The following is a 72,089-nucleotide window of genomic DNA, read 5'->3' on the forward strand; positions in this document are numbered from 1 at the left end:
TAAGAGACTCTCTATCATGAAGATCATGGTGCTACTTTGAAGCACAAGTGAGGAAAAAGGATAGTAACATTGTCCCTTCCCTCTTTTTCTCTCATTTTTTTTATTTGGGCCTTCTCCTTTTTTTATTTTAGCCTCTTTCTTTCGTACGGAGTCTCATCCCGACTTATGGGGGAATCATAGTCTCCATCATCCTTTCCTCACATGGGACAATGCTCTAATAATGTTGATCATCAAACTTTTATTTACTTACAACTCAAGAATTACAACTCGATACTTAGAACAAAATATGACTCTATGTGAATGCCTCCGGCGGTGTACCGGGATATGCAATGAATCAAGAGTGACATGTATGCAAAATTAGCATGGTGGCTTTTCCACAAATACGATGTCAACTACATGATCATGCAAGGCAATATGACAGTGATGATGCGTGTCATAATAAACGGAACGGTGGAAAGTTGCATGGCAATATATCTCGGAATGGCTATGGAAATGCCATAATAGGTAGGTATGGTGGCTGTTTTGAGGAATATGTAAGGAGGTTTATGTGTGATAGAGCGTATCATATCACGGGGTTTGGATGCACCGGCGAAGTTTGCACCAACTCTCAAGGCGAGAGAGGGCAATGCACAGTACCGAAGAGGCTAGCAATGATGGAAGGGTGAGAGTGCGTAATATCCATGGACTCACATTAGTCATAATGAACTCATATACTTATTGCAAAAGTTTATTAGCCCTCGAAGCAAAGTACTACTACGCATGCCCCTAGGGGGATAGATTGGTAGGAAAAGACCATCGCTTGTCCCCGACCGCCACTCATAAGGAAAGCAATCAAAGAATACCCCATGCTTCAAATTTGTCACACAACATTTACCATACGTGCATGCTACGGGACTTGCCAACCTCAACACAAGTATTTCTCAATTTCACAATTACTCAACTAGCACAACTCTAATATTACCACCTTTATATCTCAAAACAATTATCAAGTATCAACCTTCTCATAGTATTCAATTCACTTTATACGAAAGTTTTTATTATACCCATCTTGAATGCCTATCATATTAGGACTAATTTCATAACCAAAGCAGATTACCATGTTGTTTAGGACTCTCAAAATAATATAAGTAAAGCATGGGAGTTCATCTGTTTCTTCAAAATAAAACTACCATCATGCTCTAAAAAGATATAAGTGAAGCACTAGAGCAAATGACAAACTACTCCAAAAGATATAAGTGAAGATCAATGAGTAGTCGAATAATTATGCAACTATGTGAAGACTCTATAACATTTAAGAATTTAAGATCCTGGTATTTTATTCAAGCAGCAAGCAAAACAAAAGAAAATAAAATGACGCTCCACGCAAAACACATATCATGTGGTGAATAAAAAATATAGCTCCAAGTAAAGTTACCGATGAACGAAGACGAAAGAGGGGATGCCTTCCCGGGCATCCCCAAGCTTAGGATTTTGGTTGTCCTTGAATATTACCTTGGGGTGCCTTGGGCATCCCCAATCTTAGGCTCTTGCCACTCCTTATTCCATAGTCCATCGAATCTTCACCCAAAACTTGAAAACTTCACAACACAAAACTTAACAGAAAACTCGTAAGCTCCATTAGTATAAGAAAATAAATCACCACTTAGGTACTGTTGTGAACACATTCTAAATTTATATTCGTGTAATATCTACTGTATTCCAACTTATCTATGGTTCATACCCTCTGATACTACTCATAGATTCATCAAAATAAGCAAACAACACATAGAAAACAGAATCTGTCAAAAACAGAACAGTCTATAGTAATCTGGATCAAACGTATACTTCTGGAACCCCAATAATTCTAAAATAAATTTCTGGACGTGAGGAATTTATCTACTAATCATCTTCAAAAAAATCAACTAAATAGCACTCTCCAGTAAAACATAGCAGCAAATCTCGTGAGCGCTAAAGTTTCTGTTTTTTATAGCAAGATCGCAAAGACTTTCCCCAAGTCTTCCCAAAGGTTCTACTTGGCACAACACTAATTAAGACATAAAAAAAATCAATCATAACAGAGGCTAGATAAATTATTTATTACTAAACAGGAGCAAAAGGCAAAGAACAAAAATAAAATTGGGTTGCCTCCCAACATGCGCTATCGTTTAACGCCCCTAGCTAGGCATGATGATTTCAATGATGCTCACATAAAAGATAAGAATTTAAACATAAAGAGAGCATCATGAAGAATATGACTAGAACATTTAAGTCTAACCCACTTCCTATGCATAGGGATTTTTTGAGCAAACAACTTGTGGGAACAAGAATCAACTTGCATAGGAGGGTAAAACAAGCATAACTTTGAAACTTTAAGCACATAGAGAGGAAACTTGATATTATTGCAATTCCTACAAGCATATGTTCCTCCCTCACAATAATTTTCAGTAGAATCATGAATGAATTAAACAATATAACTATCACATAAAGCATTCTTTTCATGATCCACAAGCATAAAAATTTTATTACTCTCCGCATAAGCAAGATTCTTCTCAATCGGAATAGTGGGAGTATCATAAGAAACTCGAATACTATAAATTGTTTCCACATTAAAATAGTAATGTTCAGGAAAAGGGTAATCATAATCATGACAAGTTTTGATATAAACATCAGTACTTTCTATAGCATAAGTGTCACCATAATAATCATCATAAGTAGCAACTTTGTTCTCATCATAATGAATTGAAACCTCTTCCAAGATAGTGGAATCATTACTAAATAAAGTCATGACCTATTCAAATCCACTTTCATCATTGTCACAATAAGATTCAACACCCTCCAAAATAGTGGGATCATTACTTCCTAAATTTGACACTCTTCCAAACCCACTTTTATCAATATAATCATCATAAGTAGGAGGCATGCTATCATCATAATAAATTTGCATATCAAAACTTGGGGGACTAAAAATATCATCTTCATCAAACGTAGCATCCCCAAGCTTGGGACAAACATTAATTGCAGCAAATATATTCTCAAACATGTCATTCTCATCAAACATAGCATCCCCAAGCTTGGGCATTTTCATATCATAAGCATAATCACTCTCATCATTAATAGTATGGATAGCACCAATAGTATAGCAATTATCATCATCACAATGAGTAATAGGAGCAACATCATTTGGGAGGAATACCTCTTTACCTTTACTTCTCCGTCTTTTATTTTTCTTCTTCAGATTAAGTATGGGTTTAACCCTATTTTTGGAGTTCCTTATTAATGAGATTGGTTGAATAGAAGGCTCCTCCTTGTTACCTGATTCATCATAAGAAATAATAGGAGGGTTTTGGGAAGTCTCTTCCCTTTCATTAGTATTCTCTTCATCTTCTATTTGTTTTCTAGACTTTATGTAATTGACAATATAAGGATTCTCAATGCAATTCACCGCACAATACATATGAATTTCTTCTAGATCAAAATCAAGAAATCTATCAAGATTAAATTTTGGAATACCCTCAGTTATACATTTCATTTCTTCATACCCGAAAAGAAGACTAAACTCTTTATGATGCTCAAGGGTAATCAAGTTATCACAATTTTTGGACACGATTTGATCATGAAACAAATAGCATTGGAGCTTTAAATGACCATGTCCATTGCAAAGTTCACAAGGATGGCGTTAAATATTGAATCTTTCAGCACAATCATATAGCCTTTCTTGCAACCATTTAGTTTCCAAATACTTATGCCTCTTGCAAAATCTATCTTCCCTATTTTGTGTGTGCTTGCAAGCTCTATGTATTCCACAAAAGTTGACATGCTTATAAGAGACAATTTCATCATGACAAGTGCAATCATCATTAGTGCTATGGATATTCAAAGAGTTCATACTAATAACATTGCAATCATGCTCATCATTCAAAGATTTAGTGTCAAACATTCTAATGCATTCTTCTTCTAACACTTTGGCACAATTATCGGAATCCTTATTTTCATGAAAGATATTAAAAAGATGAAGCATATGAGGTACCCTCAATTCCATTTTTTTAGTTTTCTTTTATAAACTAAACTAGTGATAAAACAAGAAACAAAAAGATTCGATTGCAAGATCTAAAGATATACCTTCCAGCGCTAACCTCCCTGGCAACGGCGCCAGAAAAGAGCTTGATGTCTACTACACAACCTTCTTCTTGTAGACGTTGTTGGGCCTCCAAGTGCAGAGGTTTGAAGGACAGTAGAAAATTTCCCTTAAGAGGATGACCTAAGGTTTATCAATCCGTAGGAGGCATAGGATGAAGATGGTCTCTCTCAAGCAACACTGCAACCAAATAACAAAGAGTCTCTTGTGTCCCCAACACACCCAATACAATGGTAAATTGTATAGGTGCACTAGTTCGGCGAAGAGATGGTGATACATGTGCAATAATGATGGTAGATATAGGTATTTGTAATCTGAAATTATAAAAACATCAAGGTAACTAATGGTAAAAGTGGGCGTAAACGGTATTGCAATGCTAGGAAATAAGGCCTAGGGTTCATACTTTCACTAGTGCAAGTTCTCTCAACAATAATAACATAATTGGATCATATAAATATCCTTCAACATGCAACAAAGAGTCACTCCAAAGTCACTAATAGCGGAGAACAAACGAAGAGATTATGGTAGGGTATGAAATCACCTCAAAGTTATTCTTTCTGATCGATCTATTCAAGAGCTCGTATTAGAATGACACCATAAGACACAAATCAACCAAAACCCTAATGTCACCTAGATACTCCAATGTCACCTCAAGTATCTGTGGGTATGATTATATGATATGCATCACACAATCTCAGATTCATCTATTCAACCAACACAAAGAACTTCAAAGAGTGTCCCAAAGTTTCTACCGGAGAGTCAAGACGAAAGCGTGTGCCAACCCCTATGCATAAGTTCACGAGGTCACGGAACTCGCAAGTTGATCACGTGATATCCCATTGTCACCACAGATAAGCACATGCAAGACATACATCAAGTGTTCTCAAATCCTTAAAGACTCAATCCGATAAGATAACTTCAAAGGGAAAAATCAATCCAGGCAAACTTCAATTTCGTCGTGGAGTAGTGTGCCATCCACTCTCAAACTGCTGGTCGCCGGACGCCACCGTGGCGCAGCTTCGCCTCCTACGTGCCACGGACAGGACGACATAGCGGCACATGCACAGTGAACGAATGCTGAATCGCGAGGGAGAGTGCACGTACGTGCATGCCGAGGAGGCGAGGCGAGGCGAGTGGCGACAACGCGAGGAGACACGCGAGATAGTTACATGATACACATGCTAAGTTTCTTTGTTTTTGTGTTTGGCCAGCCGTTGTTCTGCAGGCCAGCCGCTGTTCTGCAGCCTTTCTTTTATTCTCGTTGGCTATCCGCATGGTTACATGATACACACGCAAGCCATCACATTGTTGTACGTTCGGCTGTCGACACTGTCCGAGACCAGTTCTTCCTCGGCATGGCGAGCAACTAGAGGTCAGTGCGCCTCGCCGCGACCTAGCATGGGGATCCCTGCGCCGGTACCATGCATGCGGTCGACGCGTCTTTGTTGAAGTATTAATTACATGGCTCATTTTCCCCCATCAGTTTGAACTTTCAGGTGAAGTGATTTGTGCGTGTAGTTTTACACGGAGTCGGAGGAAGGAACGATAATCGAAACGGAAGAAGGAATCGAACGAAGGAATCAACATAGCCCCATTGGCAGCCAACTGCCATCACCGGCACCGAAACACGACAAGACGCAAGACATCAATGTCGAGCAAGAATGGAACGACACAAGTTGTGCTGGGGCTTCTGCCGAGGGAGTAGGTGTGTATTTATATATGCGTACAACGGCTTGTGGAATGGCCAAAGAAGTCCCTGCCGAACAACCCATGGGCGCAGGAAGTAGATGTGTAGTTTGAGTGGGAGACAATTACGAGCACAGGACGCATTGGATCAATAGCAAAAGGATTAGATCAAAGAAGAAGGAGATCGGGTTGGATCGAAGAATAGGAAGGAGATCGGGTCTGCTGCGGTAGCGCACCATGCTCCTGGTAGAGAGGAAGAAGGAGATCGTGCGATGGAGAAGATCGGGTCGACCCCAGCATCGTACCGATACATAAGAACGCTTCCTCCTGAACGGGAAAATGGAACAAAGTAGACGGCCCAATTATGTAAGAACTCATGGAAAAAGATTAATAAACGTGGCTAGGAGGGTGAAGAGATTGGATGCTGCTGACTGTCTTGCCCGACCCTCGCGTCGCCCACGCCGGGCGACTCGAGGGGAACCCCAGCCGCCACCGACCGCCGCCCCTCCTCCCGGCCACCCCCGCGCCGCTGCCGCCGAAGGGCCGGCCGGCGAAGCTGCGCCGGACCCAGGGATGGCGGCGGCGAGGCCGTTCTCCCCCCATCCCGCTTCACCCCACGCCATTTCCCTCCACAGCTCCTCCAGATCCGTCCCCTGGCGGTTGCAGCGGCTTCCACCGGCACCGGGAGCGGCCTCCCCCGGCGGTGTCTTCCCCGCCCGCTGCTGGTGTGGTGGGTCTCCCTCCGGATGCGGCTCCTCCTGCTGCACCGGTCCCGTCTGCCCCATTTGGATCTGGGCCCAGCCGGCTATGGTGCTCCCCGACCCGCTTGTTGTGGCGGCCGGGCACGCCCTCCTTGCTGCGTCCACCCCCTCCCCTGACCCCCACCATTCGTCCCTCTGTCGTCGCGGGTTTCCTGGTGGTCACACTTCAGCACCAGATCTGCGGGTTCAGGTGGCCTTGTCGGCTGGCTCCCCATGCTCTCTCGTTGCGGCCTCGCGCTGGCCGCGGTGCACCTCAGCCTCTCCTTGTTGGGTGCGGCGCCCCGGCGTGTTGCTGCTTCTTTAGCCCTCCGTAGCTCGCTTCGTAGCTCATGGCTGCCTAGACTGTTGGGCTACGGCGGTGGTTGGCCGACTTGCTCCGGTTGCGAGGTGGAGGAGGCAGTGCCGGGTGAAAACTTCATCGACGATGACGGCTGCAGCCGCCATTTTTCCTTCTTGAAGGCGTCGAGTTTGGCATTGTTTCCCTCCCCCTCCCCAAGCTCTCAGATCCCGAGAGAAATCTCAGACCCGAGGTTCCCCGTGTCGGATGGTGTCGACGTCTCTACGCCGTTTCCTCCTTGGGGGCATCTTCTTGGATTTCTTCTGCTTCGGGTGGACTCGCCTCTTGCTGCTTCCTCTCCACCTCGGCTTCGATCATGGCTGGCCATTGTCCTTGGCGACTCGAGTGGAGCTCGCTTGGACATCCTAGGGTGGCCTCGATGACGCGCTGCCCTTCGACCTCGGCGGCAGTACACCGGTACTGCACCCTTCGGTCTCGGTGGCGTGTTGCCTTCTCGGCTTCGCTGGTGGCACACTGGTGCCGCCACTCGAACTCGGCTATTCGAAGCTCTTCATTCGCGCCAGTGATGCTTCTCGATATGCTTCTACTTCGGTGTCTCCTTTCTATCAGGGTTGTGTTTCATGGTGGCCCGGACGACGTTTGCGTGGACATCCTGGGGTGGCCTCGGCAGCACGCTGTCCTTCGACCTCGGCGGCGGTACACCGGTGATGTGCCCTTCGGTCTCGGTGGTTTGTTGTCTCTTGGCTTCGCCGGCGCACACCGGTGTCGCCGCACGAACTCGGCTATCCGACGCCCTTCGTTCGTGCCAGTGATGTTCCATTGCGAGCTGCTGTTATGGTGCCTATCTTTTTCTCCCTAGGCCTTGTTGTGGTTCATTGTCAATGGTGGAACAAGCTGCTCAGCGGAGCTTGCTACCTGAGATGTCGGCCTCCAGGGGTTTCGGTTTGGTTCTGTTGCCAGCCTTCCCCTCCATTTTGTTTTCTTTCTTCTAGTTTTGGGCTTCCTCTTGAAGCCCTCCCCTGTTATTTTCTTTTGTGCCTTTGTGCACTTACTTGTATCTGTACTGACTGCTGTGGGGTTTTTGCCCCCCCCCCCCGTCAATCTCGAAAAAAAAGATTAATAAACGTATGAAGAACTAAGAAAGTTTTTTTATTGTTATTATCAGATATAAAAGAAGTAAATCATGGATTGATGCGGCTAGTGAGCCTCCCTGGCATATCACCTTTGTTTATGGTGAACCACGCGCGGAAAATACACCAAGTGTGGGATGCAATGCGGCGCATGCACATCCAGAGTAACCTTGCCATGGATGCTTGTTGGAGATTTTAATGAAGCCATGTGAGACTATGAGCATATGCCAAAAACTCACTGAGATTTTAATGAAGCCATGTGGGACTGGTCGCACGGAATTGCGAAAAGAGATGGACGCCATGAATGAACTGCTCTACAAGGAGGAAATGATGTGGCTTCAACCGTCTCGCATTGATTGGTTAAAGGAGGGGGACAAAAATGCAAAAAAAAAATCCATCGCAAGGTTGTTTGGCATGCTAGGAAAAATAGGATCAAAGGCCTAATAGATATCAATGGGGCATGGCAGCAGGATCAGAGTGTTATGATGAACATGGCAAAAGAGTACTTTGAGAATATGTTCACGCCCGATCCAAATATCTATCCAGAGGAGATCATGCACCTATTCCAAGCAAAAAAATAAGTCCGGATATCAGCGGCGGAGCTATGTTGGGGCTAGGGGGGCGCTGCCCCCCCCCAAGCCTTAGATCAATTTCTGAAGAAATTTTTTTGGGGGAGACTTAGATTAGAATTTTTAAAATATTTGGCACCCCCAAATACTGATGATTTACGTTTCACCCTCAAGTGGCTTTCGGCTAGCTCCGCCACTGCCAGATATGAATGATAACTCATCTGCTCTTTTCACCCGTAAGGAGATTAGCAATGCACTCTTTTAGATCAGGTCCTTAAAGGCGCTAGGACCGGAAGGCTTCCCTGCGAGGTTTTTTTCAGCAGCACTTGGGCATAATTGAAGTAGGAGGTTATTGGGGCTGTCATGCTTTTTTTTGAGTCAGGTATTATGCCAAAGTGAATTAATCCACACCCATGGTGCTTATTCCGAAGGTGCCTAACCCTACTAGACTCACTAAGTTTCGTCATATCAGCTTATGTAATGTGGTCTACAAGATAATCTCAAAACGCCTAGTAAACTGTCTAAGACCCTTACTGGATGATACTGTGGCACCAGAGCAAAGTGCCTTTGTACCTGGAAGGTTAATTACTAATAATGCTTACGTTCCTTTTGAATGTATCCACGGCATTAAGCCGGAGAAGGACCCTGTAAGTAGTTTTTGCGCATACAAGTTGGACCTGTCAAAAGCATATGATAGGGTGAACTGGGAATTCGTGAAGTTGTTCAGTTAAAAGCAAAGACACCAATTGATGTAGATGGACGCCCACTAGAGATATTGCATGAGAAGTCTGATGCTACCCTGGCTGCTAGATGGACTGGTTGTACATGGCCAGATCAAGCTCAATGTAGATGGCGCCTACATCAAGGAGGCAGGCGAGGCCAGTGTGGGGATGATCTTCCGTGATAGTACCGGTGAGATAGTCTTCTCACCGTGCAGAAATCTCTTGCACTGTGCGAGTCCATTGCAAGCTGAGCTAGTGGCATGCCTGGAGGGGCTCAATTTTGCACTGCAATGGTCTACTCTTCCAATCGATGTTGAGATGGATTGCAAAGTCGCCGTGGATTTCATTTAGTCATAGTCCACGGACAGATCAATGAATGCAATGCTAGTGAATGAAGTGAGGAAGCTTCTTGGTGAGAGGGATAGCTCAATTGCTCATATTCTTAGGAACCAAAATGCTATAAGTCATAGATTAGCTATTTTTGGTCGTGCTGAAGCCCCTACGGCTCTCTGGATCAGCTTGGGGCCTACTAAATGTACCACAACTCTGTATGGAGCATCTCCCTCCAAGTTGAGCAAGTTGAGCAATGAAATCCCTTTAGCCTTGCAAAAATAAGTAAATTATTCACTTAATTGTGACAAACCGGACGAAAACGGCAGCAACACGTTCATATAGGGCACCTTTGGCCGATGAGGCTGCCCATGTTGATCCACACGACGGGTTTGTCTGTAAAATGTCTTTGTCGTCACTTTTCTCCAGGCAAGCAACTCCGACTTCCGCATGAATGATCAATAATGAAGCACTCACCACGATAAGCACACGAGTTTTGACCGCATGTGTCGCAACTCCGAGTCCAAAGGCGAGCCACAAAGGATAAATAGGCTAGCCATGTGTTGTGAGCGATTGCCAAGCCAGACCATCCGTCCCACATCAACAAAGAGATCACGACAAACCATGGACATATTGATTATTGAAGAGCTGACTACTAGTACAATCTTGTGACCCCGACCCAGGGCCGGGCCGACAAAATCCGAGACCCTGTGCGAAACTAAAAAATGGGGCCTTATTTTAAAAACTAAAAAGCAATTATAATGTATATATATATCATGGAAAAATTATAATGTATATAATGTAATGTCTTACATAACAGTTGGACATATAAAAAAAGTCATACCTATCCAACTCCCGTTTGCTAATTATTTGAACATCCTCATTCTTGTAGTATTCTTTGAAATGAAATCTTCAATGATACCCTCGTGATTAATCTTCTCCAACAATTCACTCTCAAATGCTATTGAGGCCAAATAAAGTTGAATTTATACATAGCATATATCAATTGAAAATCATGTGTCAATGTTTGGCAATTAGACGATCCATCTAACTCACCTATTATTCGGTCATGTGTTCTTTAAAAACCAATCTCTAATGAAGTAACGATCACTGTCAATAATTAATTAGAAAATTAGAAATTAGGAGTAGGAACCAAAGTTAATCGAAAAGAAGAACTCGCTAAGTACCTGAAGGCTAGAGTCGGTCACCGATCAATCCGACGAGATGACGTCGACGAGTCTAAAATTTAAGAAAGAAGACAAGGAAGGCAACGGCGGCAGCGGCCTGTCGCTTAGTCGGCCTGAATCTGAATTCCGATCGATCAAAGGACCAGGGACCGAGCCAGAGCCACCGAGGGACGAGGCGGCGACGTCAAGGGCTCCATGCGTCGAGGGCTCCAGACGACAAGAGGACGAGACGTTCTTTTCCTAGCGTAGCCACGATCCCGATCCCTCTGTAGCGATCTAATTTTTTTTAGATAACATAGCGATGGCCTCGTCGCCTGGAACCCTAGCGACCGAGTAGGAGTCCACTAGCGATCGAGGAGGAGTCCAGTAGGAGTCATAGCGACCGAGTAGGAGTCCACTAGCGATCGAGGAGGAGTCCAGTAGCGCTCGATGCCCTGGTCGCTCTCCCTGGATGGGCCTTGTCACTCGGCCCAGTAGCGCTAACTATTATACTATACCTATATAAAAAATATGGGGCCGCCCAGAATTTTGGGCCCTGTGCGGACCGCACCTTTTGCACCACTGTGGGCCCGGCCCTGGCCCGACCTCACCGCTCTTCATAGTTGTTGGCTTGTTGCCACATGGGCTGTCGACGAGAGCCGCCTCACACTGCAAATTCCATAAGCCGAATCCATCTCCGATGCGATCGCCCTAAAGAGGCCAAGCAGTAGCGCCATAATCGTCCGATCGACCAAGCTGCCAAGAAGTCACCAGGCAGCAGGCCTGGTCAGCAATCTCTTACCGTGACCAAGCCGCCAAGATTCTCCCTCTCAAGATTATGCTTTTATCCTTTCTTTCTATCTTTGCAAAAGATTAGTCAGGGTATCTCCAATGCGGACCTCAAAACGCCTTCATACGTTTGAATGTAGTTTTGGCCATATTTTGCGTTCAAACGGGGTACCCATTGGTCTAAGAACCAATCTGGATGACCGAAATCACATAAACCAGACGCAACTCGGGGGACTTTGTGGGAGTCTGGACCGCTGTCACGCACGCGTTTGCCATCCTGGACCTACCCAAAAATCTTTACCGCCACTAGTGCAGAACCGGGCAATAGCACCGGCTCGTAAGGCCCTTTAGTGCCGGTTCCATAACCGGCACTAAAGTGTGGGCGCTAAAGGCCCCCCCCCTTTAGTACCGGTTCAGCACGAACCGGTGCTAAAGGGAAACCACGTGGCACGAGCCAGCTCCAGGGGCCGGGAGCCCTTTAGTACCGGTTGGTAACACCAACCGGTACTAAAATGTTTGGGGGGGTTTTGGTTTTATGATTTCTTTTTCATTTAATTTTGTGTTTTCCATTTTAATTCTTTTTCGTTTGCTGGTATTTTACGATACTACACATTGTACACGTTATGCATATATATATATATAAATAGAATTTCTAGTAGAACCAATCATATATATGTCATCAATGTCTCACAAACTACCATATTAATTCACACATACACACATGTATAGCTATATACAATTTCTCCTACATATGCATGTTGCCTTCGGAGCCAGTGGCATTAGCCTAATTGGTGCCTTCGGAGCACGATGACAATTGGAAGTGGTTCTTGACCTGGTCGATGGTGGCGGTAGCGGGTAATAGTATTCTCCCTTCGGATTTATGACCTGGTCGAGCAAAAATCCCGTTATTTCCTCTTGAAGTGCTTCTACGCGCTCCGTTTCTAGGAGCTTGTTCCGCACCTCTGTGAACTGCTAAGAAGGAGATCAATATGCATGTGTATTAGTTGTGTGACTAGATATCGATAATGGTGTGAAAATTGTGAATAGTGTTCTGACAAGCGTATCCATTCCTGTCTTTGAGATCTGCTCCTTTCGGACGCCATCATGCGAATGTTCTCGCAAACACAGAATGCACACAGGTCAGTCCCCTGCGCCTGCTTCAGGGCCTTTATTACGAGAATGGAATTTAATTTGATCAGATAATAATTAATCAAGCATGATAATTAAAGAGATGGCAGCTAGCTAGCTAGTACTACTTACTTACTTACCTTGGGTCGAAACCATTTCAGCCGTCGTTTCCATTCGCCTTCCGTGACGCTGATGAACCTTGCCCAAGCCCTGCCCGCCGACAAAGAAAATGAATAAAGGGGTTATTAAATAGTTCATATCATGAAATGACGAACTAAATAGGCCGAGATATATAGTTAATAATAATTGAAATTACCTGTTGACTATCCCAAACAAGATGTTATAGTCACTATTTGCTTTGAGTAGCGAGTCCAGTATTTCAACTGTTCCGGCGTCAACTTTAATGATACACAAGATCCAGTTAAATCTGCATGCACACACGTTTGCATGTCTTAATTAAGCGGTCATATGTAAGCAAAAACATGTAGCTAGCTAGTAGGCAAAAACAGAGAATTTGTAGTACAAGAAAGTGTGACTCACTGGAAGTTGTAAGTAAGTAGTATATCTTCATTGTATTTGAGGCGCTTCAAGAACTCTAGCATGCTGTCCTCTACCTGCTTTTCATGATGCTTGTTTATTTTCCATGTGTATTGATTAACGGTGTTTGGGTCAATGAACCCAATGCCATAGCGTCCACCTTTTCTCATTTCATACATCTTCATCCTGCATAATACCACAGAAAAGAATATAGTGAGGATAATTATAGGTAATGATTGATCAAAAGGATCACTACAGCTAGCTTGAGACTTAAATTACAGAAAGAAATCACTTACAGACAATAGCAACTAATGATAGATTTGTCGAGTGCGTCTTGATTGTATAACTGAAACAGTTCAGAATACTCAACGGTCATAGGTTTCTGATGGTAGTAATGATCCTTCTTGACTTGCACCATGAGGGACTCTCGATTGGATCTCTTGGTAATGTCCATGTACCATTGATGCAATTCATACATTCTCGTTGGGAGCTTCTTGACCTCTTCTGGCTTGACCAAAGGTTGGCCCCGGGCATATTTCCGTTTTATTTCCTCCTCTGTAAGCACAGGCATGTCCTCGATCTCGAGGAGTTGTCCAACAGTGATGTTGAGAGTTACAGCCTGCATTATATGCTCCTGGGTTATTACCACATCGCCCACCTCGGGAACGTAAACTGTTTGCCCACAATAATATTGGGTGCGCGTACTGTCATGTGTTGTTGGCGGCACAACAAGCGGGGGGATCGATTGCGCCGCCTGTTCTCCCAGCTGGGCAACAGTTTTCCCGCATTTTTTGACAGCTGCTTGTTGTTTGCTCGAGATCGAGCTCGCCTCCTTCTGTAGACGTTGTCGATGTAACTTCCTGATGTGGCGCTCATAGTCTATGTCAACAGGCTTAGGAGCTGGTGGTTGAGCCATACGAATGAAGTGGTCAACTACTTCCACAGGCACTTTCTCCCTTGGCGGCGGGGGCGGTTTCGGTCCAAAATGGGCGTCGACTTCTGCCCGCACTATGGCATTGGTTTGCTCCTCGGCCCTGTCGTAAGCCCTCTCAAGAAGAGGAGTAGTGAGGTTTGGACCATATTTATATCGCTTGCCTCCGCCTGTACTTCCTGTACTATGACCTCGACTTGTACCGCTACGCACCATAGCTGCGGGGTGTCTCTTCTGCGATTGCTGAGGCGGCGGAGACGGCTGACGGGGCTGAGTTGGACGAGGAGGAGTGGCCGGAAGCTGTGCCGGACTTGGAGGAGGAGTGGCCTGAGGTTGTGCCGGACTTGGAGGAGGAGTGGACGTCTGACGCTGTGTCGGACTTGGAGGAGGAGTGGCCTGACACTTTGCCAGACTTGGAGGAGGAGGAGTGGCCTCACGCGTTGGTGGACTTGGAGGAGCGGGAGTCTGCTGAATCGGTGGCGAACTTTGACGAGGAGTCGGGTGACGCAGTGTCGGTGGCCTTCGAAAGATGATGCAATCCTTTCTCCATAGGATGATACGATGTTTGGCATCTCCGAGTGTGTGCTCCTCGTCACCTTCAGGAAAGTCAAGCTCTAGCCCCGAATATTGGTCCACCACCTCATCAACCACGACACGAGCATAGCCTGCTGGAATCAGGTTGCAATGGAAGGTTGCATCGGGGGAATTTGTATAAGCAACGCCGTCCGCCACCTTCAAGGATATGTTCTTAATTTTTAAGTGTAGCTCGCAGTTAGTGTTCTCCGCGATGTCATCCACGGGGTATCTATCCAGCATTGCGTCAAACGGGGCGGAACCCACGCTGCTTCTCGGCATGGATGGGGCGGTGGTATCCAATGCTGGATCATCCGCTAGCTGCTGCAGCTGCTGAGACCCCCTTTGCTGGCTAAGTGAGTCGATCTGCTCCTACTGCCGCTGGAATTTGACTACCAAGTCCGCGTGCGCTGATTCTAGGCCTTGAAGGCATTCATAGTCCAGCTTCCTCTTCTCCTCCTCCATCTTCCTCTGCTTCTCCTCCGCAATCTTCCTTCTCGCACGGGTTCTGTAGTCGGCGTTCCAGTCCGAAAACCCCTCATACCACGAAATAGCGCCCTTGCCTCGTGTTCTTCCCGGGTGTTCAGGATTTCCCAGGGCACGCGTAAGCTCGTCGTTCTCTCTGTTGGGCTGGAACACCCCCGTTCGAGCCTCTTCTATTGCAACAAGTATATTATCATCGGCTCCGTTCAGACATGCCTTCGTCGAAACTTTGCCTGTCTTCGGGTCCAACTCCCCCCATGCGCATAGAACCAAGTCCTGCAACTGGGGGGCCAGCTCTTAGTAACCGGAATGACACCTGCATCCTCCATCTCTTTCTCAGACTTATCCCACTTAGGCATTGCCACCGCGTAGCCACCTGGCCCCAGCTTATGGAACTTATCCTTTTTTTCGGCATTCTTCTTGTTTATTCTCGACCGTTCCTTAGCTAATTCTGAATCCTTGAATTTCACGAAATCGTCCCAATGAGCACTTTGATTCTCTAGTGTTCCCTCGAATACTGGAGTCTTCCTTCCTCCCTTGACATACTTGTCCCATTCACGATTCTTGTGGTTCTTGAATGCAACCGCCATCTTCCTAAGAGCAGTGTCCTTGACTTTCTGCACATCTGCTTCTGTGAAATGATCTGGTAGGGTGAAATGTTCTATGAGAGTATCCCAAAGCAGACTTTTTTGTCTGTCGTCGATAAAAGTAAGATCTGGACGTGGCTTTGCTGGCTCTCTCCATTCTTGAAGGGAGATCGGGAGTTGGTCCTTCACAAGAACTCCGCACTGACGAACGAACTTGTCCGCAATCTTCTTAGGCGCTAATGGTTCGCCATTAGGTCTGATTGCCTCGATATTATACTTTACGCCCTCCTTCAACTTTTTGTTCGGGCCTCATTTCGTCCTGTTGCCTGAAGATTTGCTCGATCCGGATGGCTGAAAGAAGAAAGATCGATTCGTTAATATATCTTCAACTCATTTAAAACATGTGATGATCATCAGATGCCTGCTTATATAAATATACATACCTCGCCGGTCTTTGTTGTTTCAGGATCAACATGTTCTTCGTCATCGTCATAATCGTAGTTCATGACTTCATCAATTCGGTCGTCGCGATCGAATATCATATCACCCTCTCCGGTGTTGTTTAGAAATTCGGAGCCGTCATAATCTTCTTCATTCTGATCATCATCTGGCCCGCGTATCATATCGAACATGGTCTGTTCTCCCTCTCTGTCGGTATTGTCCGCCATAGCTTTTATTTAACTATGCCAAAGAAATATAAAACAATTTAGTATTCAAATTACATCGTCTCGAATAATAGATATAATCTCAAATACATCGTCTTGAATAATAGATATAATCTCGAATACATCGTCTCAAATAATAGATATAATCTCGAATACATCGTCTCGAATAATATATAATATTGAATAGTACAGCACTGGCTAGGTAGCTAATTAAAGATCGAATACTACAGAAGAATCTAGGACACTCGCGGTTCCTGCGGCGCGGGCGGTGGACACCCAAAGAGAAGGAACCCTCACAGGATCATAGCTGAAGTGAGATCCCTGAAGAAACTGTCAGGTATTGGAGAACCTGCCGCCCTCTAACGCAACCATGTAGCGATGGACGTGCTCATCCTCCTCCCTGACACGGCGACGTACCACCTCCGGCGGGGCCGGCTCCCTCCGCACCGAAACTGGACCACGCGAACGCCACCAAACGAGATCAGGGTCGACGACGGGACCCGGGGCCGGGTTCCTCATCAAGCGGCGCGCCCCTCCAGGCAGCACCTCCCAGTGCCAGCCCGGCGGAGCCCAGTCCCGGACATGGGTCAGTCGGACATCGTCGCGGACGGGTCGACGGCGAGGATGCGGGCCGGGCATCATCGAGAACAAATACTAGCTATATGCCCGCAAAAAGTAACATTTTTTTAATGATTGGATTTTGATAACTAAAATTTCTAACATTTCTATATAACACTAATTATGCTATCATTGCATATGTCAAAATTCTATATGCTATTTCATACTAATTAAGCATCTAACACTAAAAACAGAAAACACAACTTTTATACATCCATTAAAAAACTGAAAACAACATTATATAAAAAATTTCCATACTAATTAAACACTAATTATATCCATCTAACATGCATTCATACATATATACTAGTGAAAAAATAATAATCTAAAAAATCTAAACTAATTAAACATACAAAATACGTATATACTAATATATATATATACATGCATTAATTCATACATATGTACGTGTGTGTGTGTTCATCATGCTTGTGTGTGTATGGGCTTGGGGAGGGGCGGCGCCCATGGTGGCCGCCGGGGGCGAGGGAGAGGGGTTAGAGGGGGAGAGCTCATAGCGGGGCGACGGCGACGGCGAGGCGACGGCCGGGGGCGGCGACGGGCCGGGGCATGACACGGGGGCGGCGACGCGGGGACGGCGCGACGGGGACGGGCCCGGGGTGGCGACGGAGACGAGGGCGGTGGCGGGGACAGGGGCGGCGACGGGGACGGGGGCGGCGACGGCGACGGCGTCGATCGATCGGGGCGCGCGGGCGGTGCTTCAATGGGGAAACAGAGGAAGAAACATAGGGAGAATGAAATTTTCGTAAGTGTTGTATATATAGAAGGCACCTTTAGTACCGGTTGGAGCCACCAACCGGTACTAAAGGCCTATTTTGGCCAGGCCAAGCGGCGGGAACCGCACCCCCTTTAGTACCGGTTGGTGGCTCCAACCGGTACTAAAGGCCCCCCTTTAGTACCGGTTGGTGCCACGAACCGGTACTAAAGGGGGTGCGCTGGCGCAGGTGCGGTGCGCAAGTTTAGTCCCACCTCGCTAGCCGAGGGGCGACCGCACTGGTTTATAAACCCCCGTGCGGCAGCTCTCTCGAGCTCCTCTCAAAAGTAGGACTACTGGGCCTACATGTTCTGTGCTGCCCTGTTGGCCTACTAGGCCTTTGCGGGCCTGCATCCTGGCCCAACAACAGGTTGGGTTTCTAGTCGTATGTAGGCCGCTCTGGCCTAGTAGGCGGGCTTTTTATTTTTTTGCTTTATTTATTTTTGAGTTGTTTTTTTGTGTATTTAGAGTTTCTTTGTGAATATTTTTGCTTTAGATACAAAAAATTACAAACTTTCTGTTAGTGCCCGTAGTTTTTAAATTTGAATAGTTTAAATTTTGAATTATTTGAAATTAGTGTGAATCACTAGTTTGTGAATAACTTAACTTTAAAAATCAGTAAAGGCATGAAAGAATTTGTTTGCACATAAAATTTCTTCGCGTTTCAAATGCCAAAACACATAATTAACTACCCTAACTATTACAGAGATTCCCTTCTGGGTGTGAAACACAGAAGAAAGTGATGATAGTGAAGCCGATCACATCCCAGATCTTTGGGTGTGAAACTTTTTCTTCGTGTGTGTCCCTTTGCGCCGTAACCATGGAAATTCTTCATCATTTAACGGGATGCTCGGGTCAATATTCACTGTGAATGGAGCAATTTCATCAAACTTTTCATAATCTTCTAACTTGTCTGTCTTGTCATCCACTCCCACGATGTTTCTCTTCCCAGAAAGAACTATGTGCCGCTTTGGCTCATCGTACGATGCATTCGCTTCCTTATCTTTTCTTTTTCTTGGCTTGGTAGACATGTCCTTCACATATAAAACCTGTGCCACATCATTGGCTAGGACGAATGGTTCGTCTGCATACGCAAGATTGTTGAGATCCACTGTTGTCATTCCGTACTGCGGGTCTTTCGTTACCCCGCCTCGTGTCATATTGACCCATTTGCACCGAAACAAAGGGACCTTCAAACCACGTCGATAGTCAAGTTCCCATATGTCCTGTATATAACCATAATATGTTTCCTTTCTCGTCTTGGTTTTTGCATCAAAGCGGACACCACTGTTTTGGTTGGTGCTCTTCTTATCTTGGGCGATCGTGTAAAATGTATTACCATTTATCTCGTACCCTTTGAAAGTCATTATATTCGAAGATGGTAACTGGGACAGCAAGTACAGGTCATCTTCAATAGAGGTGTCATGCATGGTATGAGTCTGCAACCAGCTGGCGAAACTCCTGGTTTGTTCACGTGTAATCTAGTCATCAGACCGCTCCGGGTGTTTGGAGCGTAGCAAATTCTTGTGTTCATCCATATATGGAGCCACCAAGGCGGAATTATGTAGAACTGTGTAGTGTGCTTCAGTGAGAGAATGTCCGTCCATACATATTATTTGTTCCCCTCCTAGCGTGCCTTTTCCATCTAGTCTGCCCTTATGCCGCGATTCAGGAACACCAATCGGCTTAAGGTCAGGAATAAAGTCAATACAAAACTCAATGACCTCCTCATTTTGACGGCCCTTGGAGATGCTTCCTTCTGGCCTAGCACGGTTATGAACATATTTCTTTAAGACTCCCATGAACCTCTCAAAGGGGAACATATTGTGTAGAAATACAGGACCCAAAACGTTAATCTCTTCGCATAGGTGAACTAGGACGTGCGTCATGATGTTGAAGAAGGATGGTGGGAACACCAACTCGAAACTGACAAGACATTGCACCAAATCATTCTCTAACCTTGGTATGATTTCTGGATCGATTACCTTCTGAGAGATTGCATTCAGAAATGCACATAGCTTCACAATGGCTAATCGAACGTTTTCCGGTAGAAGCCCCCTCAATGCAACCGGAAGCAGTTGCGTCATAATCACGTGGCAGTCATGAGACTTTAGGTTCTAGAACTTTTTCTCTGCCATGTTTATTATTCCCTTTATATTCGACAAGAAGCCAGACGGTACCTTAATACTGAGCAGGCATTCAAAGAAGATTTCCTTCTCTTCTTTGGTAAGAGCGTAGCTTGCATGACCCTGATGTATGCCATCTTTTCTGTGCATACGTTGCTGGTCCTCCCGTGCCTCAGGTGTATCTTTTGTCTTCCCATACATGCCCAAGAAGCCAAGCTGGGTCACACAAAGATTCTTCGTCACGTGCATCACGTCGATTGCGGAGCAGACCTCTAGGTCTTTCCAATAGGGCAGGTCCCAAAATATATATTTCTTCTTCCACATGGGTGCGCATCCGTCAGCGTCATTCGGAACAGGTTGTCCACCAGGACCCTTTCCAAAGACCACCTTCAAATCCTTGACCATATCATGTACATCAGCACCAGTACGGTGGCGAGGCTTCGTCCAGTGATCCGCCTCACCTTTGAAATGATTGCCTTTCTTTCTTACGGGATGCCTGCTCGGAAGAAATCAACGATGTCCCAGGTACACATTCTTCTTACAATTAGCCAAATATATACTGTCGGTATCGTCCAAACAGTGCGTGCATGCGCGGTATCCCTTGTTTGTCTGTCCTGAAAGGTTACTGAGAGCAGGCCAATCATTGATGGTCACGAACAGCAACGCCTTTAGGTCAAATTCTTCCCCCATGTGCTCATCCCACGCACATACACCTGTTCCATTCCACAGTTGTAAGAGTTCTTCAACTAATGGCCTTAGGTACACATCAATGTCGTTGCCGGGTTGCTTAGGGCCTTGGATGAGCACTGGCATCATAATGAACTTCCGCTTCATGCACAACCAAGGAGGAAGGTTATACAAACATAGAGTCACAGGCCAGGTGCTATGGTTGCTGCTCTGCTCCCCAAAAGGATTAATGTCATCTGCGCTTAGACCAAACCATACGCTCCTTGCATCATCTGCAAACTCCTTCCCGTACTTTCTTTCGATTTTTCTCCAGTGCGACCCGTCAGCGGGTACTCTCAACTTTCCGTCTTTCTTACGGTCTTCTCTGTGCCATCGCATCGCCTTGGCATGCTCTTTGTTTTGGAACAAACGTTTCAACCGTGGTATTATAGGAGCATACCACATCACCTTGGAAGGAATCTTCTTCCTAGGGCGCTCGCCCTCGGCATCACCAGGGTCATCGCGGTTGATCTTATAGCGCAATGCACCACATACCGGGCAAGCGTTCAAATCCTCGTACTCACCGCGGTAGAGTATGCAATCATTAGGGCATGCATGTATCTTCTGCACCTCTAACCCTAGAGGGCAGACAGCCTTCTTTGCTTCGTACGTACTCTCGGGCAATTCATTGTCCTTTGGAAGCATATCCTTTATCATTACCAGCAACTTTCCAAATCCCTTGTCAGATACACCATTCTCTGCCTTCCATTGCAGCAATTCCAGTGTGGTGCCCAGCTTTTTCTTGTCACCTACGCAATTCGGGTACAACAATTTTTTGTGATCCTCTAACATGCACTGCAACTTCTTCTTCTCCAAATCACTTGCGCAGTTTCTCTTTGCATCGGCAATGGCCCGACCTAGATCATCAACGGGCTCATCTGATGCCTCTTCTTCAGCTTCTTCCCGCATTGCCGGCTCAACTTCTTCCCCCATTGTTGTATCATCGTATTCAGGAAACCCATGGCCAGGATAGCTGTCGTCGTCCTCTTCTTCTTCATTGTCTTCCATCATAACCCCTCTTTCTCCGTGCTTGGTCCAAACATTATAGTGGGGCATGAAACCGGACTTAAACAGGTGGACGTGAATGGTTCTTGACGTAGAGTAATTGTGACCATTCTTACAGCCAGCACATGGACAAGGCATAAAACCATCCGCCCGCTTGTTTGCCTCAGCCGCAAGCAGAAAAGTATGCACGCCCTCAACGAACTAGGGAGAGCATCGGTCATCGTACATCCATTGCCGGCTCATCTTCATTACACAACACCGAATAGACCAAATTAATACAAGTTCATACATAAAGTTCATACAACACTTAAATGCAACAAACAAATAACTCTCTAGCTAAAGCATTCAAATGCAACAACAAATGCGATCAAGATCGCAACTAAGGTAACAATGGATCCAACAGCATAATGATACCAAGCCTCACTATCGATGGCATATTTTCTAATCTTTCTAATCTTCAAGCGCATTTTCTCCATCTTGATCTTGTGATCATCGACGACATCGGCAACATGCAACTCCAATTCCATCTTCTCCCCCTCAATTCTTTTCAATTTTTCTTTCAAGTACTCGTTTTCTCTTTCAACTAAATTTAACCTCTCGACAATAGGGTCGGTTGGAATTTCCGGTTCACATACCTCCTAGAAAAAATTTCTATGTCAACTTGATGGGCATAATTTTTCATAAACACGAAATGCAACTAGTTTTAAAAGAGAATATATATACCACATCCGAATCATAACAAGGACGAGGGCCGACGGGGACGGATATCAAAACCATGGCACTATATGTATAACAAACAACGTATGGGTAAGATAATTATATGAGTAACTATATATCCAAATCACACAAACATCAATTTTTATATAAAATTTCATGAACAAGAGGCTCGCCACAAGGTGGTGCCGGCGACGGGACGGTGCGGGCGATCGACGGTGGTTACGACGGAGATTTAGAAGGCACTAAGTAAACCACACCTACATATGCAAACTAAGTGTTATTTTTGACCTCAAATTGCATATAAATCAAATACTAGCACATATATATATATCCTCCCAAATTACTAAACTCACAAATTAATCACTATATAAAGCATTGCAAGAGCTAATCTAGCAATGAGAGATGAAAGGACAAAGTTGCTAACCTTTGTGATCATTTGAATGGATGGGGGCCTTCAAATCTTGACAAATTTTGGGCAAAATGTGTGATGAGCTCGAGAGGAAGAGGGGAAGAACAGAGAGGAGAGGGGAAAGGGGAAGAACAGAGCGAGCTCGGGTGGACGAAGGGTTTATGTAGGACGACCTTTAGTACCGGTCCGTGCCAAGAACCGGTACTAAAGGGGCTGGAGGGGCCCCAGTCTGACAACATCCTGCCACCACTCTCATTAGTACCGGTTCGTGGCACGAACCGGTGCTAAAGGTTCACCACGAACCGGTACTAATGAAAGCGGCCCGGCTAGTGCCGGCTCAAATACAAACCGGCACTAATGTGCTTCACGTTTGACCCTTTTTCTACTAGTGCGCATCCGTGCCCACCCCTGCGCGAAGCGGCCGCGGCACATTCAGGTCGGTCCAGAACACCGACACTGCATTCATACCGGCCCAGAGCGGGCGCAACCTTTCACTGAAGCTGGCATTGAAGTAGTGCGCCGGTCGAGAGCGCCACCTGCGCCTCGTCCTGATTTCTGCAATGTTCAGTGCCGAAGCGACGTGACTGGAAGGGACGGAACAACTATCTATTGTCGGTTGCCCGTCCGCTCGCTTACTGACATTAAACAGGTGCGTCAGCCAAGAAACCTACTTTAGCATCCGTACCAACACAGTCCGCCGCTTCACCTGAGTGACACTCGCTATTTAAATGTGGTCTCGCTCGTCATCATCTGCAGTCCGCTTCCAATCCTCCTCCGTGCACCACCTCTCCGTCGTGCACCACATTCTCCATTACTGCGAACTCTAGAGCAATGTGGAACAACCTCTCGACGGAGAAGTAGTACAAGGTGGCCAGCATTGCGGGCGGATGATAGAGTCGTCGTGCGCGGAGGATATAGGCAGACTTGCCAGCGAGCTCGCCGAGGTGAGCGACAATGACCCAACGATGGAGGAATACTCTGACGAAGAGGTGATGCCCCTGCACGCGCAACACTTTAACGCTGTCATGGCAACTCCGAGTCCAAAAGGCGAGCCACAAAGGAGAAATATGCTAGCCAGGTGTTGTGAGCGATTGCCAAGCGAGACCATCCGACGCACATCAACAAAGAGATCACGACAAACCATGGACATGTTGAAGAGCTGACTACTAGTACAATCTTGTGACCCCGACCTCACCCCTCATCATAGTTGTTGGCTTGTTGCCACACGGGCTGTCGACGAGAACCGCCTCACACTGCAAATTCCACAAGCCGAATCCATCTCCGATGCGATCGCCCTAAAGAGGCCAAGCAGTAGTGCTATCATCGTCCGATCGACCAAGCTGCAAGATTCCCTCTCTAAAGATTATGCTTTTATTCTTTCTTTCTTTTTTTGCAAAAGATTAGTCAGGATATCCCCAATGCGGACCTCAAAAGGCCTTCATACATTTGAATGTAGTTCTGGACATAGTTTGCCATCAAACACGGTACCCACCGGTCTACGAACCAATCTAGATGACCGAAATCACATAAACCAGACACAAATCGAGGGACTCTGGGAGTTCGAACCGCTGCCACGTATGTGTCTACCATCCCGGACCTAACCAAAAATATTTACCGCACCCGCGCCCACCCCTGCGTGAAGCGGCTGCGGCACATTCAAGTCGGTCCAGAGCACCGGCACCGCATTCATGCCGGCCCAGAGCGGGCGCAACCTCTCACTTGAGCTGGCATTGAAGTAGTGCGTCGGTCGAGAGCGCCGCCTGTGCCTCGTACTAATTTCTGTGATGTTCAATGCCGAAGAGACGTGACTGGAAGGGACGGAACAACTATCTACTGCATTCAAACCAGCTGCCCGTCCGCTCGCTTGCTGAAATTAAATAGGTGCGGCGGCCAAGAAACCCACTCTAGCATCTGTACCGACACCGTCCACCGCTTTACCTGACTGACACTCGCTATTTAAATGTGGCCTCGCTCATCACCATCTGCAGTCCGCTTCCAATCCTCCTCCGTGCACCACCTCTCCGTCATGCACCATCTCTCCTCCGTGCACCACCTCTCCGTCATGCACCACCTTCTCCATTACCGCGAACTCTAGAGCAATGTGGAACAGCCTCTCGACGGAGCAGTAGTACAAGGTGGCCAGCATTGCGGGTGGATGATAGAGTCGTCGTGCGCGGAGGATATAGGCAGGCTTGCCAGCGAGCTTGCCGAGGTGAGCGACAGTGACCCAACGATGGAGGAATACTCTGACGAAGAGGCGATGCTCCTGCACGCTCAACACTTCGACACTGTCATGGCGATGCCCCCACATGGGCGGATGTGTTGGGGAATGTAGTAATTTCAAAAAAAAATCCTACGCACACACAAGATCATGGTGATGCATAGCAACGAGAAGGGAGAGTGTTGTCCACGTACCCACGTAAACCGAAAGCGGAAGCGTTATGACAACACGGTTGATGTAGTCGTACGTCTTCGCGACCCGATCGATCAAGTACCGAAACTACGGCACCTCCGAGTTCTAGCACACGTTCAGCTCGATGACGATCCTCGGACTCCGATCCAGCAAAGTGTCGGGGAAGAGTTCCATTAGCACGACGGCGTGCTGACGATCTTGATATTCTACCGTCGCAGGGCTTCGCCTAAGCAGCGCTACAATATTATCGAGGAGTATGGTGGAGGGGGGCACCGCACACGGCTAAGAGAATGATCACGAAGATCAACTTGTGTGTCTAGAGGTTCCCCCCTGCCCCCGTATATAAAGGAGCAAGGGGGTGCGGCCGGCCCTAGGAGGAGGCGCGCCGGAGGAGTCCTACTCCTACCGGGAGTAGGACTCCCCCCCTTTCCCTAGTTGGATTAGGACTTGGGGGGGAGGAGGAGAGGGTGGAAAGGAAAGGGGGGGCGCCGCCCCCCCTCCTTGTCCAATTCGGACTTGGGGGGAGGGGCGTGCGGCACCCCTAGGCCTCCTCTCCTCTTCCTCCACTAGGCCCATTAAGGCCCATTAGGTTACCCGGGGGTTCCGGTAACCTCCCGGTACTCCGGTAAAATGCCGATTTCATCCGGAACACTTCAGATGTCCAAACATAGGCTTCCAATATATCAATCTTCATGTCTCGACCATTTTGAGACTCCTCGTCATGTCCGTGATCACATCCGGGACTCCGAACAAACTTCGGTACATCAAAATATATAAACTCATAATGAAACTGTCATCGTAACGTTAAGCGTGCGGACCCTACGGGTTCGAGAACAATGTAGACATGACCGAGACACGTCTCCGGTCAATAACCAATAGCGGAACCTGGATGCTCATATTGGCTCCTACATATTCTACGAAGATCTTTATCGATCAGACCGCATAACAACATACGTTGTTCCCTTTGTCATCGGTATGTTACTTGCCCGAGATTCGATCGTCGGTATCTTAATACCTAGTTCAATCTCGTTCAATCTCGTTACCGGCAAGTCTCTTTACTCGTTTCGTAATACATCATCTCACAACTAACTCATTAGTTACAATGCTTGCAAGGCTTATGTGATGTGCATTACCGAGAGGGCCCAGAGATACCTCTCTGACAATCGGAGTGACAAATCCTAATCTCGAAATACGCCAACCCAACATGTACCTTTGGAGACACCTGTAGAGCTCCTTTATAATCACCCAGTTATGTTGTGACGTTTGGTAGCACACAAAGTGTTCCTCCGGCAAACGGGAGTTGCATAATCTCATAGTCATAGGAACATGTATAAGTCATGAAGAAAGCAATAGCAACATACTAAACGATCGGGTGCTAAGCTAATGGAATGGGTCATGTCAATCACATCATTCTCCTAATGATGTGATCCCATTAATCAAATGACAACACATGTCTATGGTTAGGAAACATAACCATCTTCGATTAACGAGCTAGTCAAGTAGAGGCATACTAGTGACGTTTAGTTTGTCTATGTATTCACACAAGTATTATGTTTACGATTAATACAATTCTAGCATGAATAATAAACATTTATCATGATATAAGGAAATAAATAATAACTTTATTATTGCCTCTAGGGCATATTTCCTTCAGTCTCCCACTTGCACTAGAGTCAATAATCTAGATTACACAGTAATGATTCTAACACCCATGGAGCTTTGGTGCTGATCATGTTTTGCTCGTGGAAGAGGCTTAGTCAATGGGTCTGCTACATTCAGATCCGTATGTATCTTGCAAATCTCTATGTCTCCCACCTAGACTAGATCCCGGATGGAATTGAAGCGTCTCTTGATGTGCTTGGTTCTCTTGTGAAATCTGGATTCCTTTGCCAAGGCAATTGCACCAGTATTGTCACAAAGGATTTTCATTGGACCCGATGCACTAGGTATGACACCTAGATCGGATATGAACTCCTTCATACAGACTCCTTCGTTTGCTGCTTCTGAAGCAGCTATGTACTCCGCTTCACATGTAGATCCTGCCACAACGCTTTGTTTAGAACTGCACCAACTGACAGCTCCACCGTTTAATGTAAACATGTATCCGGTTTGCGATTTAGAATCGTCCGGATCAGTGTCAAAGCTTGCATCAACGTAACCATTTACGATGAGCTCTTTGTCACCTCCATATATGAGAAACATATCCTTAGTCCTTTTCAGGTATTTCAGGATGTTCTTGACCGCTGTCCAGTGATCCACTCCTGGATTACTTTGGTACCTCCCTGCTAGACTTATAGCAAGACACACATCAGGTCTGGTACACAACATTGCATACATGATAGAGCCTATGGCTGAAGCATAGGGAACATCTTTCATTTTCTCTCTATCTTCTGCAGTGGTCGGGCATTGAGTCTTACTCAATTTCACACCTTGTAACACAGGCAAGAATCCTTTCTTTGCTTGATCCATTTTGAATTTCTTCAAAACTTTGTCAAGGTATGTGCTTTGTGAAAGTCCAATTAAGCGTTTTGATCTATCTCGATAGATCTTAATGCCCAATATGTAAGCAGCTTCACCGAGGTCTTTCATTGAGAAACTCTTATTCAAGTATCCCTTTATGCTATCCAGAAATTCTATATAATTTCCGATTAGTAATATGCCATCCACATATAATATTAGAAATGCTACAGAGCTCCCACTCACTTTCTTGTAAATACAGGCTTCTCCAAAAGTCTGTACAAACCCAAATGCTTTGATCACACTATCAAAGCGTTTATTCCAACTTCGAGAGGCTTGCACCAGTCCATAAATGGATCACTGGAGCTTGCACACTTTGTTAGCTCCTTTTGGATCGACAAAACCTTCCGGCTGCATCATATACAACTCTTCTTCCAGAAATCCTTTCATGAATGCAGTTTTGACACCCATCTGCCAAATTTCATAATCATAAAATGCGGCAATTGCTAACATGATTCGGACAGACTTAAGCATCGCTACGGGTGAGAAGGTCTCATCGTAGTCAATCCCTTGAACTTGTCGAAAACCTTTTGCGACAAGTCGAGCTTTGTAGACAGTAACATTACCGTCAGCGTCAGTCTTCTTCTAGAAAATCCATTTATTCTCAATTTCTTGCCGATCATTGGGCAAGTCAACCAAAGTCCACACTTTGTTCTCATACATGGATCCCATCTCAGATTTCATGGCTTCAAGCCATTTTGCGGAATCTGGGCTCACCATTGCTTCTTCATAGTTTGTAGGTTCATCATGATCTAGTAGCATGACTTCCAAAACAGGATTACCATACCACTCTGGTGCGGATCTTACTCTGGTTGATCTACGAGGTTCAGTAGTAACTTGTTCTAAAGTTTCATGATCATCGTCACTAGCTTCCTCACTAATCGGTGTAGGTGTCACAGAAACCGGTTTCTGTGATGTACTACTTTCCAATAAGGGAGCAGGTACAGTTACCTCATCAAGTTCTACTTTCCTCCCACTCACTTCTTTTGAAAGAAACTCCTTCTCTAGAAAGTTTCCGAATTTAGCAACAAAAGTCTTGCTTCGGATCTGTGATAGAAGGTGTATCCAATAGTTTCCTTTGGATATCCTATGAAGACACATTTCTCCGATTTGGGTTCGAGCTTATCAGGTTGAAACTTTTTCACATAAGCATCACAACCCCAAACTTTAAGAAACGACAACTTTGGTTTCATGCCAAACCATAGTTCATAAGGCGTCGTCTCAACGGATTTCGATGGTGCCCTATTTAACGTGAATGCGGCCGTCTCTAAAGCATAACCCCAAAACGATAGCGGTAAATCAGTAAGAGACATCATAGATCGCACCATATCTAGTAAAGTACGATTACGACGTTCGGACACACCATTATGTTGTGGTGTTCCGGGTGGCGTGAGTTGCGAAACTATTCCGCATTGTTTCAAATATACACCAAACTCGTAACTCAAATATTCTCCTCCATGATCAGATCGTAGAAACTTTATTTTCTTGTTACGATGATTTTCAACTTCACTCTGAAATTCTTTGAACTTTTCAAATGTTTCAGACTTATGTTTCATTAAGTAGATATACCCATATCTTCTTAAGTCATCTGTGAAGGTGAGAAAATAACGATATCCGCCATGAGCCTCAACATTCATCGGACCGCATACATATGTATGTATGATTTCCAACAAATCTGTTGCTCTCTCCATAGTACCGGAGAACGATGTTTTGGTCATCTTGCCCATAAGGCACGGTTCGCAAGTACCAAGTGATTCATAATCAAGTGGTTCCAAAAGCCCATCAGTATGGAGTTTCTTCATGCGCTTTACACCGATATGACCCAAACGGCAGTGCCACAAATAAGTTGCACTATCATTATCAACTCTGCATCTTTTTGGCTTCAACATTATGAATATGTGTGTCACTACTATCGAGATTTAATAAGAATAGACCACTCTTCAAGGGTGCATGACCATAAAAGATATTACTCATATAAATAGAACAACCATTATTCTCTAATTTAAATGAATAACCGTCTCGCATCAAACAAGATCCAGATATAATGTTCATGCTCAACGCTGTCACCAAATAACAATTATTTAGGTCTAATACTAATCCCGAAGGTAGATGTAGAGGTAGCGTGCCGACCGCTATCACATCGACTTTGGAACCATTTCCCACGCGCATCGTCACCTCGTCCTTAGCCAATCTTCGCTTAATCCGTAGTCCCTGTTTCGAGTTGCAAATATTAGCAACAGAACCAGTATCAAATACCCATGTGCTACTGCGAGCATTAATAAGGTACACATCAATAACATGTATATCACATATACCTTTGTTCACCTTGCCATCCTTCTTATCCGCCAAATACTTGGGGCAGTTCCGCTTCCAGTGACCAGTCTGCTTGCAGTAAAAGCACTCAGTTTCAGGCTTAGGTCCAGATTTGGGTTTCTTCTCCTGAGCAGCAACTTGCTTGCTGTTCTTCTTGAAGTTCCCCTTCTTCTTCCCTTTGCCCTTTTTCTTGAAACTGGTGGTCTTGTTGACCATCAACACTTGATGCTCCTTCTTGATTTCTACCTCCGCAGCTTTCAGCATTGCGAAGAGCTCGGGAATTGTCTTATCCATCCCTTGCATATTATAGTTCATCACGAAGCTCTTGTAGCTAGGTGGAAGTGATTGGAGAATTCTGTCAATGACGCAATCATTTGGAAGGTTAACTCCGAATTGAATCAAGTGATTATTATACCCAGACATTTTGAGTATATGCTCACTGACAGAACTGTTCTCCTCCATCTTGCAGCTATAGAACTTATAGGAGACTTCATATCTCTCAATCCGGGCATTTGCTTGAAATATTAACTTCAAATCCTGGAACATCTCATATGCTCCATGACGTTCAAAACGTCGTTGAAGACCCGATTCTAAGCCGTAAAGCATGGCACATTGAACTATCGAGTAGTCATCAGCTTTGCTCTGCCAGACGTTCTTAACGTCGTCAGTTGCATCAGCAGCAGGCCTGGCACCTAGCGGTGCTTCCAGGACGTAACTCTTCTGTGCAGCAATGATGATAATCCTCAAGTTACGGACCCAGTCCGTGTAATTTCTACCATCATCTTTCAACTTTGCTTTCTCAAGGAACGCATTAAAATTCAACGGAACAACATCACGGGCCATCTATCTACAATCAAACATAAACAAGCAAGATACTATCAGGTACTAAGTTCATGATAAATTTAAGTTCAATTAATCATATTACTAAAGAACTCCCACTTAGATAGACATCCCTCTAATCCTCTAAGTGATCACGTGATCCAAATCAACTAAACCATGTCCGATCATCACGTGAGATGGAGTAGTTTCAATGGTGAACATCACTATGTTGATCATATCTACTATATGATTCACGCTCGACCTTTCGGTCTCCGTGTTCCGAGGCCATATCTGTTATATGCTAGGCTCGTCAACTTAAACCTGAGTATTCTGCGTGTGCAACTGTTTTGCACTCGTTGTATTTGAACGTAGAGCCTATCACACCCGATCATCATGTGGTATCTCAGCACGAAGAACTTTCGCAACGATGCATACTCAGGGAGAACACTTTTACTATGATAATTTAGTGAGGGATCATCTTATAATGCTAGCGTCAATCAAAGCAAGATAAGATGCATAAAAGATAAACATCACATGCAATCAATATAAGTGATATGATATGGCCATCATCATCTTGTGCTTGTGATCACCATCGTCACCAGCGCGACACCTTGATCTCCATCGCAGCATCGCTGTCGTCTCGCCAATCTTATGCTTCTACGACTATCGCTACCGCTTAGTGATAAAGTAAAGCATTATAGGGCGATTGCATTGCATACAATAAAGCGACAACCATATGGCTCCTGCCAGTTGCCGATAACTCGGTTACAAAACATGATCATCTCATACAATAAAATTAAGCATCATGTCTTGACCATATCACATCACAACATGCCCTGCAAAAACAAGTTAGACGTCCTCTACTTTGTTTGTTGCAAGTTTTGCGTGGCTACTACGGGCTTAAGCAAGAACCAATCTTACCTACGCATCAAAACCACAACGATAGTTTGTCAAGTTGGTGCTGTTTTAACCTTCGCAAGGACCGGGCGTAGCCACACTCGGTTCAACTAAAGTTGGAGAAACTGACACCCGCCAGCCACCTGTGTGCAAAGCACGTCGGTAGAACCAGTCTCGCGTAAGCGTACGCGTAATGTCGGTCCGGGCCGCTTCATCCAACAATACCGCCGAACCAAAGTATGACATGCTGGTAAGCAGTATGACTTATATCGCCCACAACTCACTTGTGTTCTACTCGTGCAAATAACATAAAACCTAGGCTCGGATGCCACTGTTGGGGAACGTAGTAATTTCAAAAAAAATTCCTACGCACACGCAAGATCATGGTGATGCATAGCAACGAGAGGGGAGAGTGTTGTCCACGTACCTACATAGACCAAAAGCGGAAGCGTTATGACAACGCGGTTGATGTAGTCGTACGTCTTCGCGACCCGACCGATCAAGTACCGAAACTACGGCACCTCCGAGTTCTAGCACACGTTCAGCTCGATGACGATCCCCGGACTCTGATCCAGCAAAGTGTCGGGGAAGAGTTCCGTCAGCACGACGGTGTGGTGACGATCTTGATGTTCTACCGTCGCAGGGCTTCGCCTAAGCACCGCTACAATATTATCGAGGAGTATGGTGGAGGGGGGCACCGCACACGGCTAAGAGAACGATCACGAAGATCAACTTGTGTGTCTAGAGGTGCCCCCTGCCCCCGTATATAAAGGAGCAAGGGGGGTGCGGCCGGCCCTAGGAGGAGGCGCGCCGGAGGAGTCCTACCCCTACCGGGAGTAGGACTCCCCCCCCCTTTTCCTAGTTGGATTAGGACTTGGGGGGAAGGAGGAGAGGGGGGAAAGGAAAGGGGGGGCGCCGCCCCCCCTCCTTGTCCAATTCGGACTTGGGGGAGGGACGCGCGGCACCCCTAGGCCTCCTCTCCTCTTCCTCCACTAGGCCCATTAAGGCCCATTAGGTTACCGGGGGGTTCCGGTAACCTCCCGGTACTCCGGTAAAATGCCGATTTCACCCGGAACACTTTCGATGTCCAAACATAGGCTTCCAATATATCAATCTTCATGTCTCGACCATTTTGAGACTCCTCGTCATGTCCGTGATCACATCCGGGACTCCGAACAAACTTTGGTACATCAAAATATATAAACTCATAATGAAAGTGTCATCGTAACGTTAAGCGTGCAGACCCTACGGGTTCGAGAACAATGTAGACATGACCGAGACACGCCTCCGGTCAATAACCAATAGCGGAACCTGGATGCTCATATTGGCTCCTACATATTCTACGAAGATCTTTATCGGTCAGACCGCATAACAACATACGTTGTTCCCTTTGTCATCGGTATGTTACTTGCCCGAGATTCGATCGTCGGTATCTTAATACCTAGTTCAATCTCGTTACCGGCAAGTCTCTTTACTCGTTCCGTAATACATCATCTCACAACTAACTCATTAGTTGCAATGCTTGCAAGGCTTATGTGATGTGCATTACCGAGAGGGCCCAGAGATACCTCTCCGACAATCGGAGTGACAAATCCTAATCTCGAAATACGCCAACCCAACATGTACCTTTGGAGACACCTGTAGAGCTCCTTTATAATCACCCAGTTACGTTGTGACATTTGGTAGCACACAAAGTGTTCCTCCGGCAAACGGGAGTTGCATAATCTCATAGTCATAGGAACATGTATAAGTCATGAAGAAAGCAATAGCAACATACTAAACGATCTGGTGCTAAGCTAATGGAATGGGTCATGTCAATCACATCATTCTCCTAATGATGTGATCCCGTTAATCAAATGACAACACATGTCTATGGTTAGGAAACATAACCATCTTTGATTAATGAGCTAGTCAAGTAGAGGCATACTAGTGACGTTTAGTTTGTCTATGTATTCACACAAGTATTATGTTTCCGGTTAATACAATTCTAGCATGAATAATAAACATTTATCATGATATAAGGAAATAAATAATAACTTTATTATTGCCTCTAGGGCATATTTCCTTCAGAATGACAGGGTCACCATGGAGCAGGCGCAAATGCACTTTGACGCCGTCATGGCGGAGAAGCAGTCGGCGCCGCTGTTGGTGTCGATTTTTTGTAAGGCGCGGGAGGAGGAGCGCTGCAACCTCGTCCTCCTCCCGCATCACCGGTTCACGGAGGGCTAGATCTACGGCGAGTTCGTGAGCGAGAAGGCTGAGAGGGCCATGGTCGTGGAGAACCCAAACTTCATCGAGGTGCAGCGAACGCTCCGGGAGGCTGCATGCAACGCTCGCCTGGTGGCGTCGGACGCGGAGGCGACACTGGCGGTTGCGGAGGGGAACCTCGGCAGCTGCTCCATTGGCGCCGCTACAACCACGAGGCAAACCCTTCCACGTCGAACCTCACCTCCACTAGCGACACCTAGCCCGCAGACTACGACGAGAAAAAGTAGGACATGGGAGACGGCGGTGTCTCCCGTCCTATATGTGGGCCAGTTCGTGTTCCATTTCTTACTCTTCTTCGCCGGCGGCTGCAGCTTCACTTCCCGAGTCTCACGGCCGCGGAACATGGACTCGGGGAACAACAAGAACTTGAAGAACATGCCCCGGCGAAGATTTAGACTAGGTTAGGGTCCCGGTGGCTTTTGTTTAATGAAATATGTCGAAAACGTGGACCGGTTTAAATAAAAATCATCTGATATGCGTGAAGATTGTTGGGGTCATGTTGTGGTCATCGGGTGCGGCGCAACCAGGTCAGCGAAGTTGCTACATCTCCACAAGGAGATCCCTGCATGCACGACCAAGCGGCTTCTTCCTCTCCGTTGCGTGCGGTTCTACTCCAAAATATCCGGCGTCAGAGAGATCTTGTTCCTCTGGTTCTAGAGGAATGCTAGAGATCTTTTTATTTTCGTCAAAAGGAAAAAAAAGAAAAGAGTCCTAGAACATAAATGAGTCTTTCTAGTATATAAAAAAATTACTAGATCTTTTAGTAGATGCGGTCGATCTGTATACCACTGGTGGGGTGTGCCGCCGCCACGCCACATCCCAGCGAGCCTGCACGCGTCCTCCTCTCCTCACCCGTGGCCGTGGGAATACATCAGCGGCCACAAACAGCGGTCGCCGCATCTGACGAGGGAGAAGCTCCCTGATGGGTGATCGGAATCGGAAGGGGGGACGGACGATGGTTGTGCCGCGCGGGCGATCGATCGAGGTCATGGTGGACGCAGCCGAGGAGATCGATGAGACGGCCGATCCATCGAGGTGGACGCAGCCGAGGAGATGAGATGCTCGATCGGCCATCTCATCTCATCCATCCTTCTAATTCCCTAGGTTTGGATCTTCTTATCGTTCCTCTTCTCTCATGGTGTTTATGGTTGGAGTTTTCGTCGATTTTTCGGAAATTTTGGTTGGGATCCCCCTGTTTCTTCCGGCCGGGGAAGGTTGCTGACAGCCAAATTAACCTCACAATACACTAGTACAAGAACAGAATAAAGCAAGACCAAATCCATGTTTTTGGTTCCTACTCATAGCATTTGTTTACAGAATCCGGCCGGCTGCCAAATCATCCGTTTGGTCTCAAACACTTCCAGCTGGGCTGGCGCGGCATTCAGCCAAATCTTTCTTTTGGTCTCATACGCACGCACGCACACTTCCAGCGCGCCCATCCAGAAAATTACACTTGCAGCGCTCCTATCCAAAAAATTACACTTCCAGCGCAGTTTTTCATCTTACAAAAAAGATCAGGTGTTTTGCACCGCCAAATCTTTCGTTTGGTTTCTCACGCTTCCCGCAAGCGCAGTTTACGAATCAGTGTTTTGCACCGTCAAAAAATATATTCAGTGCTCTCGTCAGTTCCATGCTACTGAGTTCCAAAAAACATTGCTTCAGCCTCCTCCTTGCCTGCAATCTCCTTGGCCGCCAGTCTCCTTGCTTCCTGCAAAACATGTCAAACCAATGCATGTAAAGCAGATCCTCCGAGAAATTCATCTATAGTATTTATAACCATATATATACAGATCAAACAAGCTTTATGATTGATTGATTGATTTATTTAAAATTTTGGAACAAAGGACACCCCGGATTGCGTAAAACGAAAGGTTGTGGTCTCACTTGACTTTTGCAAAGCCTAGACCCGAGCCATGTCAAGTGCATCATAATCTCCTAGTACTAGCTAGTTAGCTGGGCAGAGTTTACAGCAGCAGGCACAACTAGCTCACTTGACCAAAAGGTGCCCTGCTCACAAGTCACAGCATGATGCCTGGTTGTCCGCCTGATTCTACTCTCTGGCCATACCACCACTGCTTAAATGCCAAGAGCATTTATTGAGAATGTACTAGGTCAGGACATTTGACATGGAGGCACTGAACTCTTTATCCCTGCTAATGATTTGAGATATATTCATGCAGCAACAATTTATTCACCATGCTACAAAATACTCCTACAAACCAGTTTCCATTGTCTGCATTACATGGTATGGCCATGGACTTAGACTAGCAATTTCTGCTGTGAACACCAACTGAGCATGGACCTATGGGGAGACTGTAGGATGCCAATATTTGACCCAACAAACCAGCTCTACTCTGGCCACATACGCCTTTCAGAAACCACATGGTGTGGTATGAGCTAAGTAGCACCCAACACAAGACCATGTAAGCATGCGTAGCAGCACAATCAATGTTTTCGAGTCGATGAGTCGACGGGTCGCTCGGAGGGGGCGATTCTAGACTAGTCGTGACTAGTCTAGACTCACGGTCGACGAGTCGACATGGCGACGAGTCGACATGGCGACGAGTCGACGTGAGTTAAGCAGTAACCAGGGCCAACTGAGAGATGGGCCACTAGTTATGCACTTCCCTGTGGCCCAAAAGCCCATCTAGTAGCTATATACTCCTCCCGTGACCTAATCCACCATCCACACACCCTCCTCCCTCAACACAGCCGCCACACATTCTGCTGCCACTCTCTTGCCACCAGTCCACCACTCCTCCCAGCGATGGATCTCTCAACTTCCCGCAGCAGCTCTCTTGCCACCGCTCCTCCTCCCAGCCCGCTCCTCTTGCCGCTGCAGCTTCAGCAGCAGCAGCGGCGGCGGCCAGCGCTGCAGCGGGGGCGCAGCAGCAGTGAGGCAGCACAGCAGCAGCAGCAGCAGCACGGCAGCGGGAGAGTGCTCCAGATCCAGCGCTGCCTCGAGTCGTTCGACCCAAAAACCGCGACTAGTCGTGACTAGTCGAGACTAGTCGCGCGAGTCGCTCGACTCATCCCAGGAGTCGAGTCGAGAGGCTGAGTCGGCCCTGGAACTGCGACTCGTCGACGACTAGTCGCGACTAGTCGAGCGACTCGAAATCCATGAGCACAATGAAAAATAAAAACATACATGACGAGAGAAAGGAGTTTAAATCTAAACAGGAAAGACAACGTACATGGTTGGCCCACGGTGTTGTAGATCAACGTCCAGGCATCAGGGCACCACTGCTCGAACTTGCGCAAAACAGCACTTTGGCTACCCCCAAGGTGCGTCTGCAGTTAACCAAATGGTTAATCAATATTAACACCTTGTTTGGCATGCAAGCTAGATGGAGAATTAGTTACCTTAATGTAGTGAGGGTACGTGGAGAAATGCTTCCATAGGTTCCTCACGAGCCTGACAAGATCATTTGGATAGTCAATATCACAGTTCCATATGTATTCCCTGATCTTGTTGGCCGCAGCTCTACCCTCGGCTCCTTGAAGTTTCAGCGCCGCCTTCCTTTTGTTGTTATCTATGTTCGCTCTTTCCATCATTTCTTTTAGTGTTTTCAGCTCCTGACACATGTCATCTTCAGACTCATTTCTTGGCCATCTTATTCCACAAGCATTAAGAGCCGCACTACAATCTCGAGTTGATGAGAATATGTCAATGAGATACTTGCTCTTGTCTTCATCATTCCACTCAATGGGATAAAACTTGGCAACTTTTGCCAAATTTTTGCCAATGCAGTCAGGACCGTGTTTCTCAATGAAATCACAGTACGCCCTGGTCCCTGTGTGCATTTGTATCAAAACGTCGGCTGTCATAATTTTCTTTATCTCCGCACATAGTTTCACATATAGTTTTTCCATATACGTTTGAGCCTTACCCCTGAGATCCTCAACTGCGAATTAGGGGAGTTGGTGAATCAGACAGATGTGGCCAGGAGCGATAAATTAAATCAGACAATAACAAGTTGATATTAAGAAACAGTCTTAGCGGATAATTTTGTATGCAACCTATAAAAAAACATAAAGGTCACATATGTTAATGTTGAAGTTTTAAAATTTTGGGTGCACATACTTGTATTCACCATCTACATGCAAGATCAATTTTCCTATATTTCCGGAACTTAAAAATGTCTTCTTTTTCCAAAAGAAAATCCTATCTGATTCAGATGGTCCTACGAACATATGCACATTTTCGTGTAAGCAAATATGCAACATTATATCTAAATTAAAATATGCTTATAAATAACCTCCACAAGACAAAATTTTGCACAACATAACCCAATTTTTTTTTATTTGTAGAATAAAATTATAGTGTTTGTATAGACTTTAGAGACGCACTATCTTAGGAGAGTGCAAAAAAGAAATTACCATCATCTAAGAATACTTTAAGTTGAGGTTGACCATTCACAGTCTTCAGATATAGGTTGTCAACTGTAAGGTCTTTCGGACACATCTTACGTCTAATCATCTTGTCCAAGATATCAAGTAGATCTCTGTGAAACAGTATCTCAGTTAGTGTGCAGTGGAAGTAAAAACATTATATTAGTTATTGTGCAGTGGAAATAAAATATTAGTACAAACTAGCAGATCGCCGGTGCGTTACTCCGAAATTTCTTCGTTCTTGCATGCATTGTCTAAATGGTTGTGTCGTTGGTACTTATTTTTTTCTCAAAAAGAATAATCCCAAATTTTGGGCAAAAGAGAATATATTTCCAAAATATAGGATCAATTAATCATAAGATTGTGATATATATGTCTATTACATAGGTTGGATAGTGATCACAATAATTACCAGTGATTTAAAGCATAATAAAAGGTGATTATATACATGTGTAACGTGGTCCATTCTACAACCACCCCTTGAGAATTGTAGATGAAATATTCTACAACCAACCCTCCTAGATCAGCCAAACCCACTCGAAAGTAACAAATACTGCAGGAGCAAACCCCACCGCCCTAAACTAAAAGAAAAAACGCTGCACTAGACCCATCTTCCCAGCATTGTGCCCCTATCACCCCAAGGCCACCGCGTCGCCACACCCTCCCCTCCCCATCGCACCTCATCGCCATAGTTTTGCATCAGCCTTATCTACCCTCCAATCCAATCCACCTTCCCGTGCAGCCACATAGGAACCGCGGCGCCGCCACACCTAGCCTCGACCAGCCACCCCGCGCCGCCACCTTCTCCTCGGTCAAAGGCAGCCAAGGATGTTCGACTACGGCACTGCTTCGGCTAGAGGAGGTCTTCCACCTTGGTATGGTCAGAAAGGTCCATTAGGCGAGTCCCCCTCCTCTGCTCTCCTCGGCAGGCTGGTGATCATCAAGCACACGGACGCCCATGCACAACTTTTAAATTCGCTCCACACACGATGACGTCCCCTAACTGATGTCCATGGCCACAGCTAGCAGGGCGGAGTGTGGAGCAGGATCACTCTCCTACCACATGTTGCAACACCCACCATCTACAATGAGAATGCTCCGCAGATTGTCGATGTTTGATTTTCTATCCCTGTTTATTTTTGTGTAGTTTCTGCTTTGCGAGAAGTTCGCATATTTTGTTGCAGGAGGTCTGCTAGTTGCCTCGTGATGGTTCATTTTTTGCCAAGCCAATTTGCTAGTTCACCTCCAAGGCTCCACCCCCATCCCGCGGCAGTTGACACGTGGACAGTTAGTTCTCAACCCTGTCGTCATATCATTAGCGACATTCCACACATTTGGAAATAAAAACATTCGTCAAAGAGTTGCAAAAATTAGTGATACAGATGCAGATGAGAAGTTAATTTCTCAGCTTGTGGGAAGCTTGTCGTTTGTCGAGAAGTTCACTTCCTCACACAAGGAGTACTTATGAATCGGGAAGTTCTGTTCGTTCGTTCGGGAAGTTCACAAAAATGTTAGGAAAAATATTTTTTGTTCGGCAATTCACGTTGTTCGTGCTGAAGTTGGCCTTATACTATGTGAGAAGTTAGTTAACTTTCGGCAATCTAGTTATTCATAGGGACAGTTCACATGTTCATTGGGGGTTCGCCCAAAAATAACACTCGAATCTAACCATTTTTTAAACTTCTCTTAAATAGCAAGGAATTTGAATGAAGTGTTCCATACAAAAAGAAAAGTTACATCTAGTAAATGTCTTTCCAACGGTATTTTGTTTGCATCATTTCGATAAGTGGTTTGAACATTTTGATAAAAATGCGCTCCATGTCATTTGATATGAATTGCACAATTTTTAGAACTGCTCTTGAACCTTAAATTTTGAAAAATATGCTGCATGAAAAATTTGCGCCTAATCAATATCTTTCTAACGGTATTCACTTGCATAATTCCAAAATATGGTTTGAAAATTTCTTGTTAAACAGAAACAAAGGGCTGGTTGTACAACAACCAGCTGTATATAGATGTAATGTTTTGTGGGAATGACATAAATGATATAACATTGGGAATAAATCGATTAGGCGCAATTTTCATGTAGAATGTTTTTTCAAATTCGTTACGACCTAATAGCAGTTTGAAAACTGTGTCACGCCACTAAACTGTGTGCCTCACATCGCTATTGTTGCCTCCCTTTGCGCCATGCAGGTTCCGCTCCGCATATGGATGAGGTGAGATGGATGATGGCATATGCTGGTTCGGTGGGTTTCTAGTTGTAGAGTATGTCTAAAGAATGGTTGTAGAATATATCCAGCCCATATATATATATAATAGTTACGGTAACGATTCTTAGTAATTTAAGACATAAATACCCACTATATATAGCAGTATATATGTTTTAGATAATAATACGCCAATTGTTAGTAATTCAAAACATAGTAACGATCGAAGTGAATGGACCGTCGCCAACCCAGATCCTATTATAAGATTGAAGGTGTGATTCTGCTGAAAATACTTACAGTGTGATTCTGCTGAAAACAGGGGTGAATTTTCCATCCATATTTAAAATCCTGTTCTCTTCAATCTTGTTCTTTTCACCATGCTTGAGCCATCCATTTAAGGTACCATCAAAAGAGCTGGTGGATATTATAAGACGATAATCTGGGTGCACCTTGTAGATATTCTGCAACACCACCACATTTGGGTGCCTCCAGGTGCTCATCAGTCGGAGCGAAGAAAGAACTTTGTCTTTAGCATCATACCACTTCAAGAGGCAATCAGTGGTGAAACTCCCTACAGTGTAGGTTCCTCTGAAGAAGGCAGTAGGCACCTCATGAAAATCAGAAAGGAAGTCTTTTTTGTTCCCTAGCTTAATGGCCTTGACAGAGCAGCTGCGGTTTGTGTTGTCATAAGAAAAGACTGTCTATTTGACATTTGACTGTTTTTCAATTCGACAACATTCATATTTTCTGACAAATGAACAGTTGACACCTGTCGACAGCACAAAATGGGACGCCAAAACGGATCACGGAAAAGATCTGACCCGGTTCGCTGGACAACTAGCCACTCCAAAAAATTCAGGAACCAACTCCCTTGATCTTCAGGACCACACAGTACGTGCCCAGCTTGCAACGCATGAAAAGGGCCAAACCCCTCCCACAAACCACTCAACAGATCTCACCTAACAACACAAAACAGCAAATCAGAAGGGGGAAGATGGAGGCGGCCATGGGCGAGGGGGGAGGAGAAGAAGGGAGATCAAGCATAAATCAGAAGGGTTTGGGAGAAGAGGATGTACCTGACGAGGAACAAGAAGGAAGAACATCGGAGGGAATTCAACAACTATCCCAACTGCTCGCCATCTTCTCTCTTCACCTGTCACAAGAACAAATCAGGAGGAATTTTCTTCATCTACAAGAGATAGATCAACATCAGCTGTATTTCTGGGCAAATCCCATAATTTTTGTGATCAATTACATTGACATCAACATGGAAATTACACTGAAATGCTGAAATTGTTCAATGGAAAATACAGTTTAGTTTTCGGAAAACTTACAAGAATATTTACAATGTAAATTAACATGGAAATACAGCACTTCTGAATTTCCAGTGTAAATCCCAATGTAAATTCCAGTGTACATCCTGACGTAAAATCAAGTGTTACAGTAAATTCCAGTGTAAGTTGATGGTAATTTCCAGTATAAAAACTACTGTAGGTTACTTGTAATTTCCAGTGTACTTACATTTTTAAAATCCATGTAAATGCCAGTGTACATCACAATGTAAAAACTAGTGTGAATACTACCCAGTAAATTGCAGTGTAACTAGCTGGTAATTTCCAGTGTACATACTACTATTGGTAACTTGAAAATTTCAGTGTACTCAAGTTTTTTAAATGCATGTACTTACAAGTTTTATTACAGTGTAAGCACCTATGAAATTCTAGTGTACAATCCCACTGCAAATAGAAAATCCCAGTGAATTCAACTAGGAACTTCCAGTGTAAGCAACTAGAAATTTTATAATTCAAACTACAGTAATTAAAAACTGAGATAAATACATTGTAAGTTCCTAGTAAGTAGAGAGCACAAGCCAGTGCAAAAAATAAAATACAGATTACAAAACAAGCAGATAGACGTTGCAAACACTATCATCTATTTCTAAACGCTTGGCTGCTCATGATTACGCTAACACTGACATTCTTCTCTTCAAATGTGTCATGAGAGGAGCATGATGAGGGCAGTAACTGAAGAGGATCTACTGAGACTATCATAGGAAGAACTCATACTTAATGTGAGATACAGTTGCTAAAACTTCCGGAAGATGTTTAAAATACATAGAAAAGTAAAAGCTAACAAAACTTATGCTGCAGGAAACATTCGAAAGCCCTACAGTACTGATCCAAGCAAAGTACAGTGAAAACTAGCTAAACTGGACTTAATTACACTGAAAATCTAGACAAAATTACTGTGCAAACTGACCTAAATTACACAGTAAAAATCCACTCAAATCCTATGACAAATCACACTGGGATTATTGGGTAAAGTACAATGTAAAGTTGGGACATTACACTGTAACTATATTTGAATTACACTATAAATCCACTGTAATTACACTATGACAATTTACAGTGGAAAAATTAGGTAAATTACACTGTAAGTCTGACAAATTGCACTGTAAATTGGGATAAACTACACTGTAATTACATTATGACACACTGGAAAAATAAGGTAAAATACACTGTAAGTCTGGGGACAAACTTGCACTGTAAACTTGGGATAAAAATTACACTGCAACTGACATTCAAATTACACTATAAATCAACTGTAATTACACTATGACAATTCACACTGGAAAAATTAGGTAAAATTACACAGTAAGTCTGGGACAAAATGCACTGTAAATTGGGATATGTAATTGCACTATGACACACTGGAAAAATTAGGGTAAGTCTGGGGACAAAATTGAACTGTAAAGTTGGGACAAATTAAACTGCAACTACATTCAAATTACACTATAAATCCACTGTAATTTCCACACTGGAATATTAGGTGAAAGTACACTGTAAGTCCAGGACAAACTGCACTGTAATAATGAGATGGATTACACTCAAATAACACAGTAAAATTCACTCAACAACACAGCGGGAAAGATATTGGATAAACTACACTGTAAGGCTAGGACAAATTACATTGAAATACTGGGATTACACTATAATTACGATCAAAATAACACTGTAGATACACTGAAAAAGAGCTAAACATGAATTGGGCTGGGACAACATCAGACAAATTACATTCGATATATTCAGTAAATTACACTGAATGGGCTGGGAGAAATTACACTGAAATTGGACTCAAACTACATGTCTGCTTGTAGTCAACATCAGACAAACACATAGGGTAAAAAACATGGCAGAAAAGGAAGCTAAACACCTGCATTTACAACAACGAAACAGGAGGTAAAACCAGGGACTGCAAAAATGAAACTAAACATGAGCAGGAAGCATCAAAACATAAAAGAGCAGGACACAAAGCCGCGGAATCGCGCACCTACAGGGTGCATATACATAATCCCCCAACTTCGGACTGGGGGAAACAAGGCAAACAACCACTACATCAGGGGTGTGGAGAGACAATAAAATCACGCATCTCCATCTCCAGCGGGGAGACAACAAAATCGCACATGTACAACTACATCAGGGGTGCGGGGAGACAACAACTTCACGCATCTATAACTACATCAGGGGCGTGGGGAGACAACAAAATCATGCATCTCCATCTCCAACGGGAAGACACCAAATCAGGCATCTACAACTACAGCAGGGCGCGGCGGGAGGGCGACATGAACTCACCTAGATCTGGAACCAGACGCAACCAAAAGCACAAGGGAGAGAGCGAAAGAGAGGAACAACGAACCGCGACACCGGGGATTGAAGAGTAAGGGAACCGAAAACAAGATCGAGCGGTGGAAGATCTCAAAAACGCCATGGCCGGGGACGAAGCGCCTCCTCTGTTGCGCCGCTCGAGCTCGCCCTCGGCCTTATCGAAACAGAGCAACCAGAATGGGAGCCGGGCCGTGGGGCGGCGGTAACGGGCAGAAAGAAAACCGCGCCCGGCAACAAAACCGGACCAAGAAACGAGACCGAACAAAAACAAAAACCAGCACGAATCTCCACGCAAGAACGGACGGATAAGGATTTGAATGACAACGAATTGCAAAACACTGAGCTGTAAAATAGCAAATCCGTAAGAAAAATACCGCAAGTAGAGTGGAAGGTCCGGTTTGTTCAACCTGGATTCGAAATGTTTGTAGTGAGGTATGAGATTGTATTTTTAAACTAATAGGAATATACAGGAAACATTGTATTTTAAAACTAATAGGAATATACAGGAATCTGCATGAGAAATATCTAGTGTTTAGATGATATCATGCTACGAACTCAGAATTTGACAACAAAGGAGATATGATAAAAAAATTGCATCATGCTTCAGCCGATAAAAAGAAGTGGGAGTTCAACATATATTTCATAGAAACATGTAAAAAATGCGTACATGACTGACACTTGAATCCTTGTGCATTTACAAGGACAATGAGAAAAAAAACATTACCCAATGAGAAACGTCGTGGGTGGACTGTCCAACAGAGAAACACGATAATTATCAGCCAATTCATCATTTGTCTGAGTGTTTATATGTCTTTGCCTCTTGAAAGGAAGTTCCGTATCGTGTTCGACACGTCGCTTTAGCTCTCCAACATCGGCATCAGATTGTACCACCACATCATAATCATTGCCACACCATTTCACTTGAACAGTAGTTGTCTTGGCGGGCACATTCTCTTCCAGCATATCTGTATCAGTGGATGATGCCATGTCTGCAATGTGTAGAGTAGAATATAAAGGTAGCATATCAGAGGATGTGTGTGTGTGTCTTTAATGCTGATTTGCATGCCAACATCCCTAAAAATAAATAGACATGGATAGATGGGCGTGTGTGTGTTTAATGCGGAACGCGCATGCCAACAAAGGAAAATGAAGTGTTACTAGTACTCCTACCACTGCGCATTCACAGTCAGCTTACTGCGCCCTCCAATTAATTCAAGCATCGAATAATCTGAAGCAACAACAAGTTTTCGCATGTTCCTCCCCATTAGTCAGGCTTCGTAACTACTAATCGCAAGCCCCAAATCACATGCATTCCCGGTAAATTAGCAAGCCGAACATCGAATAGGACCACGCCAACCTCCAGGTAGGGATTATTATACCTGAGGCTGGCCCCAATGCAGAGAACTTCAGCAAGAACTTTGGATCCAACTCAGCAAAAATTCCTACGTGGCATTGATTAAATGAAGAGAGAGAGCTTTGGAGGAACTTAGCTAGTTCCGGTAACATAGCGCTGCATACGAGAAAAAATTAATGCTAATCGATCCTGTGTGCGGGCGGCCGGACGCATCGCGAAGCAACCAAGAAAATCCCCACCCGTGTGACTTTCTCTTCCTCCACGGCTGGGCCTCATCCTTCTCCCTCCCTGCCGCCTTGGAGCTCCGGCGCCCCGCACTCCGTCTTGCCGGCCGGCGGCGGCTCTGGCAGGCGGCGCAAAGCCACCAGATTCATGGCCAAGTCCGGTGCCCGTAAGGACGCCGCGCAAGTCCGGCCATCGGCCACCTCGCCGCCGCCGCATCACTTCCCCGGCGCCACAGCAAGCTCGTACGCCAGCCGCTCTCCACAGCTTCTCTTCTACCCCGGCGCCCCGACAAGATCCTCGGCCAGCCCCTCGACACCGCCACACCTGTACCCGCCTCTCATGGAATCCTCCTCAGCCAACCCTACATGGTATAAAATTTCTGCTTTAATTCAATCTTTGGCAATTACAATTTCTCTAGCTCGAGTATGCAGCATTATGCAATTCTATTTGGGTTATAGAGCAGCATTAGGTAATTGTAATTTCTATAGCTCGAGTACCTGATTCAGCATGTGTGCGTGTTGAAGCAGAGAGACTCTGAAGTCTTAGCCTTAATTTCTGTAGCATTAGACCATTGCAATTCTTCAGGTTTTTGCTTGCTGAATCGGATTTCGCTGTGGACGTAGCAGGATATGCAAGTCCCCCGTGATGTGTGTCTGTGTGCTTATTGTGCAAACGGTTTACTGCTATATCAGACACTTGAACTTGGATGTGCTTCGCTTGTTTGTTTGTACTTTTTTCTTGCAATGATTAGAACAGACAAAAGTTTCTAATAGCAAGCTTTGGAGGCCATATTATTTCCCGAAGAAGCTTCAGGTATTGTTATTTTCTGTCTTTCGACTGGTTAATTCCCAAGCACATGTACTCATTTCAAGCATCTCCAAGCAACTACTGACTATTTTATTTGTCTACAGTTTGACAAGTTGATCAAGGTGAATAGCATGATTTTTGGTTCAGCTAATTATTCAGGTATTTTCATTGTTTGTCTCTCGATCGGTTAATTTTTGTTGTGAACCTGAATCGCTGCTCTATTTCATGAGAAAATAATAATTATGGCTACTGATTATTTATTTGTCTACTGATTGGCAAGGTGATTGAAGGGAAAAAGTGGTGCACTATGAAGCATATTAGAAATTGGCTCGGTCAGTTTGTTGTGTGAACCTGATGGATCGTTCATCACTTTTGTTGTCCGGTCAGTTTATTGTGTGCACCGATCGGCTACTCTAAAATTGATGTGAACGTGATGGTTTGCTGTTAGCTTTTGGACTGATCAGCTACTACTATTGTCAGTTACCTTTTATGAATCATCGGTGAAGCTACTCTAATTGATGTGCGTTACTGTTACCTGATGGACCGATCAGCTACTACTACTGCCCGTTACCTTTTTTAATCATTGCTGAAGCTCAATCGTTTGAGTTTTCCTTTACACATGAATCGTTTCACAACAGTGTGCTATATATACAAGCGTATGCCTTCTCTTTTCCTCACTCCTGCATACTGCACCACTTCTTTCCCTGTTCAAGATGGCCAGTAGTGAACCAGACGATGGTTCCGATGGTGAAGCTGAAGCAAGTATCACCAATCCTTCCTCCCTCTACACACTAGAAGACTACCTTGTCCAGATGGACATGTTAGACTCATTAGGCAAGGGGATCGCAGCAGAAGTGAAGGAAAGCCTCGAAGATCAAGTAACATCAAGCAGAAGTGGTCCGAGGACTTACGTGAACAGGCCACGTGAAGCAGCCGCCGAGCAATTGGTACGCGACTATTTCTGTGATAATCCTACCTACAAGAAAAAAGTATTTCGTAGAAGATTTCGGATGAGAAGGCCTCTTTTCGAGCGTATTGTGCATGCACTAGGAGAGTGGTCTCCTGAGTTCACGCAAAGGAAAGATGCTCTTGACCGCGATGGACTCTCTCCGTTGCAGAAATGCACATCGGCTATTCGCCAATTGGCGTATGGTACCCCGGCGGACGCTCTCGATGAGTATCTGAAGATTGCCGAGAGCACTTCAATTAAGTGCTTAAAACTGTTTGTTGAAGGCGTGATTCATATATTTGGCGATGAGTATATGCGAAGACCCAATGTCGATGATGTGCAACGCTTACTTGATATTGGAGAGACACGTGGGTTTCCCGGTATGTTAGGAAGCCTCGATTGTATGCATTGGCATTGGGAGAAATGTCCGTTAGAGTGGAGGGGGCAATTCACTAGCGGGTATAAAGGAGCCCCTACTGTTATTCTAGAGGCGGTTGCATCTCAAGATCTTTGGATATAGCATGCCTTTTTTGGTGTTGCCGGATCCAACAATGACATCAACGTGCTTAACCAATCAACGCTGTTCACTGAGCAACTGAAAGGGCAAGCTCCTCGAGTGAACTATACTGTCAACGAGAAGGAATATCAACTTGGTTATTACCTTGTAGATGGAATATACTCCGAGTGGGCAGCATTCATGAAGTCAATACCGATGGCTTTAACAGAAAAGCACAAGTTGTTTGTGAAACATCAAGAGGGAGCAAGAAAGGACGTGGAACGTGTATTTGGTGTGTTGCAGGCGCGATGGTCTATTTTACGGCTTCCGGCATGTTCATATGAACAGGGTGATCTCAATAATATTATGTTGGCATGCATCATTCTACACTGTTGTGATTAGTTAGCGCATATTAATTAGAGGGAAATCTCCCCTTGTCCTGCGGCATGCAGGCGTCTTGTAGCAACCGACACATCTCTTTTCCCCTCCTCTAACCGTTGCATCGGTTCCAACCATCGCGTCTTGTGCGATGCGTCTCTTCCAAACATATATAAGCTGTACTATTTCTATCAATCAATACAAGTTGATCTTTTCATTCAAACACGTTATCACGCACGCTCTGCCGAGAGCACACGAAGGCCTCGCCAACGGTGAGATGCATGGACTCATCTCTTTCTTCCTCCGCCTCATCCGTGAGGACGGCCGCCGTCGCCGTTTCGCCGCCCGTCGCCATCATCAAGTAGGCGGGCGCCGCCGACTTCGCCGGGCCGTGCACCGCCCCCGCCGTTTTGGACGTCGTGGCGCTGGAAAAGGCCACCATGCTGCTCTACGCGGCCCTGGACGTGGCCTCCGCGCACCTGGACACGGCCATCGCGCTGCTGCTCGCGGCGACCACGCCCCAACGGTGGCCAGCTCCGCCTGCGTAGGAGATGGTAACCCCGAGCCCAGGCTCGCGGCTCCCTTTCGGATTCCGCCTCCGCCTCCGGCGCCGGCTGATGAGCCGGGATTCTTCGTCTTCGTGCCGTTCCCCAACGGCGCTGCAGTGGCGAGCCAAGGCGCTGGACCGACGCTGGTGGCGCCGCCTGCAGACGAGGACGCCGGCCCGAGTCGCGTCGCCGTCGAGCCTCCGGGCGCCGACGACACCGTCCCGGACGAGGCACCGCCGCCCCCGCGTACGGCCGCCTGACCACGCCTCCTGGACTCCGCGAGCATGGACGGTCGCCGCCGCCTCTTCGGCCGCGCTATCGCCGCCATCGACCGCCGCCCAAGTCGTCGCTCCGACCTTGCCTCCGATCTGCCGAACGGCGTCCCTGCCGGTGTCGTCTACATCTCCTCGTCCGAGGAAGAAGGAGGCACGTCGGCAACCACTTTGTGAGCAGCAGCAATGGAGTGTGTGGGGGTGGCGGCGCACAGGAGTTGGTCGGGAGGATTGGGATCCCTCGATCCCTAATCACCAGCCGTATAAAGGCCAGCCGACCGCCCCCACTCCACGTGGGCTTTGGGCCTGTGCCCAGATAGTCCCTGGCTACGGGCTGAATTGCAGAAATTTCTCTTTCTTTCTTCTGTTTAATCCTTTTAACAGTAGTTGTAGCAGTAATTTATCACTGTTTTAGTACTGTTTAGCCTATTGACATGTAGTTATTTACATTCTAGTCTGGTATTTAGATTTACTCTATTTTAGGACTTGTGTAAGTATTTGTAGGCTGTTTACATTATGTAATGTATTTGATAATGTAAATAAAGGACCAACATTATCTAGAAATGTCATGTTCAATGTGTTTACCACATTCCAATTTTCTAGAACATGTTCCAACGATTGAGATTAATTTCTCTCGTACAACAAACTTGCAAATTTTTGATACACGCCTCCCTCATTATATTTGGAATCACGGTCTATATTTTGTCCAATTCGACAAATGATTACCTTGAATGTGCATTTCCTTATATTTGAATTGATAACATACACACAGTAATAGAAACAAATGCATCTACTGACATTGTCAGATTATGTAGCCTATTACTGTGAGATCCATGCGATCTTGGACGTGTTATGTTCAATCAATTGAGGTCTACATTATTCAAGTTCTTCACTTGAGTATCAAATTTTGCACCATTATTACAATACAACCATGATGGTTTTTAATTTACCCTCAGTAAATTAATTATCTCTGGTTCATCCATGTAGGTAAACGATGACCGCAAAAGAATTTGAGGAGCTTGCCCTCAATGGCCACAACTACCCTACATGGGCCATGGACGTCAAGATCAGTCTTGCTTCCCGTGGGATAGCGCGTGCAATCCAGGACCCGGAGACTCCTCTACCGGCCGGAACCACGCCGCTGACAGAACAACAAAACTATGCAGCTTTATACATCATAAGGCATCATATTCACCCAGATCTTAAGTCTGAGTACTTAGAGGAGGAATCTCCCAATACTTTGTTTCTAGCCCTCAAAACAAGATATGAACAGCAGAAGCAGTTGTCCTGCCAGAAGCACTCCATGATTGGACTCACCTTCGTCTTCAGGATTTCAAGTCCATCGGTGAGTACAACCACAAGGTTCATAAGATAAGTTCTAAATTGCGCTTTTGCGGGAAGGAACCTACTAACGCGGAGAAGATAGAGAAAACTTTATCTACAATGCTCCCTTCAGACAGGATCCTCCAGCAGCAATACCGTGCTCGCAACTATACTGTCTATTCCGAGCTTATTCATATGTTACTTCAGGCTGAAAAGCATGATGAGCTACTCGCTAAGAATGGCTCTCAACGCCCAGTTGGGGCACAACCTTTACCTGAAGTTCATATGAATGTCGCGAATAGACAGAAGTTTGATGGTGCCTTTAGAGGCAATCAATCAAATGTCCAGAATAAGCGAAAGCGCATTAGGAACAGGAGGTCTAGGAACTCAGACAAGGGAAAAGGCACTGCAAAGCCCAAGCATGATAAATCTCTGCTTTGCAACAAGTGTGGATGCTACACGCACCCCACCGACAAGTGCAAGATCCCAAAGCATCTGGTTATGTTGTACCAGCAATCTCAGGGACGCAAAGCACCTCAAGGGAAGAGGCTCGAAGCCAACTTCAACCTTCATTCAGACAGCACCAATGGAGCCGGTAGTTCGCACGACGTTCCTCCTGGACCGAGCAACACCATTGCGTTCCATCAGCCAGAGGACCTTGCTGACACGGAAAACATGATGATTGAGTACACCTCAAACGAAGTGTTTGGAGACTTTGACTAGTCCCACAATCTCCATAGTGATCTATTTAGCTATGTCCATTTGTGATGTTGTAATAAGAATATAAGTCTTGTTGTTGTCCTTATATTGTATCAGCACATTTGATATAATAAGATTGTAATTGTACTAACATATTTGATATAAATAAGATTGTATTCTATGTATTTACATGAGATTTTCTTATTGAAAGTTCTTTGTTTTATATATAGTTCTCTACGGTGACAATCCGATGGAAGAGGAATTATGCCTTGTGGATAGTGCAACCACAAACTCCATACTGAGGGAGATGAAATATTTTCAAACTCTGAAAAAGATGAATGAAGATATTCTAACTATCGCTTGACGCGATACGGTAATCGTTGGCACTGGACGTGCCATATTTACCCTCCCAAGTGGTACACAAGTGACAATTGAGGATGCTTTGTTGTATCCCGACTCATCACGTACCCTGATCAGTTATCGAGATATCCGTAAAAATGGCTTTCATATTGAAACTCATGAAGACAACAAAGAGGAGTATCTACTCTTCACCAAAGATCACGGATATGGCAAGCAGGTACATGAAAAAAATTCCTTCTCTATCGTCTGGTTTGTACTATACGTACATCAAACCCGTAGAACATGCTGAGGCACCCGGTAGAGCTTGAAGTAAGAGAGGCAGCACTCCAGCCAGATGCGCGGCGCGTCGCCGTCGAAACGAGGGAAGTCGTGCTTGGGCGGCTTGGTGTGGTGCTCAACGCCCCTCTCGTACGCTGTGGGCGAATTTTGCAGCAACAACGGTGGCCCATGGTTGACCAGGCGAGCGAACGGCAATTGGGCAGCGCCCTCTGTGTAGAGCGGTGGTGGCGGGGGTGGGTGAGTCGTCGGCGGTGGAGGTGGTGGTGCGGGGTGGAGGGGGCCTGAGGTCGTCGACGTCCCTGATGCAGATGCCCCGAGGTTGCTTGCCGCGGCGGAATCGAGAGGCGGAGGGGATTTGCGGGCCTCATCCACATCCGCTTGTGTGAGATCGATTTGCTTCGCTAGGTGCTTGAGCTCGGTGGAGACTTGGTCGTTGTAGGCGACTTGCGCTTGATGGCGCTCGTCGGCAGTCTTCTGGCTGTCGTCGAGGCGGCGGAGGATGGACTCGAGGAGGCCCTGCATCTTGTCCGTGGTTTCCGTCATCGCATCCAGTACGCGGCGGGTCTGCACTGACGGCTTGGACGGCGCCGTGGTTGCTCACCGGATCTGGCGAACCCCAAGTAGGATTTCGAGCGAGCGCGCCGGAGCGGCTCGCACCTATCTCGGTGGGTGTTACCACTGGATCGCGGTGCAGCAGACGGCAGCGACGGCGGGTGGGGAAATTTTTTTGAGAAGGCTCTGATTACCAGATTGTAATGCCCCTGGATCAGATCTGAGAATTTGAGGTGAGGAAGGAGAGAACAGAGTAGGTGAGGGGCAGACTTGGAGGAAGGGAAAGGAGTTCATTCATCACACGTTGCCCATCTCGTTCGGTGGTTCGTACATTTGTAGCTGCCCCCCTTGGGCCACCCTTACATGGCCTCTGGCCCAACGCGCACACACACTGGCCCAAGGCCCACACACATGCACGTTGCAGTTCAGTTATCTGAATAACTAACTGCACTCGTCCAGTCCGCTACTGATGCATCAGTAGGCGCGACAGGCGGATGCCGCCTTCTCCTTCTCGCTCAGAGCAGCGGGTGCCGCCGCCGCCTTCTCCTTCTCGCTGAGAGCAGCGGGTGCCTCCGCCGTCTTCTCCTTCTCCTCGCCAGGAGATGCCTTCGCTTGCTCTTCTTTGTGTTTCTTGGACTTGGAGTCGACCGCCGCCTCCTCTTCCACCTTGGGAGCCAGTTGCGGCTGACGTTCTTGCTTCCCTATGTCGGCGGACGACGATGGCGTCGGAGAACGACGAGGCGGGGTCGTGCCCCTGGTGCTGTTGCCGTTGGAGGGCTTGTCGGCGTCGGAGGCCATCGGGTTCTTGGCGAGCGGCGAAGTCGAGGAGGGCGAGGTCGACCGTCCCTTGGCGAGCGGCGACGGGGTCGTAGGCGGAGGAGAGCGAGGGGGCGAGTGGCGCCGCGCCCGATCGCCAGATAGGTCGTCGTTGCCGGAGGGGCCATCCCGCGACGGCGAGGTGGAGGCGGGCGAGCGGAGGAGCAGCGGCTTGCTCTCATCGCTGTCCATCGCCTCCGAGAGCGAGCGAGGAGAGGCAGGCGACGAAGTCGAGGAGGGCGAGGTTGGCTGTCCCTTGGCGAGCGGCGACGGGGTCGTAGGAGGAGGAGAGCGAGGGGGCGAGTAGTGCCGTGCCCGATCGCCGGATAGGTCGTCGTTGCCATCCCGCGACGGTGAGGTGGAGGCGGGTGAGCGGAGGAGCAGCGGCTTCCTCTCATCGCCGTCCATCGCCTCCGAGAGCGAGCGAGGAGAGGCAGGCGGGCGGATGCGATTTGGGGACGGGATGTATGCGATTCGGGGAGGGCCGGGGATTCGGGCGAGGAGATTTGGGGGAGGGCTGGAGGCTGGAGGAGAAGCGAACTGGGGAGAGATTTATGAGGGAGGGGATGATCTGGGTTGAGGAGCGGGAAAGCAGAGGCGTTTGAGAGAAGAGCGGTTGCCGCATGTAATCTCCGTTTCAGCAGAAAAGAAAGTGAACCTCATCTGCCTGCCTCTTGTTCCTTTTCCGTGAGTGCTTGGAAGAAAACATTGGCCCTTGCCCGGCTGCAACTATCTCCAATCTCGCTGAGTGATGGAATGGCCAGCCATACTACTTCACCAAGTAGGCAAGGAAGCAATGGAGCACCCTGGGAATTCTTTCTTGGTGGTCTCTTTGGAAAGAGAGAAATGCAAGAACTTTGCAAGTCCAGACACATGTCAGTTCAGCTTCAGCTACTGTATGTCATACCATCGTTGACGAAGCTTTGTCTCTGGAACAACACTAGAAACAGGAAGGGTGGAGCAGCAGCTGAAATCTCAGATGCAGAGGACCCAGGCTGAGCTCACATTGTAGTATAGTTCCTACTCTAGTTTTTAGCTCAAGCGCGAAGCTTGGCCTTTTTTCAAACTCTGATGAGTTTGAAATGGTTCTTTTCGCTCCTTCTTGAGTTGTACAATTTACAATTTATCTATGAAGCGCAACGGTGGATCTTCAAACATAAATCTGCATATAAAGCCAGGAGGTGCAATTATTTTGTTGTTCACCGGGAAAACAATGGTGGTTCTTCAGCATCTTCTCCTGAAGAACACGAGGGATGGCTCAAATTATGGCCCCGGGTAAAATGAAGATCCATGCTAAACGCCCATGAAAAAGATCCATGCTAGGCGTGTCGGCTGCCCAAAGTATGGCAGTTGGAACCGAATTGGCTAGGAGAAATACCAAGTTGGATATTAGATTCCACTAAAAAAGAGTTTGACATTAGATGCCCCAACTGCTCATAAGACAAGTTTCATGCCGAGCAGAGGGCGCCTCGCTCAAAGGTGCATGGTGGATTAATTCGAATTTTTGGTAGATTGAATTTTTAAGACCACAAAAATTGTTGACCCGAATGCTTAAATTACAGTCTGTTGTGTTTCTCGCGACGAGCTTTACATAACTAGATCCATAGTTGATAGGTTCCAATGAATTTCGATGACATATTATATTAATGTAATTGTTATCTTTATCATACCGCCTTGTGTGTTGTAAATATACTGCCTTAATTGTAGTGTCTTTTTTTCATGAGTTTACTGCTCATATTGCTTTGTTAGTACGGACGCAGATGCATTGTTCCCTCTCTGTGTGTTGGGTTGTTTTTCTAAGAGTATGTCAATGACGTATCATATTTTTATAGAAGTTGGAAGATAAGTGCAAAACACTACAACTTGTTGCGAACAACAAGTGTAGTTTGAACACCACAAACACCACACCCAACTAACCAAATGATTAGCCACCACAGCTATTACTAACACAACACAAAGGGCTTGTCCTAAATCAATCCTCAAGCCGCGTCTCGACAAGCACCGATCACCTCGAAGAGCAACATCTTCAACTGAACTTTCCTTGCCAACGCACCATCACCCTTGAGTGCCTAAGAGGAGACGACAGGTGGATGGCGGGACTCGGTCTATCCCGAGAAAGCCATCGTCTTGGACTCCCTGACAGTTGTGTACATAGCACCCATGAAGATCAACTTGGGCCATCAGCGAGCACCGGAGAACCGCAACACACATACTCCAAGCCAGCTCTCCACACGCGATGCTCCCAACAGAGTAACGACGCCAAGACGTCGTCATCGCCAATCCGGCACGGACCGAGGCTTCGTGGGTCACGCCGCCGCCATGGCAGCACCTCGCCATCGAGCCCATAACATTGCAGAACACCGACACCTCACACGTCCTAGGGCACACAGCTCAACTTCCACCTCCTGCATGGCCAAAAACTGAAGCTTCCACCCCTCTCCAACTTCGGCAAAACCAGGAATTGCCGGCACTGCGAGCAACAACTAGTCACACCACTCTGATGGACAGTCATGCATCAGCCACAATCCAGGAACTCACAAGCAGTTATCCTCCATGATTCGCAGACCAGACACGCCGCTGCAAGTGGAGATAAGCACACCAAGCCTCAGTCCCGGCCCCGAGCGCCACCAACACCATCACTCGTCGTGGCACCACCGGTCCAGATCCGGTCCGCGCACCCCCTCCATCCCCCATGGCACCGACGCCATCTTCCACGCCAGCTTCAGCAGAGGAGACCCTGTCCTAAAATATCTCAACCATAATGGGCTCTTTTTCCAAGCTTGTCAACACCCTTTAGTAATAAAATCAGGCCGTGCATTTTATAGTATCTACAAAAGCTAAAGAGTTTAACTCATGTATGTATAATATACAAAGTACCTATAAATTCCCATGAGAAATAAGGCAAAAATAAATGGCTAAAATATCAACCATATGTGTTTCTAAATCACTCATTTTCCATAGGTGCAAGAAAGCATGTTTTCCACCAAACTCTAAAAATAGATAGGTTGTTGCAAACATGTATATATGTGAATTTTTTAAAATAATTTGAACAAATATATAGTTGATTAGAATATGGAGTGTCGTATAGAAGGTGATTTCCAAATGCATGTGAACAAGGTTAGTATGCTCATTTTCCCCATGTCACTCCTCACATTAAGTATTTGCCCTCCTTCCGGAACTTTCATGTGACATCCTTTCTTATTATTGGCTTCACCCACACTCTATACGTATAACGAGGATTACATATCTGCATCAAAAATTGTGCTTTCATATAAATAAATAAACATAAATACTAGTGGTAACTCCGGACTCCCAAGAATGCCTTTATCTCCATTGTAGTTTCCATCACTTTCATTACTATCTCAATTTCACTTATTACTCTTGCACACTTTAATTCTTGCTCCCACACTCCTGAAATATTTCCACTTTTCCACCCCTTTGCTTGGGATCTAAAATAACTTGTAGGCACATTCCAATAAACATATACAAGGGGCAAAAGACCATTTCCTAAGATCTATATGGGATCAATACTCTTAATCTGAAAAGGCTATAACTAAATCATGTGCATTTGAAGGACATCAAGTTTTTTCTTGTGTTTTAGCTGGGGTGCTAAACACCTTTGGTTTTTGTCTTAAAATTTGGAAGGAGTGGTGAATGTTCTCTTGGATCCAAACACTCTAAAGCAAGGATGTGACAATTGCTCAGTGGAACTGGCAAGTACATCACCTACCGGCTAAGTGGAAATGCAAGCATCCTATGTCTAACGTTCATAGTAAAATTCTCAATAAGTAGTTGTTGCTTGCTATTGCGCCTTAGTAAAAATCCCTTTTTGTCCAAACGGTACAAATTGGTGCTTACCTGTTGGTTCTTTTAGTTACATAAATCTTACATGTGTCTATGAACGATGTAGGTGACGTTCTCATCTTTAAGTTGGACACATGATGGGAAAGTGTTTTCATATGGTTGATATACTACACATGGGTTTTCCTACGTACAAATTTATAGGTTTGTTGTTATACGATGCCAATTATCCTTGAACATATCTTGTGGCTAAATCAACAAGAGAAGAAACTCAATTTGTTTGATGATATTCTGAATATCAGAGAGCTTGTATGGACTTCTCTATAACTCCTTGAGTATGTCATTGTTGATTTCATCAATCTTAGCTAAATAACAATAATGTGATCTTATTTCCAAATTTGCTAATTTGTCCTATCTACCCCCCAACGGCTTCATGGAGAATGAATTGCCATATGACTTCCATTTTTTGCCTTAAAGTATACCCTAAGAGCATGGTTAATAGTATAGCCAATAACCGGCTACAGCCAACGTGTATAGCAGTTAGTTATTAAGAAGTGATACTTTATTAATACATGACCCACCTTACACTCTCACAATATTCTTGGAGTCTGTGCTACAGCTGGCTGTTAATGTACAGTCTACTTCCCTTCTCTCTTCTCTCCCCTCTCATCCAACTCAGCAAAAGTATATTATTTTAATCCTTACAACCTGTTGTATGTATGTTATTAAACTTGCTCTAATGCATTGGGAGTACCCTTAATCCCGTAAATAGGGAGGGAGCATGCAGGCTTGTTCGTTGGCTGATTATGTGGGTTGAGTGCCATTAACATGGCATTAATTGGCGTATTGGTCGTACCGAACCACCCTTCTCACCTTATATTCTCGGATGGTGCGAGAACCATATGGTATGCCATTTATATATATGGGATGCTCTATAAAATTTAGTTTTAACTTGCTTTAACTCACATATTTTTTGCAAGACCATACAGATTGCCTTGGCGAAGACTCTACTTAACAATTGAATATAGCATGTGATTTTTTACCACTAATTCTTCCAAACTTTTTTCCAAAGGCTCCTTATTGGTGAGTTTCAACTTCCTAACTGAAAAATATTTAATATGATGTCCGATGGCGATGTTATATGGTCATTCTCAATAGCTACTGGCTCTACCAAATTTGTTGATGTGAGTTATGTTAGCAACTGATGTTATTTATCATGCCTTCTTTATACCGCAAAGGCAAGCATGCATTATTAATTCCTTGGGTAGATCCACTAATAGCACGGTGATGTTGCATCTTCTCCTGACACTTAGGAGTGTTCATGATCACTTCTGCACCCAACAAAGTCGTGACTGCTTTGTCTGTGACAAGCGGGGTGAGCTTGATTGCACCTCACTTGCTGCTGGACTTAGGACAACTCAAAGACTTGGCGGACCACAACCTCTGTCACTGCCTCACTGGATAAACCGTGTGGCTCATAGCGACATGGATGGCGTTGCTCCTCATGGTGGGTCGACCTTGCGTCAAACACCTTATGCACATCCATGTTGGTGGCTACTGGTGGTTGAAACCTTTTAAGGTTTTGGAAAAATTTTCTAGTGGGTTTATGGAGAAATCGAAAGAAATTCAGTGAACAGATCAGCTCTAGCTCTGAATACCAACTATCATGTCCCCAAATGAGCACATAACAAATCGATACACACCATCGCTAAGTCACATGAATCAGTAGGAATTGGACTTGATAATGGTTGTTTGTGGTTACAATCAAACCATGAGTTGGTGGGTACCTGAGGAATCAAGGATGGGAGGAGCCCATTCAAGGGTATAAAAGAGAAGATAAGCTTGTCTCATAGGATGGGGAGGAGGAAGAAGGCGAAGCCTGATATTTTCTATTTAGTTCTTTTGTTGGTTGTCGATCCCTGCCTTTTGTAGATGCAGGTTAGGCACTTAGGCATACTAGCCCAAGTCCATATGACCCACGACCCAACAACATATGGCCCAATCTGATAGTAGGCGTGGGTATTGCACCACGGGGTGGCGCGAGATGGGGGAGGGGAGATCCTATTTGGCGCGTAGGTCGCCAAATAGTGACCAACCGCATACCTCTCGCCCCCCGCTACGTACACCTAGGCCAGCCCAACTAGCTCCTTTCCGGTTTTGGGAAGGTTCTAGAACCAACCTTCCCATATTGTTTCTTTGTGTTTTATCTTTCGTTTTTTCCTTTTCAATTCTTGTTCTTTCCTTTATTTTTATTTTTTATATTTTTCTTATTTGCTTTTAATTGTAAATTCTTGGACATTTTCTGAAATTCGGGAACAATTATCTTGGTAACTTTTTTAAATTCATTTTTTTCCAAAATTGTGATCAATATTTTAATTCATGAACATTTTTTTCAAATTGGTGTCATTTTTCCCAAAATTGTGATCCATTGTTTTTAAACTTTTGGGGACATTTTTTCAAATTCATGATTTTTTTGAATTCTTGAACATTGTTTTAGTTGCCGAATATTTTCTAAATAGAATAAGATTTTTTAAAATTGATGAACATTTTTGGAATCATGAATAAATTTTCAAATTTGTTTACATTTTTAAATGCATGAACATATTTTGAAATCCAAGAATTATTTTCATATTTATGGGTATGTTTTGAGATTATGATCATTATTGGAAACTTTGATTTTTTTTCAAATTCATGAAAATTATTCTGTAATTCTGAACATTTATTGAAATTGTGGAATCTTTTTCGAAATCCAAGAACATTTTCCGAACATTTTTTTAAAATCAGAACTATTTTTTGAAATCTCAGTTTTTTCGAATTTGGGATTCCTGGACATTTTCAAGTGAAAAAAAAGCAAAAATGAAACGAAAAGGAAAAACGAAGAACAAAGAAAACATGGGCGCTCTGCCCCGTATATGGGCCGGTCCAAAGCACGCGCAGGGGAAGGGGGTGCGCATTGGCTGGCTTCCCAGCATACTGCGCTAAATAGGAGATTCCAGAAGCGACATGGATTATTTGTACCCAAGCTCAAATACAACCGCATGAACAGTAAATTCTGATAAAAATAGTAAACAAAATTTTTGAAATTATTTTTTTGGATGAAGATCAACAAATTTGATAGCATCATCCAAAATTTCATCATGAAAAGACATCCGTGGAGGCCTATAAAAAATTAAAAAAATCAGGACTCAAAGAGACACATTTTGGAGCACTCTTTTTTGGTTTTTCGGCAGACACATCTACCGATGTCTTCTCGTGGTGAACTTTTGCAGGATGTTACAAAATTTGTTGATGTTCATCCATAAAACAATATATTTTTTGAATTTATTTACTATTTTTTTCGGATTACAGTAACACTTTGGGACCCAGACGTTGGTCCGGCCAATGGTGAGGGAACCGGGCGACTTTTTTTTCATCGTTCAAGCTAGCCACCGAAGCGTCAGCCACGCGCTCCTGGTACGCCTCCGTAAGACGAGACCAATCGACCAAGGCGAAGGTAGCGTAAACATATACGGTACGTATACACAGCAAGCCGTGCGTAGCTAGCCCCAGGACTATATATTTTCGCAAGAAAAAAAAAGCTAGGACTATATATGTGATCGCATGTGCGCTCCGGTTCCATCTAGGAGTAGTTGCAACGTTTGTAAACTTGACGACCGAGTCCAGGTCATGTTGCCATGGTGTGCACGCATGCGGACGCAGGGGATGGTCTACGGCACCGGCCCTGTCGGACCCGTGTCGCGTCCCGCGTTATAAAACTAGCTGTCCCTGGCTACTTCCCTTAACCCGGTTCGATCTCTCGCGGTCCCTTATCAACTGTCAGAAAAAAAAAAAGCTCTGCTCATAAAAGGAAAACCTCGAGGCACCTCTGCGAGACGAGACCGGCAAGTCGCCCGGGCATACCAACGATCGACCGGCCGCCGGCCGGAAGGTTAGCCATGAACGCCGCCTTAATGTGCTGCGTGGCGCGGCGAGCGCGTGAAGCAAGGGACAGGGTGGCGGTCGGCGTCCCGCTCACGGAGCCATTGCGGATGCGAGCAGAGGGCGAGTGCTGGGTGGCGATCGGCGTCCCGCTCATCGAGCCTCGTCCCCGGCGCAAGCCTAGCCCCTGGGAGACGCCTTTAATCTGGGTAGGATGATGCACGCTCCGTCGAGCTCCGGATCTTTTTACTTCTAAATTCTTAGTAAGAAACGTGCTTATAGGTTTTAAAATTATTTGTTTTAAAATTTTCAATCTCTGACTATATATATACCTAAAACAGAAAGTGCAAACCCATATAATAACATCTCCCCTTGTATTTGTTTTTTGCAGTTTTTTGCGATCACCGGTGGAATTGTATTTTCCATTATGATCGCCATAATGGACGCGTCACTCTATGCGAAAATAGTTTCTATATGCTTATTATGGGCTTTTTTCATGACTGGAGCACTCTGGATTTTGTTTGACCTCCGCCATGGTCCAGAGGACATGACATAATTCTAATCGCTTCACTTCAAGGCTGGTTTTCTTGATTGTTGTAATAATATACTTTATCTGTCTCATAATGTACACGCGCGGACACACACAATATTAATACTTTTTCATACTTTTTTGTTTAATATTATGGATGTCGATATTTTTTGCTCTGAACTTGGTCAAAGTTAAAGGAATTTGACCTGCGAAAAACTAATATTACTTTTGTTCTGAAACTAATGAAATATTTAGTCTGGTGGGTGGGGGAGACGATGGAGTGCTCTCTATTTTTATTGGACGCCGATATCCACCATACGTGTGGCATAATAAGCATTCGTGTCACCTGATGTGTTTTGGATGTATCGAATTACTGGGTTTCTTTAAATGAAATCGGGGAAAGATCCCTTTCTTTCAAAAAAAAATAATAGACATTCGTCCACACATCGTGTGTGGCATGACCAGGGGGCAGCCCACACTGACTGTATGTGGGCGAATAGTAGAATTGCCCACATGTGTGGGCGCAGCTACTTCGTGCCACACGCCCAACAAGTACTACTCATCCCATTTCGCGCGTGTGGCATGAAACAAATATGCCCACACGTTCTAGCGCAGCTACATTAGGGACCCGCGGGATGACAATTTAGTTGCCATCCGGGATAGTAGATGTAGTTATGCGGGATGGCAAATATGGTTGTAAAAGCATGTCAACTTTCTCTGTTTTGGTTAATTATAGTTGTCATGTCTAATTTATGGTAGTTGCCGCGTGTAATCAAACCATAGTTGTCGTGTGTGATTAACTACTTGCCACATATGGTCAAACAATAGTTGCCACGTGTGGTTAATCACAGTTGCCATGTATGTTTATCTGATTGCCACGTACGCGCAACTGCAGTTGCGGTCTAGCAAACAAATCATAGTTGTCATGTGTGTTTGCCTAGTTGCCATGTACACGCAACTGCAGTTGCCATCCAACAACGCACGGTTGTCGTGTGGGCGAAAAACAGCTCGCCCACACGCGTGTGGACTAGGTGATGACTGTGTGGGCAGAAACTAGTTCGCCCACACAGCACAGCTGTCAACCGCATGCGGTGAGGCGTGTGGGCGACCTCTCCAACGCCCACACACCAGCCTTGTCCTACGTGGCACGCGAAAACTGCCTCAGTGTGTTAAGATTCGTGAAAACTTAACTGAACGGTAATCCAGACATATGGGCGAGTTGCAATGTTGTCACACGTGTGGGCGTTAGTGTTTTCATTTTTATTTATAATAATCTGGTGATTTGATGGACTTTTTATGCTGTGGTTCTGTGTTATCCGCTAACCAACATATATTAATATGAAAAGTTTTGATATCGGTGGCTACATGTACTATATCGGTATTACAATGGCGGCATTTTTTTTCTAGGTGGTGGGAGGGTGCGCGGGATTGATATGTTTTTATAGGTCGGTTGCTGCTGATTGGTTTTAAAAGTCGATGACCCTGTCAAAATCGTAAATTAAATTTTAAATTGAATACCTCAAATGAATGGAAGAGCTTCAAAAATTGAAAACATAGGGAATTAAATAATTTGAGTGGGAGTGCTCCTTGAGAAACAGAAGAAATGATACTAACGTAACATTAGTAAACCGACCAAGTCGGGATAGGGTGAGGAACGTGCAAAAGTTATTCTTTATCTTCCACAACAAACAAAATTATACAAATAGGAAAACCAACCTGGAAGACTGCACTTGCCAGAATACATTTAACTTCAATAATAAAGCTATAGCAGGGATGAAATTCTTCTGAGCGCAACTGGAACATGATTCATGCCTCTCTTTTTTTGCGAATAACATGATTCCTGCCTAACTACCACGATACTTCCAATATACCTGAGAGCTGTGATAGAACAAAACTCTCAATGCATACCACACTATGACAAAAACTACTTGCAAAGTTCACCCCTTATCGGCCCAGTAAGTAGCTGAAGTGAAGGCTTCTTCGTATTTTTCCTATAAAAAATGAAAGGAAATGCTAGTCATATGGAAGAGTTGGGCACCAGAAAAATGCAGATTTTTTCTCTGGACTGCTGCACTATTCTTAGCTGCCCATGCTGTCTTCCGTCGGGGCTGGAGAAACATTACTGCTGCCCCCTTTGTCGCTGAAACCTTGAGACGCCATTCCATCTGCTCGTTGAGTGCAACTGGTGGCAGCAGGTATTGACAGCCGAAGTGCCATGCACTCGTTGCGATTGCTGACCACATGGGCACTATATATAATATATCTGCACTTATATGGAATATCCACAAAAGAACAAACTAAAAACTTTCCTGCTTATGCTATCTCCCTTCTGCAACCAAAATAGTAATATACCAAAAAAACATTCTTCCATTGTCAGTTTGTACCATGTCCACCTACAGGACTGAAGTTGCACATGACCCTGAACAAATAAAAAGGAGAGCATAATTCCTAAACCAAAAGTTTGATTTAGATATACATCCTTCCTGGTACACACAAAAAACCATCTACCTACCATGCTATGAGCAACTTGCATCAGTGACAATTTTTTGCCAACCTTACAAACTTTGTTGGACTTCAGAAGTTGCAAGGCTTTCCTGTTAATATAGAAGTTTTAGAGAACAGGTTGAGTGAAGAACTGAAACAGTGCATAAAAGATGCTCCATTGTTTGAAATAGAAAAAGGAAGAACTCCGGTGTATGATAAAATAACAAGCTCCTACGTATGATTACAGCTTACAACGGGCAGTAAATACAAATGAAACCATGAATAAAGTTATGAACTACACACCTGGATCCCAAGCTGCGAATGAAGTACATACAAAATGAAGCATGTCAGCAAGAATTTAGAAAAATGGCATGTTCCTTGTTTTCTATTCGCATTGTTACTTCACTCTTTTTAATATATGCATGCATTCCTCGGAACCAATTCTATTTAGTGGTTTGATGGATAATAATGGCTCTAAACTGATGCATCGATCATTAAGCCTCTCCTTGATGATAATGAATATACACATTTATTTTAGAATAAGGAGCATTCAGTTTATGATAATGAATATGCACTGGCCTTGACCATTGCAAAACCCGTGGTGGGCTGGTGGCAGCACCAACGCCTACTCCAGCACACCCGCCCATGACTTCTCCAGCAGTCAGCACACGAGGAAACTGTTGGAATTTTGCTAGTAGGCCTTTGGCCCAAAGCCCAACTAAAATTTTGAAATTCTCTTGGCCCATTCATGCACACATGTGAGTGGAGTGAGTGAGGCTAAAGTTTAGTCCCACATTGGAAGTTGAGAGAGAGTTGCACCTCTTTATAAGGTGAGCTCTTCTACCACTTGTATGAGCATGAGAAGAGGAGACCTACACGCGCGCTCCTCCTCCTCGCTCGCCTCGCCTCGTTGCCAAGCTTCCACCTTCGTGGAACAATTTTGCTACTTCCCTGAAACACAAGAGACAGGAGTTTTCCGTTGCGGATCTCATTGGTACTCTTGATGTTGAAGAGAAGGCGAGAGCAAAGGACACACGTGCTCGAGTTGCTGAGGGAGGTACAGAAGAAGAACTCCCAGCCCAACAAGTACAAAAACAATAAGAACAAAACTCAGGGCAAATGCAAGTTTGATACAAAGAACAAGCCATCACATTCTACCAACTTCAAAAAGAATTCTCATAAGAAGGGGAAGGGACTTTGCCATGTCTGCGGTGATCCTAATCACTGGGCTCCAAAGTGTCATAACCGCTTTGAGGAGCGCGAACATGAGAAGAGCGGCAAGTCCGCTAATGTTGTCATCGGCGATACTGATATGAAGGAATCAGGGTACGGTATTTTTCCTACCATCCTTTCAGTATTTCAATCCCCTGATTGGTTAATTGACACCGGTGCCAATGTACATGTTTGTGCTGACGCCTCCATGTTTTCTTCTTACCAGGCAACAGGGACTTCACCCGTGCTGATGGGGAACGGGTCACGTGCCATCGTTCGAGGTGTTGGTACGGTCGATCTGAAGTTTACTTCGGGGAAGACTGTGCGTCTGAAGAATGTTCATCATGTGCCGTCCATTAATAAAAATCTCGTTAGCAGTTCCCGTTTATGTCGAGATGATTTTAAGTTGGTTTTCGAATCCAATAAAGTTGTAATTTCTAAGTGTGGACAATTTGTTGGAAAAGGCTATGAGTGCGGAGGCTTCTTCCGCCTATCTTTGTCAGATATTTGCACTAAAGTTATTAATAATGTTTGCCACAATAATGAGTCTGATATTTGGCATTCACGACTCTGTCATATTAACTTCTTCCGCCTATCTTTATATGGCCTTAAACAAGCTCCTAAGGAGTGGCATGAGAAGTTTGAAAGAACATTAACTACTGCCGGCTTTGTAGTAAACGATGGTGACAAGTGCGTGTACTATCGCTATGGTGGGGGCGAAGGAGTTATTCTTTGTCTGTATGTCGATGACATATTGATCTTTGGAACCAAACTTGATTTAATCAAGGAGGTTAAGGATTTATTATCTCGCTGTTTTGAGATGAAGGATCTAGGAGTAGCTGATGTTATCTTAAACATCAAGCTGTTGAGAGATGAGAATGGTGGGATCACACTGCTTCAGTCTCATTATGTGGAAAAGGTCTTGAGTCGTTTTGGGTATAGCGACTGCACGCCTTCTCCAACTCCATATGATGCTAGTGTGTAGCTTCGAAAGAATCGACGGATTGCTAGAGATCAACTGAGGTATTATCAGATTATTGGCTTGCTTATGTATTTGGCGAGTGCCACGAGGCCTGACATCTCTTTTGCTGTGAGCAAGCTGAGTCGGTTTGTGTCAAAACCGGGAGATGATCATTGGCATGCGCTTGAGAGAGTTATGCGCTATTTGAAAGGCACCGCGAGCTATGGGATTCACTACACCGGGTATCCGAGGGTACTGGAGGGTTATAGTGACTCAAACTGGATATCTGATGCTGATGAGATTAAGGCCACAAGTGGTTATGTTTTTACACTTGGTGGTGGCGCTGTTTCCTGGAAGTCTTGCAAGCAAACCATCTTAACGAGGTCAACTATGGAAGCAGAACTCACAACATTAGACACTGCCACTGTTGAAGCAGAGTGGCTTCGTGAACTCTTGATGGACTTACCTATGGTTGAAAAACCAATACCCCCTATCCTGATGAACTGTGATAATCAAACTGTGATCGTCAAGATAAACAGTTCTAAGGACAATATGAAGTCCTCAAGGCATGTGAAGAGGAGACTAAAATCTGTCAGAAAATTGAGGAACTCCGGAGTTATTACGTTGGATTATATCCAAACGTCGAAAAACTTGGCAGATCCCTTCACAAAGGGTCTATCACGTAATGTGATAGATAATGCATCGATGGAGATGGGTTTGAGACCCACCGCATGAGTTGTCCATAGTGGTAACCCACTCTATGTGATCGGAGATCCCGTGAAGTAGAAGTGGGAGACAAGCTGTTGGTCAGCTGGGAGGAGAGTATCCCTATACTAATTATCCCACTCCGTAAAGATGCAATACTCTCCTGATCTGCATGGTAGGTTGATAATTATCTTAATGTGTTCCAAGTGGCTTATTCGGGTAAGCAGAGATGTTGTCCCACAGAACATCTTCTGAGGAACACACCTATATGAATTTGACTGTCAACGTCGCAGTCTGTGAGAATTGGGTGTTCTCTAATAAATTCATGAAAGGCCCTGGAGTATGACGTATATCTATCTTAATGCTCTCTACGAGAATAAGTAGTATGTCAATTCCATTGCTTGCCATCAATTTAATGGGTGAAGGATAAGCATAATGTAATTCTTATTCTTGTTTCATCCTAATGATTAATTCTTATTCCGGAGGCTCGTCAAATTCTCGGTTTCAATTGTTGTCATCTTCTCTTTTTCCCGGAGTTCCAACCTCTTTCAATTATATCACCACGAAGCTCCATCTAAATCATTGCAAGGCTTCAACCTTATTCTTTTTATCCACCATTTCGTTTGATCATTCTTTTTCTACCGGAGTTTTCACAAAGGCTCGACATGTTGATTCATCAAGGATTTATTTCCTTCTCCAAGCGTTCATCTTGATTCTTTTCTAAGGAGCTTAAGTTTCTTCATCTTGCATCCGGACTGCAATTCTTTCTCCCGTATCTTTTGAGGTGGTATTATGTCATTCTTGATAATTTGAGTTCATGTTCCATGATACACATGTTGTTAAGAATGAGATATTTTAAATCCATCAATCTCGTTATTGGAGTTATCTTGGGTTATATTTCACCTAAAGCCTTCTCTAAGATTTGTTCCTATTATGGTGCTTATAAATGACCCAAGTTCTTCATTTATCCTCCCGGAGAAATAAGTTTTCTCGTCTCCTTGGTCATATCAATTCAATTCTTTTCCCATGAGTGGTAGGTTGTCACCTCATAATCTTGAGATGTTTTTCCCATAAGCCCACAACTAGCTTACTCCTTGCGTGGTTGGATTTCCGACAACTCCGTTCGACCTTTTTCCTAAGGATACCCTTTTCAAACTCTTTTGTGGCAGAAGTTGATTTTCTTCTCCATTATTTTATTTCAATGATCTATATTCTATTTCTTTCTTCCCGAGGCATTGCGACGTTGTTCTTTTCACCCATCATCTCGTTTTGTCAAAGATCATTTTATTTTCATGCCTATCCATTTAACCAGAGAGTTGTGCCCTCGGCTCAAGTTCTTTTCATCTTATCAAGCCTTGCATCCCTTCACAACCGGAGTGTTGCCCGAATTTGTTCTTCCTTCTTCCTCCTTCATAACGAAGTGCTCTTAACTTCGTTCATCTCAGTTGCATTCTTTTCTCGAAATGGCTTAACCTTTCAAGATTCATCGGTTTCACTCGTTTGTCAAAGAAGCAATTTGTTTTACCTCTTCTCTTATCTCTTCCGTTGTCCCTCCGGTGCCATTCCAGATCTCGGGACGAGATCCTCTCGTAGTGGTGGAGTGTTGTAACGCCCCGAGACCGATGTGCCAGGTGTCCTCCAGTTATTCGCTGTTGTTGCCTTGTCATGCATTGCATATCATGTCATCATGCGCATTTCATTTGCATACGTGTTTGTATCATGCATCCGAGCATTTTCCCCGTTGTCCGTTTTGCATTCCGGCGCTTCGTTCTCCTCCGGTGGTAATTTCTACCTTTCTTTCATGTGTGGGGATTAAACATTTCCGGATTGGACCGAGACTTGCCAAGCGGCCTTGGTTTACTACCGGTAGACCGCCTGTCAAGTTTCGTATCATTTGGACTTCGTTTGATACTCCAACGGTTAACCGAGGGACCGAAAAGGCCTCGTGTGTGTTGCAGCCCAACACCCTTTCAATTTGGCCCAAAACCCACCAAAACCCTCTCCATCATCTCGGTCGTTCGATCACGATCGCGTGGCCGAAAACCGCACCTCATTTGGACTCTCCTAACTCCCTCTACCTATAAAAGAGCACCCCTCCCCGAAATTTCGGATCATTTCGCGGATGAACCCTAGATCCACTCCTCCCCGCGCCGCCGGACTTGTCCGTCCCGCCGCTGGGCGTGTCCGCCGCCGCTGCCTCGTCACCCGGACCAATCAGGGGCCGACACCTCAGCCGGCCACCGCCCTCGCCCAACCGGGAGCCGCCAAGTGGCATCCCAGCGCCCACCGCCGCCGCGGCCCGCGAGGCCCGCCGCAGGCCCTCCCGGGCCCGAGGCTCCCCGCCGCCACTCAGATCCATGCGCCGCCCGCGTCTTTGCGCCGCCGCCTACGGCCCTCACCGGCGTTGCCCAGCACCGCCGCCTCTCAACCTCACCGGAGCCCGACGTCGCCGGCCGACGCCTCCAACCGCGCCTCCAACCACGCGACCTCCATGCTCCCCGCCGCCGGACCTCGCCTTCGCCGACGGGCACCGCTCCGCCCCGTCCCAGGCCGCCGCGCCGCTACCTCGTCCTCCCCGTCGCCGGTGGCGCCCGTCGCAGCCGCCCTGCCTCGATCCCGATCGGATCGGGAGAGACTACCGGGTCGCTCCGCGCCCGCATGGGCCTCGCCTGGCCAACCTCCTCCCCGGCCCATCTCCATGCCAGATCCAAGCCTTCTTCCACCGGCCTGCCTTCTCCTCTTCGATTGGGCCTGGCCCATGGGTGAGGCCACACCCCCAGCTCCCACCTTTTTTTTTCTGCTGTTGGGCTAGTCCATTTCGGCCCATATCATGTTTTTTCCAGCACCTGGGATTTTCCTATTTATCCAGAGATTGCCAGTTTTGCAGAAAAGTCCCCCTGGTTCATGCATTTAATAACTCACTAACCGTGCATCGGATTAAAATGTTTTATATATGAAACTTGCTCAGAATTTTGTGTAGATTAATAATATCCAACTTTCATCTATGTTTGAAATGTTAAAAATGTTGTTTGCATTAATTTGCTCCTATGCCATGTTAAAATGATTTAATTCATAACTATTAAACCGTAGCTCCAAACTAAATAAACTTTATATGTAAATGGGGTAGAAAAATGCCTAGTTTAACATGGTGGCTTTACTTTGCATGTTTAATAACTCTAAAATTGTGTTTAGGGCAGAACAGTACCAAATCTATAATATGCTCATGAGGAGTTTCCGGACTTGTGGTTTGTTGTTCCGGCCTCATTTAAACTTGCCTAGATTAGATAGTTTCATCATGTTTCACCTCTTGCCATGCTAACAACATTTAATATTGTTGGGTACATAAACGAGATCGAACAAAATAACTTGTCGTGGTGTTTCGTCAATATGCAACTCGTTGCATATTGAGCTCCACTTAATTTGTAGGATTGTTTGTGCACTTTGCCATGCCATGCTTCATTAAACCGGACATGCATCATACTTGATTGTGCATCATGCCATGTTTATGTGGTGGTTGTTTACCATGATTGTTTGCTTCTTTCCGGTGTTGCTTCTTCTGGTTGGTTCCGATAACGTCGCGTTTGTGAGGATCCGTTCAACTTCGTCCGTTTGTCTTCTTCATGGACTCGTTCTTCTTCCTTGCGGGATCTCAGGCAAGATGATCATACCCTCGAAATCACTACTATCTTTGCTTTGCTAGATGCTCGCTCTTTTGCTATGCCAATGCTACGATGCCTACCATTTGCTTTCAAGCCTCCCAAATTGCCATGTCAAACCTCTAACCCACCATGTCCTAGCAAACCGTTGATTGGCTATGTTACCGCTTTGCTCAGCCCCTCTTATAGCGTTGTTAGTTGCAGGTGAAGATTGAAGTTTGTTCCTTGTTGGAACATGGAGATGTCGTTCCTTGTTGGAACATTTATTTACTTGTTGGGATATCACAATATATCTTATTTAATTAATGCATCTATATACTTGGTAAAGGGTGGAAGGCTCGGCCTTATGCCTGGTGTTTTGTTCCACTCTTGCCGCCCTAGTTTCCGTCATATCGGTGTTATGTTCCCGGATTTTGCGTTCCTTACGCGGTTGGGCTATTATGGGAACCCCTTGACAGTTCGCCTTAAGTAAAGCTTCTCCAGCAATGCCCAACATTGGTTTTACCATTTGCCACCTAGCCCTTTTCTTTTCCCTTGGGGGTCGCGCGCCCAAGGGTCATCATTGTTTTACCCCCCGGGCTAGTGCTCCTCTGAGTGTTGGTCCAACCTGTCAGCTGCCGATGGCCACCAGGGGCAACTCCGGGCTGGCTTACCCGTACCTAAGACAATCTGAGTGTGCCCTGAGAAAGAGATATGTGCAGCTCCTATCGGGATTTGTCGGCACAATCGGGCGGTGTTGCTGGTTTAGTTTTACCCTGTCGAAATGTCTTGTTGTACCGGGATACCGAGTCTGATCGGAATGTCTCGGGTGGAGGTCTATTCCTTCATTGACCGTGAGAGCTTGTGATGGGCTAAGTTGGGACACCCCTGCAGGGATTTGAACTTTCGAAAGCCGTGCCCGCGGTTATGGGAAGATGGGAATTTGTTAACGTCCGGTTGTAGAAAACCTGAAGTCGACCTTAATTAAAATGAATCAACCGCATGTGTAACCGTGATGGTCTCTTTCCGGCGGAGTCCGGGAAGTGAACACGGTTGTTGGAGTTATGCTTGACGTAGGTTGCTATAGGATCACTTCTTGATCATACTTTTATCGACCGTGCTTTGCCTTCTCTTCTCGCTCTCATTTGCGTATGTTAGCCACCATATATGCTAGTCGCTTACTGCAGCTCCACCTCATACCTTTTACCTTACCCATAAGCTTAAATAGTCTTGATCGCGAGGGTGCGAGATTGCTGAGTCCCTGTGGCTCACAGATACTTCCAAAACCAGTTTGCAGGTGCCGTTGAGTCTATGCAGGTGACGCAACCAAGCTCAGGAGGAGCTCGATGAAGATCATGATCTTTATGTTGTTTCGTTCTAGTTGATCAGTAGTGGAGCCCAGTTGGGGTCGATCGGGGACCTTTTGTCGCATTTGGGGTTCTTCTTTTAT

At 45.4% G+C, this 72,089-nt stretch overlaps 1 protein-coding gene and 2 long non-coding RNA genes across 3 annotated transcripts; 2 read left to right on the plus strand and 1 right to left on the minus strand.

The window, feature by feature from the left end:
- Window positions 1–34,847: 34,847 nt before the first annotated feature.
- Window positions 34,848–40,792, plus strand: LOC125529951. Its single transcript, XR_007292798.1, has 2 exons — window positions 34,848–35,173; window positions 40,658–40,792. It is a non-coding gene; the product is annotated as an uncharacterized LOC125529951 (long non-coding RNA).
- On the minus strand, window positions 35,333–41,209 carry LOC125529949. The gene is made up of 5 exons (XM_048694372.1): window positions 40,969–41,209; window positions 38,450–38,574; window positions 37,433–37,974; window positions 37,264–37,360; window positions 35,333–35,777 (listed from the first exon to the last, which is right to left on the minus strand). Coding segments are annotated over exons 1-5 (969 nt in total). The 5' UTR covers window positions 41,172–41,209; the 3' UTR covers window positions 35,333–35,775.
- Window positions 41,210–45,060: 3,851 nt separating this feature from the next.
- Window positions 45,061–47,279, plus strand: LOC125529950. Its single transcript, XR_007292797.1, has 2 exons — window positions 45,061–46,881; window positions 47,003–47,279. It is a non-coding gene; the product is annotated as an uncharacterized LOC125529950 (long non-coding RNA).
- Window positions 47,280–72,089: the final 24,810 nt, after the last annotated feature.

Source organism: Triticum urartu, unplaced genomic scaffold, assembly GCF_003073215.2.
Source record: "Triticum urartu cultivar G1812 unplaced genomic scaffold, Tu2.1 TuUngrouped_contig_597, whole genome shotgun sequence".
Taxonomy (NCBI): domain Eukaryota; kingdom Viridiplantae; phylum Streptophyta; class Magnoliopsida; order Poales; family Poaceae; genus Triticum; species Triticum urartu.

Excerpts from the sequence above, each read along its gene's own strand:
- LOC125529949 (XM_048694372.1), bottom strand. The coding sequence starts at position 41,171 with ATGAGCACCTGGAGGCACCCAAATGTGGTGGTGTTGCAGAATATCTAC. Across the intron at positions 38,575-40,968 it reads GTTTTCAGCAGAATCACACT|AGATCTACTTGATATCTTGG; the intron begins GTAAGTATTTTC and ends ACTGTTTCACAG. Across the intron at positions 37,975-38,449 it reads TAAAGTATTCTTAGATGATG|TTGAGGATCTCAGGGGTAAG; the intron begins GTAATTTCTTTT and ends CCTAATTCGCAG.